Source organism: Lactuca virosa, chromosome 8 (genome assembly GCF_052849685.1).
Source record: "Lactuca virosa cultivar CGN04683 chromosome 8, Lactuca_virosa_CGN04683_v6, whole genome shotgun sequence".
NCBI lineage: Eukaryota > Viridiplantae > Streptophyta > Magnoliopsida > Asterales > Asteraceae > Lactuca > Lactuca virosa.
The window spans coordinates 228859226-228931314 of NC_136433.1; the positions used below are offsets into that span (position 1 = coordinate 228859226).

Genomic DNA, 72089 nt, shown 5'->3' on the forward strand with positions numbered 1-72089 from the left:
TTTTAAAATAATAAAATATTTTACTAAAAGTATACATACAAGCATTCGTACTATGATCAGTGTCATACTAGATCAGAACAAAAGTATTGCGATTGTTGGACAGTACAAGTAGGCTTGGGGACATATAATCAAGTCTGGGAATGATATAGCCTGATCAACTATATCTATCCGAGAAGTGATTAACATGTGCCTAGGAATGGTTGTGGTGTTGCAGCAAGTTTAAAAACTTACCAATACTACTACAATGAAAACTTTAGAACATAACATAAACTTAAAATACTATAGGACTATTTTGTGTTACTATAATTACTTATGTGCAAACTAAAAGGTCTTTACTAGTATGTCAGTAGTTGTTGAGTGGATACGCTAAGGTTATATGTGACTAAGGTGTCATAGACTTAGAATCTGTGATCTTTGCTTTATTTCCTATTCCTTGTTTGGTTGTGGACTTAGAGTTAGGGTCATTAATTCGAAGGTCTATTCTATGTTGGTTACATATGACTAGTATGCAGTACGCAAGTATTGAAGTAACTGTTAAGGATCATCTTATAATTATCTGTAGTAGTACGTCTATTATATGCTTCTTACATCCTTTTTCTCGCTTAGATAACATGGCTGGATTTCATCTTCCTGGCGACCCTTACCTCCCCAATTAAGGATACGGTGGATGGCTTGATGCAGAGCCATGAGAGAATCATGAAATTCCCATAGACGATGATTTTGCAGAAAATCTTCCAGAGGATTTTGACTCCGAGCCAGAAGTCAATGATCTACCCATGATGGCTCCAATCCCAAATCCTAACCCTCGTCTGGCTTTTCAAGGCCCGACGCCTTTGTGGGCTGAGAACTTGGGTAGGTGGAGCCGTGAGCAGGGTCAGCCCTTACCCTACAATGGAGACCGAAGCTTCTACAACCTAAGCGAGGGAGGCTCTGCAGACGGAATTCTTTCCATCTTGGTTCGCTGAGTGGCTCGAAATGTTGAGCTAGGAATAACAGCCATTCAACAAACCGTGGAGCTTGATGCAGACACGAACGCTAAAACGGATCGTATTCGCAATCTTGAATTTGCTCATGGGAGAATTATGAGAGAAAATGAGGCTCTGCAGTAAGAACTAGCTACAACTCGAGCTGAAGTCATAAAGCTCCGAGCACGCCAAAGAGTGTATGAGAGACACTTGCTTGATGTGGAGTGTCAGCTGGCCGAATTAAGGGTTCATCTGAGGGATGCCTGTCGCCAGTAGGAGATGCTCTACTCATCCTTTATTTTGGTTTAAGGAATAGCCTTCTTATCTATGCTCTAAATAGCACTTTTCCCTGTAAATTTCCTGTTTATGATAAGACCTTGAACTTTCAGTTTGTTATGTCTCTGTTCTGTCAAAAAATTTCACAATTCTGGTGTGATGTAAGACCTACTCCAAGGTTATTTTCCCGAACTTGTTACATCTCTAAGCCAATGATATTGACAGACATTTAATCTCATTGGGAAATATTTATCCAAATGCTTTCATTCTTCTATTGTTAGATCTTCATTACAATCATACTCTTACCTAGTTGTTAGGCTATGGTGATTTAATCCATGAATCACTCTCATTATTCTCACTATCGAATGCTTACCAATATCTTCATCTTTGTAAACTTTTAGTTGAAAGATGCCTCCACATCGATCAACGAGACACAATCCTCCGATAACTCCAACTCAACCACCACTACCTCCACCATAATACGATCCAGCAGCAATCCAAGCTGCAGTGTCTACGGCTGTTACGGTAGCCCTAGCTCAATTCAACACGACCGGTACTAGCAGGAGTGGATTGGGTGTTAACTCCACCCCAGGTGATGCTCACGGGCGCTCTAGGGAGTGTTCGTACAAGGACTTCACCAACTGCAAACCCAAGACCTTTAACGGGACTGGAAGGATCATTGCTCTTTCACAATGGTTCGAAAAGACAGAGTCGATCTTCGAGATCTGCTCCTGTCCGGAAGGAAGCAAAGTAAAATTTGCTGCCTGCACCTTCGCGGACAGAGCCCTGACATGGTGGAATAGCCATGTCAAGTCACTAACCCTGATAGTGGCTAATGCAATGTGCTGGGAAGCTCTAAAGGAGCTTATGATTGAAGAGTACTGCTCGAGGGACGAGGTTCAGAAACTTGAACAAGAACTCTGGAGCCTAACCATGAAGGGCTCCGACATAGTTTCCTAGACCGCCAGGTTCCGTGATCTGGTGGATCTATGTCCAGGAATGGTCCTTACTGAGGGAAAGAAAGTCGAGAGGTATATTTAGGGGCCGGTGCCTCCATTTCAGGGGAATGTCTTATCTTCAAATCCCACTACTTTCGACAGTGCCAAGCGATTGGCACAGCGGCTCATCGATCATGGAGTCCGCACCCCGACAACAACAACCCTTACGTCCCAGAACCATCCAAAGTCGCCGACAACAAGCGGAAGTTTTGGTACAACAAGAAGAAGATCAACGCGGCGCAGAACTCTGCCAAGAAGCAGCAGGTCGTGGCTGTTCATGTCGCGATAGCGCCTACTGCTACTGCGCCAGTGAAGCAGTATGTGGGAAGCTTGCCTAAGTGCAACAAGTGCAGCTTCCACCACAACGGCCCCTGCCGGGAAATGCAGTGCTCTAACTGCAACAGGAAAGGGCACACTGCCCGTTTCTGCAAATCTCCGGCTAGGCCAATTACCCAGTTCCCTGGTGCTGGAGCAGGCCAGGCCTGCTACGGGTGTGGTGAAGTGGGACACTTCAAAAGGAACTGCCTGAAAGCAGCAAATGCCAGCGGAGTAGGAAGAATTTTGGCGATAGGCCACGAGGAAGCAGTGGCAGACCCTACAGTGGTCACTGGTATGTTTCTCCTCGACAACTCTTATGCATGCATACTATTCGATAGCAGAGCGGAGAGGAGTTTCGTGAACCAAAAATTTGCACACTTACTTAAACAACAATCACGCGCACTGAAAGAACCGTTCATTGTAGAAATGGCTAATGGAAAGACTGAGAGCACTAGCTGTACATAGGATGGACCCTAACTCTAGATAGCCATTCATTTCCAATCGACCTCATGCCGGTCTCAATTAAAAGTTTCGACGTCATTATCAGCATGGATTGGTTGAGTCTGCATCATGCTGACATCATGTGTTATGAGAAGGCTGTTCGTCTTAATCTACCGTCTAACAAAACCCTAGTTATCTATAGCGACAAGCCAGGCACGAACCTTCGAATCATCTTGAGTATACAAGCCTAGAAGTACTTACGAAAGTAATGTCATGCATTCCTTGCTCATGTAGTCGATATGAGACAAGAGACGAAAGACATAAAGAACATCCAAGAAGTACACAACTTTCCCGACATCTTTCCAGAAGAACTACCAGGATTACCTCCTCAACGTCAAGTCAAGTTCAGAATCGACTTAGTTCTAGGGGCTACCCCAGTAGCCAAATCGCCCTATCGTCTAGCACTAGCCGAGATGCAGGAGCTATCCGGTCAACTGAACGAACTGCTCAACAACGGATTTATTAGACCAAGCTTCTCACCCTGGGGAGCGCCGGTCTTGTTCGTGAAGAAGAAAGACGGATCGTTCTGTATGTGCATCGTCTTCAGGGAACTAAACAAACTAACTATCAAGAACCGATACCCTCTTCCATGTATAGACGACTTATTCGACTAACTGCAAGGGCGAACTACTTTTCCAAGATTGACCTGAGATTCGGGTATCACCAGTTATGAATGCTAGAGGAGGATGTTCCCAAAACAGCCTTCCGAACTCGTTATGGACACTACGAGTTTGTAGTGATGTCTTTCGAATTAACCAATGCGCCCGCGATGTTCATGGACTTAATGAACCAGGTGTGCCGTACTTACTTAGATCAATTCGTTATAGTATTCATCGACGACATACTTATCTACTCTCGTAGCAAGGATGAGCATAGTCAACACCTACGTCAGGTTCTAGAAACACTACGAGCAGAGAAGCTCTATGCGAAGTTCTCTAAGTGCGAATTTTGGATTCGAAGAGTCGAGTTCTTGGGTCACATGGTCAGCGAAGAGGGAATTCACGTGGATCCTTCCAAAATTAAGGCCATTGAAAAATGGTCAGCTCCGAAGACCCCTACAGAAATTCGTTAATTTCTAGGTCTCGCTGGCTACTATCGCAGGTTTATCCAGAACTTCTCTTGGATCACGAAACTGCTTACTACATTGACCCAGAAAGGTGTGACCTTTGACTGGGAAGAGAAACAAGAGAAGGCATTCCAAACGCTGAAACAAGCCTTATGCAGCGCACCGATACTATCCCTCCCAGAAGGGATAGAGGACTTCGTGGTTTATTGCGATGCATCCAACCAAGGGTTTGGTTGTGTTCTTATGCAACGAGGAAAGGTCATCTCCTATGCCTCAAGACAGCTGAAGACACACGAAGTCAACTACACCACACATGATCTTTAGTTAGGAGCAGTGGTATTTGCTCTGAAGATCTGGAGACACTACCTGTATGGTACAAAAAGAACTATCTTTACAGACCACAAAAGCCTTCAACATATATTCGACCAGAAGGAGCTCAACATGAGACAACGACGGTGGGTCGAGCTACTCAATGACTACAAATGCGAAATTCGTTATCATCCCGGTAAAGCCAACGTAGTAGCTGACGCCCTAAGTCGGAAAGAATACTTTGGTCGTAGAGTCAAATCATTGACTATGACTATCCATTCACATCTGTCCACACAAATTAAGGAGGCTCGGCTAGGAGCCTTGAAGCCTGAAAATGTGGCGGGTGAATCCCTTAGAGAGATGGATAAAAACTTGGAAGTCAAGGGTGGCAGAGCTTTGTACCTTACGGATCGGATCTGGATACCGAGGCACGGTGGTTTCAGAGACTTGGTCATGACCGAAGCGCACAACACTCGATATTCCGTCCACCCAGGTTCAGATAAGATGTATCTGGATCTCAAAAAGTTATACAGGTGGCCTAACATGAAAGCAGATATTGCTACCTTCATGAGTAAGTGTCTTACTTGCGCCAAGGTTAAGGTTGAATACCAGAAACCCTCAAGTTTGCTACAACAACCAGAGATACCGGAATGGAAGTGGGAGCGAATCACAATGGACTTCATAACTAAGTTGCCCAAGACAACGAGTGGTCTCGATACCATTTGGGTGATCGTAGACAGGTTAACCAAGTCCGCACATTTCCTGCCTATCAAAGAAACCGACAAGATGGAGAAACTGACAAGAACCTACATTAGAGAGATTGTACGACTGCATGGTGTTCCCATATCCATTATCTTCGATAGAGATAGTAGATTCACTTCAAGATTCTGGCAGTCGCTACAAAGTTCCCTAGGAACTAGGCTGGATATGAGCACATCCTACCATCCACAAACCGACGGACAAAGTGAAAGGACTATTCAAACTCTGGAAGATATGTTGCGAGCCTGTGTGATAGATTTTGGGAAGGCATCGGATACTCATTTACCCCTTGTCTAGTTCTCCTACAATAATAGTTATCATACAAACATAAAGGTAGCTCCATTTGAGGCCCTCTATGGCCGGAAGTGCAGATCCCCTCTATGATGGGCTGAAGTGGGTGACACACAGTTAGCTAAAGGACGAGTTCCTAACAGCACTCTCACAGATCCGGAAATCATTCGGGAAACGACAGAGAAGATTGTTCAGATTCGTGAACGATTGAAAGCCTCTAGAGACCGCCAGAAAAGCTACGCAGACAAGAGAAGGAAACCTTTGAAATTCCAGGTTGGCGACCGTGTTCTATTGAAGGTCTCACCCTGGAAGGGCTTGATACGCATCGGAAAGCATGGGAAGCTAAATCCAATATACATAGGTCCATTTGAGGTTCTCACTAGAATCGACCCTGTAGCTTACAAACTCAAACTACCTCACGAACTTAGTAACGTACACCCTACTTTCCACGTTTCGAACCTGAAAAATGTTTATCCGATGAGACTCTTGTTATCCCACTCAATGAAATCGAGATCAACGAGAGCGTTAACTTCGTGGAAGAATTAGTAGAAATCAAAGACCGAGAGGTCAAGCAAACGACGCAAAGTCGTATCCCGATAGTGAAGGTTCGCTGGAATGCCAAGCGGGGACCTGAATTCACTTGGGAGCGCTAGGATCAAATGAAACTGAAATATCCTCATCTTTTCCCTTAATCTATTTTGTATTTGCTTAAACTCTAATTTCGGGACGAAATTCCCTTTAACAGGGGGATGATGTGACAACCCGAAATTTCTATCTTGTAAAGTCAATCAATTCAATCAAAAGTCAGACTTGTTTCAGCTATCTTTTAGCCTTGTTGAAGGTTTGTTTGAGAGTTCTAAGCCTAGTACACACAAGAATTATGTGTTAGGAAGTGTTAGCTTCAGTTCATTGAACTGCAATCGAGCCGGGAAATCATCAAAAAGGGGTTCACGGCTGTGAGCCCATGCTTGGCCGTGAACCTCCTCCACATTTATATAAGGAAATGGCTCATTTCTTCATTATTTCAAACTCTAGCCGTGAACACCCCTCATTCTCTCTCAACCTTCTTCAAACCGTGAACCCTTCAAAGGCTTCCATAAGGTAAGTATCTTATCCCTTACTTGTTCATACATAGAAACACTAGATTCCATACATAAATCAAGCACCAAAATGCAAGATCTTCAAGAGTTCACGGTCGTGAACCCTTCATGTGGCTGTGAACCCTTCATAAGATCTTGATATGGCCGTGAACCCTCCTTCCTTGGCCGTAAACCCTTCATGAGATCAAGGTTGGGCCGTGAACACGTCATGTGTTTTATGGTCATGAACCCTTGTATGGCCGTGAACACTTCTTGTGTGGCCGTGAACTCATTTCAATCAATCATATGTGATTGTAACACTTCATTACAAGTGTTTCCTAGTACCGAAGGTTGTTCCCTCACATGATTAGTTGTTATATACATTAATTGTATACATATATGTGTCATTATATGCTTAATAGGATCCGTTTGTGCTCGAGACTTCACTTAGCATACTTAGCATCCTATATCGATCTTTCATTCGAATCACTCACTATAGGTGAGTTCATACCCATATAATCTATCTTTGAAATGTTTTAAATGCTTTTAAGGGGGGGGGGGGGAATACAAGTATAACACAATGATATTGTGTTAATCATTTACATATGAAAACTACATTCAAAAGGATTTCTTATACCCAAACTTGTTGAAAACACTTTTAAAGCTTTTATAAACTTCTTTTATATTAAATCATATTCGTCTATCTATTTACGTATAAGTATGCTTTAATAGACTTAGGACTATTGCTAGATACCTTGACTCCTGTTCCTTGTTTGGTTGTGGGCTTGGGGTAGGATCACTAGTCCGAATGTCGTTTAAATCATAGTTATACTTATTGAATAGATATGTGAATATTAAACCCATTTTAAGGATTATACTTAACTTAGTTGCTTGGTAAGTAATTGAGTCTTTTCTATACATCAATAGCAGTCAAACAATCATACTAGTAAACTATAATAGGTATAGTTTAAAGGATTACTAGTTACTATTTCTAGAACAATGAAACTTACAGGAGTCAGTTCATACATGAGTCGGTTCAAACATACTATAACTAGAACAGAAGGAACATACTATAACTAGAACAAGAAGGAACATACTATAACTAGTACAGAAGGAACATAATATAACTAGGATAGAAGGAACATACTACATTAGAACAGAAGGAACATACTATAACTAGAACAAGAAGGAACATACTATAACTAAAATAGAAGGAACATACTATAACTAGAAAAGAAGGAACATACTACACTAGAACAGAAAGGAACATACTATACACTAGAACAGAAAGGAACATACTATACACTAGAATAGAAAGGAACATACTATACAATAACAAGAACAAGATAACATTAATGTAGCCACTACTTCATGACATAGCAATGTACTGCTGTGTCACGTTTTGTAACCAGAGTCTCCTGGAGGGAGAGCGTGAGTTTGTGTATAGATCTATAGGGGATTGACCATCCTACACCTTGCTGCTAGCTACAGTGGGACCTGCAGGTCTACGGGTGACGAATATCATACCATTTCGACGTCTTTGATCGTCGTGTTTTATACTAGTCAATCGAGTATGGTTATAATCTCATCACATTTTACCTTAATTAAACAAACTTGGTTTAAGGTAGTTAGTACATCAGTAGTTACTTTATACAATACTACTGTACATCTTCATTTTCCCATTTACATTCATATAGTGATCTTCTCACATAAATGGTAATGTAAACTATTTTCTGGTAATGATAGTCATATACTTGGGAAAAACACTCAATTTTTACAAAAGAGCAAACATACAAAACAGTCGGGTCTTGGTAGAAGACTACTTTCCATTTTAGTAGAAAATATAGGATTTTCTAGGAAATATACAAACAATTACATCAAAACACTTACAAACATTTTCATAAAACTAATACAAACATTTGACACTAAAATACTTATGAAATCACCAACTTAAATGTTAATCTACTCTTTCAAAATAACTTATATTCTCAGGTCACCAATAGACAGGTACCGATGACCAGGTTTTGAGAAGACGGAGCATGTTCAAGACTCTTCTTTTATTTTGATGCATATTTTTATGTGTTTCAAACTATACAGAACACACTTGTATTAAATTATATTATTAATGCAACGGATGATGTTGTTGCTTGGTTTACTATTATGCATTGTTATGATACTGTACATGACGTCCTCCGCCCCCGAACGTTTCCGTCGTTCCGGTTTGGGGTGTTACATATATATATATATATATATATATATATATATATATATATATATATATATATATATATATATATATATATATATAGAGAGAGAGAGAGAGAGAGAAAGAAAGAGAGACAGAGAGATGTTAGCACCTCTATATATAGTGGGTTGCATACCACTTGTAGAGTGTGCTTGAGAGATGTAGTTCATAGAGAGTTTTGAGTGAGTTAGTCATGTAGACTAGATTTAGTTCCTTTTTTGTAAACTCCTCATGATAATCGAATACAACTTTTAGCACCCAAATCACCGTGTTCTTTGTGTTCTTTCAATTCCGCATACCAAATCAACTGCTCATAATTCACTACATTTGGTATCAGAGCATGTGTTCTTGAAGTTCTCAAGAATTAATCCATGATGACAACATGATTTGAGTGAATCTTCATCGTTGTGAGTTCTTCATCTTTGAGAGAGTTTTTGTTCTAGAAATCAAATTTATTCCTTGATTTGATTCAAAATTCTATTTTCCCTCTCTACAATACTTGTTAGTTTCACTTTCTCTGTCTAGAACTTGGTTCATATTCACTTTTTCTCTGTAGAGATTTCATTTATATTTACTTTCTCTCTCCCTAGAAATATCTAAGTTTTTGTTATCATGGTGTATTTGGCTTATGATTCTTAGATTGTGATGATTAAAGATGTCAAATACAAAGTCAATGAGAAATAATTTTATGGGTTATTACTGAAAGGCGGGTTGATTACATCTTACACATAGCACGTAATTTATATTAAAATACTTCATATCTATGTGTAAGATGAAAGCAACTATGCACTCACTTGGTAAGGTGGTGACTCGGTACTCGGACAACACTTCGTTATCTCAAAACAATTTTCCCTTGACAAAACCTAGTATCAATACAACTAGGGTTTAGTCTAACGTTAACTGCGACTAATTAATAATCTAGCTATTATTACTATTATATAAGCGTTAAGAAACACTCTTATATAACTCATAATAATAGCCCAAATAATTATTTTAAGGTCCTAATAATGTTACTATATTAAAACATAAGTTATACTAAAGATAGGGTAGTCGTAGCTCACTTACAGCGGGTTTTTCTCAAAACTGGGCTCCGCCGAAGCAGAGTTTCTGAGCCGAAGGCTCTTCTTTTCGGATCCATCAGGCGCTCCGGGGCTTCCGCCTCGTGCTAGGGAGTTGCCCTAGGCTTTGGGGGGGTTAGGGAGGCTTAGAGAGAGTTTCTAGAGAGAGAAAGTAGAAGTGGGAGGCGTGAGGTGAAGGTTTCACCCAAAACGCTTATTGATAGGCTGGGAAACAGCCCAACTCATCGAGTAGGAGGACCTACTCGTCGAGTCCATGTCACATGTCACCCTCTGGTGGCTAGCCTTGGGGAGGAAGCAACGGCCAGGATTTCGCAACGTCACCCGATTTCACACAGCAGCCTCCCGACTTAGAAAAATCACAACTCTCGCATACGAGCTCCATTTTCAACGTTCTTTATATCCACGCATAGGTAAAAACAAGATCTACAACTTTCATTTAGACTCTGTCGGCTAATTCTGGACCGATCTTAAATTTAACAGTAGGAGGAGATTAGACTGTTAAATGATCGGGAAGAATTCGTAACTCCTTCATACGGACTCCGTTTTCGTCTGTCTTTTTATTGTTGAGTTCATATTAATGAGATCTTAAACTCTCATTTAGGTTACGTAGGCCAAAAACCGCTCGAACTAAAATTCGAGTTTCGGGTCGTTCACTGTTATGTCAAATCTTAGAAAATTCATAACTTCCTCATACGGAGTCAGATTTGGACGTTCTTTTTTTTTTGTATGTTCTCGGTTTAACGTATACTACAACTTTTGTTTAGATCACTAAGGCTAAAAAGTTATCTATCGTAAATTCACTATTTACGTCTCCCGGTGTCGTGCCGGTTTTTCCGAAAAACTTCGACGAGCCATAACTTCTTCGTTATAATTCGGATTTCGGTGTTCTTTATATGTATGGAACCCTGAGACATATTCTACAACTCGGTTAAGATTATTTATTCTAAATAATCTTTTGTCGAAAAGTCGTTTTCGACCCCTATTATCTCTAAATTGACTAGCCCGGATCTACGGGCGTTACATCAAGAATGAAGTTATTCTTGAATTCAAAACTTCAAGATCCAAAAAGATGAAAAGGAAGAAGAAGAAGAAGATCAAAAGCAAGAACAATTGGGTTTCTAAACAAAAATCTTCAAATGTTGTCTTGAAGCTGAAATCTATTTCATAGATTTCTGTTCCAAAGCAACAATCATCAAGTGTTGCAATGAATTTGAATTCCAAACCCAAAATTGTTGAAGATTCAAATGAAGATGATGCTACATCGTTGAAAATGGGGAAGAACGGATTGTACAACATGAATCGTGGGTGGTACATTGTGAAGATTAGAGATTTTCTTGTTCCAACGAAAGAATCGAGATCTTTAATGATTGACTCATGTGTTGCAAATGGAAAAAGAATCATCAAGAAGGTTTCTCACATTCTTAAATGGATTCTGAAAAATTAATGTTGAGATCAAAGATGAACGATCAAGTTTTTTCTCAAAATCCGAATTCAATTTTTTTTAATCGTGCTTTTCGTTTTTGATTGTCGATCATTTTGACTCGTTGGATCAAAATTGTTTCAACCCCATTGGTGATCCAATACATTTTTTTTCTTAGATCAAGCCCAAATCTCAACAAAATTCATAAGCCTTTTACTGTTAATCAATTTGAGCCCAAACAAATCATGATCTGTTAATGTTCACTTAATCCAAATATATGAGCCCAAAATTTCGAACTGATACTGTTCATTTGGTTAAGCCCACTTCGAAATCCAATTTTTTTCTATTTCTTTCTTGTACATCAGTCGTGTATATCAATTCTTTCAATCGAAGTCAATTTGTTGTTCACTGAATTCGAAAGCCAGACTGCTTGATAATCAATAGTATATTGGCTTGAATTCACGAGATTGGAATCGAAGGTGATTGCTTGAAATCAAAAGTCAACTAAAAGTCAAAATCAACTTTTGAGTGAGAGTCTGTGTCTGAATCGATAGTAAAATCAAAAATTGTTTTTCTTTGGAGTCGATTCAAGAGAATTCGATTTTGATGTTTGTTCGTCAAAGGATTGAAAGAAGAGTAATCGAAATCGATATTTCATCTACTTTAGGAACGAAAGCCTTCGGTATTGATTTTTGATTTGGGAATGCCTTGGACATCAGGTCGAACGAAATTGGCTTTAATTGGAGTTAGATTTCGCATCTGGGAATGGTTTACATCGAAAGCATGTTTAACAGTTAATTTCGAATTGTGTTGGAGTAGTTCGAATTCCGATCAAACATACTTGGAGTCGAATTGGAGTCTTGGGGACGAACGAGTTTTCGCATCGAACGATTATACTTGGGTCGAAACTGGTTTCGATGTGCATGCACCTGACAATTTCGACATGTGAAGGTCGAGTTTGAATTGACTTCGCTTTGGGTTGATCGATTTAGATGTCGAACACAATTTCAATATGTTGTTCGATGTGGTGCTTGCAAATTCGATGTGTGATTCTCCCCGTTCACATCTGCAAAGCAAAGTGGGGAAGAAAGGAAAATGTTCGCATATGGTCCTTACAGTTTCATGGTTTTGGCAGTTACTACCCATATTCGACTTGGGAGTAAAGTTTTGTGAAGAATGCAGAGTGTTTGATTCGAATCCCTGAAGTTTCAACGAATTGGCAAATTTTACCCAGTTTCGACATTATGGTAAAATTCTGTGAAATGGGAAGAATTTTTGAATCTGGTCCTGAATCTTATGCGAATTGTCACTTTATGCCCAATTTCACATTTGGGTAAAGTTTCGCATTTGAGGCTGTTTTGGCGCAATGAGTCCCTGCAGAATTACGAAGTTGACAGTTATTACCCAGTTTTCGAAATTCTTGCAACTCTCACCCAAAAGTCGAAAATTTTCACAAAATTTGGAAAATTTTCTCGGCTTTTCGTGATTGTTTTTCGTGCAAGATTTTTGCGATTGCATTTTTGTCACACATCGAGGGGGAGATTCGTCACGTTTATTCCTCAAGCGTTTCTCATCATTCATGGGTTTATAATCACTTGTTGATTATAAAAAGGGGGAGTATGTATAAATGGGTATTAGAAGCTTCTCCTGTATTCATTTGTGGATTTGAAGACCGGTGTTACTTCGAGGGGGAGTTGGCATTGAGCGCGCGAGCTCGTTTGGAAATTGAAGTCAGGACATCCAATCCTAACTTTGATGGGGAGAATGTTAGGGTGTAAAGTTCTCCTTGGATGTGGCTTACCCTCTTGTATATATAAATAGGTTGAGTCTTTCCTATAAATAGGAAGTAACTGACTCTCATTTAATTAAGAACTTGTAAGACCCATTTGAGAGTTAGTTTGGTGAGAGAATATTCAAAACCCATTTGTACTCTTACTATTCTAATAGAGCTTAAACGTGTTTATTTACTCCTTGTGTTTTTGATGTTTGTATGATTTACTAGATCTTTATAATTTCGCACATATCATCATATTTAGGGTCACTACAATACATATATTTAATGAAACTTAAATATGACAGATTTAATATTCTCACATTAATTTTCCAATTTATTTTGGGTGGGTTATGATTATAGAGGTGTCTCAACTTGCATGACCTAACCAGAAACTAATAACTGATCTATATAATGCATAAAAAACGAACAACTTAAAACCTTAAGTTCGAGTGTTACCATAAACCGTCCTCGGCAAAACTCTCTTGCAACCTCACTAAACACCACTTCTGTTATAGTCGATTGTCTCTACACTTCCTTATCTTCCATCTCGTTTACATTTTGGTGTGTCCAAGGATGGAGGGTATTGTCCTATTTTCATTTTTATATCCCTAGGTATGTCAATATCAACGTCAATTTATACTTGCTTCATCCATCAACCATCTCACAACCTTGAATATTGTCATCTTTCTATTGCGTTCCAACTTTCACATTTTTAATAAGAAAAATAAAATATATTAAATTAATAAATGAAATATATTATTAATAGAAAAAAATTAGAAGACTAAACATTATATAAAAATATTTTATTCCCAACCCTAACATGTGTTATATTGCACGCTTACATGCTGATACCGCATTAACTACGTTCTAGTCAAATAGTAGGGTATATTGGAAGAATGTTTTATTAGATTGGTTCAAAAAATAAGAAAATTTAAGGGTATTTATATTATTATTATTATTATTATTATTTTGTAAAACTAGTCCTTTTGGGTTATATATCATCAGGACAACGATCAGAGGCTTCTCTTTTACCATGCCAAGTGGTGGGACGGTGTTCCCTCCGGAACCACTATGTGTGCTCTAAGATCGATGGTATAATCCTCTATTTATCTTGGTTCACTCTATAACAATAAAGGCTCCGTTTCTTGGTAATCAAATCTTCTAAATAGAGGTCGCTGGGAACAGGACACAATTACTTGGTAATAAAAATTTGTTACTAAATAGAAGCCTACGTATTAATTACCAACTTATACGTATGATGTTGCTAACCAAAGGAACCAGACTTTATGTAGAGGGGGATTTCTTATGTGAATGTTCAAAAAAAAGTTCACATTATTGTACTGTTACAAAATCATGTGAATATTCAAATATACAGACAAACGGAAATAAAAAAAAAATAATATAACGCCATTATGTTACTAAGACGTCTAGTACAGCATAATATGCAATCAGCACAGGAATGGATACAATTGTGCCAAATATGACCCTGGATGTTAAATTGTACAACTGTGAGATCGAATTAATTGAACATTATTTGTAATGTATCACATTATTTATGAAATCGAAGTAAATGAACTTACGCTGTGCTAAGCACATTCGTATGAAGTTGGTATTCCTTAGCAAACACAAAAGATGCAATGGCTTGTGGTAGCGCAGCCTGTAAACCATGAAAACAATCAATATAAACAAGATGAAAATGGTGGAAGATATAGGTGAATTATTAAAATAATGGTAACATAGACATGGACCTTTCTGTCATATTTTTCTACTTTAGACATTCAAATTAGAAATTTATACTAACAATTTTCAAGCACCATATGTGCCCAAATTTTTTGGCGATTACAATCAATGGAGGTTTGTTATTGAAAACCTACTTCATCCAAATGTAGGAATATTGGAGGGTGATTGATGTTGGATTTTGAGCAGTATGTTGATTGTTTTCTAGTGTTTGGCTACATTAGGCATGTAGACGTACATGCCTAAACAAATAAGAATAAAGCTGAATAACAAGAGTTAGAAATCTGTTGTACTTGGAGCAAGCATGGATTCAAAGGCATACCTCATACTATCTATGTGACCCATCTTTAAAGAAGTAATCATTAGTTGGGATATGTCAAATAAGAAGCAAAATGGGATGAAAGTGTTGTATCAATCATATTAACCTATTTTAAAATTTAATGAATTAGCAATTTATGATCCCCATTTAATCCCTACCTAACCGATTAACTCTTTAACGCAATCCACTGACTAGCTAACGTTGAGCATTTTTTACAACCTTGTATTTAAGTTATCAAAGTTTGACTTTATTGAGTTATATGAATATGTATGATTTGATGTTGTGTCGGTTATTGCAGGATTATCAAACAAGTTTACCATAACAAAATAGATTAATATGATTAATACAACACTAATCATTCTTCAATTAGTTTCGATTGATATGACACTTATTCAAAGTGTTCAAATTTCTTTGTGTGCAACTACTTCGCTCATTTTGTAGGTAGATATTAATCGCTAGGTGTCTTATAGTCGGTCGGGTAGCGCCTAGGGACGATCGGAGATTAATCGAGACCTAACCCGGATTTTTACAACATTGCTTAAAAGAAATAGAAGCGTACAGGCTCTGGGAGTCAAAGTGCTAAGTGCTAAGCGAAAGCGCTCGCCTAGAGCATACAAAGAGCCAAAAATTCAAAATAACAAAAAATATGGAAATAATCATAAATATATTAAATACATATTGATACATAATATACATACATACTTATAAACTACAAATAATACATTACTTACATACTTATACCTATGTGAAAAATATAGACTTTAGAAAGAGAGTGAAAAAACAATCTAAAATTGGTACACCTTCTAATAGGGGTACCCAATTTGTTCATTCTTGTAGTTAAGTTAGTTCAAGTGAGTATCAACAGAATGACAATCTATAAAATACAAAATTTGAGGGTAGATATAAAAAAATAGTAGTAATAGGGTGAATCGAGTTGTAAAAATTGAGTATGATCAGAATGTTGCTGATATTCTAACTAAAGCTTTGGTTTCAAGTGAACATCAATTTCTTTGTAATAAAATGGGACTAATTGATGTTTTCAGAAAAATTAAAAAATGTGTTTTCCAATGTTTAGTTTGAAGGGGGGGGGGGGTGTAAATAAGAATGTAAATGTCTCTTAAAGTTATCATTGGTAAACATTATATATTACATGTCAGTATTTCTTTAGTTACAATTACTAAAGGTTTAATTGGTAAATATATTGTGATGTTATTTGTTATAATTATTATAGAAAAGGGGTAAATTTGTTAAAATTTTGTTTTAGGGGAATGCGGCCTGTTTCATTCGTACTACAGGTTTGACTAGCAGGTTTTATCCGTTTCTTGAAGTTGTTGGATATTACTTGGATCTTGTGGTTTTCTCCATGTTTCAACCCGATGTATATATTGTGAATTTTGTGTTATTTTTCTCATAACTGAGAGATATAACACACACACACATACACACTTCACATATCTCTCTTAAGAACAAGTTAGGGTTTCTTCATCTTTTAGGGTTTGTTCATACCCTATGTTCTTTGTTCCTTTGTGAGGGCATAATAGAAGAGTGTTGTGTTCTTTGTTCCTTTGTGAGGGCAGGATAGAAGAGTGTTGTACTGAGGTTATTTGTAATGAGTGAGAGATATTTATGTAGTGAGGTTTTCTTCTGTAAGTATCTTAAAGATAATTAGGTCTCATAAGTGAAATTTGAGCATCCTTATTCCTAATGAAGAGGATAGACGACTATCGACACGCTTGGGGTGAGTTCATTACCCAAGAACAGATGTCCCTTATATAAGTTATATATATATGTGCATTCATGAAATGAATTTTGTAAGGAGCTCTTGAAATGGGGACAAACATTCTAGTTTTGGAATGGAAATTTAATCATGATCATGCACAACCACTTTAGGATGAGCTAAGACTTGTGTGACACTCATGAGTACCAAAATTTGGAAGTTTGAGGTTTATTGTGATGATATTCTAGACAAGCCTCACTTCCAAGATGATATTTGCTATATATATATATATATATATATATATATATATATATATATATATATATATATATATATATATATATATATATATATATGTGTGTGTGTGTGTGTGTGTGGTTGACCTTGGTACCTAAGAGTATATATTGTGTTATGTGCTCACTGTTTACACATGCTCAATAAATCCACTTTTTGTAGATGAGCTAGTGGTATATAGTGTGCTAAGGGATCATTGTTTACACAGACTCAAGTATTTTACTTCTTATGAATTGTTTGAACTTTAAGATTGATGTTGGGGTTTATGAAATAGAAGAATGTTTCATTGCATTTAAGTTGAACTTGATGATTTAGTTTTATTAAACCTTGATGATGTTTACCAGTGTTTTTATTATTGTAAATCTTCTTTCCCCAGAGAAGAAAGTGTAACTAATCTTTTGTTGTTTTAAAAATGTTTTGGCGTTTACTTTGTGTATGGAATGTGCAAGTTCATTACACTTAACATTGTCTAACCCTGATAGTTCTTACTAGGCTCCTGAAGCCTAACATGTATATTTTTAACATGTGTTCATATTGGAAGATTTAGTTAAATACCATGACATATTAAGCAATTGAGTATTTAGAATTTGTTGTATTTAAAATTTAAGATGTATGTAAGGGTATTACAAATATCTCTTGATTATGTTGTACACTCGTATGAATTGACACTTTAAAACTTTGTAAAATGTTAAGGACTTAACCGTTTAGGACCATTTTCCATAAAAAATTATATTCTTAAATGATTTTCATTTTGTGAAATACTTTAAAAGTTTAATTTCAGATAGCTCATACGAGGGGTGTTTTGACAAAAGAAGCACTTCGATATTTATGTTTCGTTAATCAATGTTGTGATTTGGTGGAGTTCAAGAAAACATAAAATTGTCATCCTTCTGTCAACATAAGCCAAATACGTGGCCACAATTTTATGTGAATGCCAATGTATTTAGTTAAAAGGTTTATTTAACCATAGGTGTAATATGGAATGCAGAAGTGTCAAGATTTTCTATGATTATAGTTCTTCTATTAAAATGTCTAAAAATTCGGTGATGCAAATAGTGACCAACCGTCTTGATGTGAGATATCATTATCTACATCATTATTCAAATCAAGAAGTCATGGAGTTGGTATTTTGTGGAACTAAAGCTCGAATCTTTGATATCATGAGAAAGCTTGTAAGACCAGACTTTTGTCAATATAAGATGTTTACTTCTAGCTCCGACATGATAAGATTATTAAATTGCATCATCGACTAAGCATTTCATATTTAAAGGAGCAATTTATTATAGTAGTCAAAACTACTTGTTACTGAATAATAGGTCACATAACATACCCAATAAGTATGAAGTAGGTTAGCATATTTTGATATTTTTCTTTGTTTGTTCCTGTTTTGAAACTTTTCCGGTTTATTATTTTTAGGTTATATATAACCATTCTCCTTTTGTCGAATATAGAAAGTCATTTTACGTTTTAAACTCTGATTTATCAGTAATTTTTTCATCTTTTTCAAACAAGTTTCCAAATGAAAACAAGTTATCACCACAAGTCACTAGTTGTGAAGTAGAAGTAAATTTATACTATGTTAGTCCTATGTAAAATATTACATCATTGCAATATGTACATGGGAATGAATTGATGATGAAAAGGAAGTGATGTTTTCTCATTCACATATTATATGGATGAAATTGGATATGTCGATTGTAGAGGGGGTGTCTAGATAGTATTTCTAAAAAAATAGATAAGTAGGTAGTATTGTGATGATACTACCCATTCGCAAGGTAGTTGCTCATGGTCCTGCAAGGGAAATGCCTTGGGGAAATATGGATCATATTGATATTCATTTTACTTATGCTTGTAATAAATGATTTGTATTTGAATTCAATCCATAAGAAAATAAAAAATGATAATCATTAGACTCCACAAAAAAGAACCACCGAGTTTTATGAAATTCTCCATGCTTACATAAGTTTTTAGTGAGGATGACACTAAATTATGGTATGAAAGATGTTTATGTAAATGTTTTTGGAAACTAATCATAAATGTTTTTGTATTGTATAAAAACATATGCATATAACAAGCAAATGTTTATTTTCATCATGTCTCAACTTCTAAATTAAAGTGATGATAGTATGAGCTCATGTAGATAGGGAATTTTGGTGATCAAATGATGAAAACTTTTAGGGATTGTAAAGAGAGAAGGCAAACTATGTATTACATTTTGTTATACAAAAATATAAAGGTATATAAACGATAATGGTATAGATTGTTTTTTTATGTATAATTTTTGGTCATAATTTTAACACCTAGGGTATGTTTGATTTTCTTTGGATAAGGATGGTCTAGGCTTCCATTTGGATGGATATTTACATATATTAATTTATAAGTTTGAATGTTAGGGTGTTACAAAACATCAAATCTCTTTATGCTTTTGCAGACTCTACATATTTTTCATGAGAATACAAAAATATGTTTTAATGGTGTAATTCTTCTTGGCCTTTGAGTGTTTTGGAGGTTCCAAAATGTGGTAATTGTTAGGAAGGATAAGCATCATAGAGATTTTCTATTCGGGTTTATTGTTTAATTCACATATAATTGGATATCGAGTAGATGTAAACGACATAGGATTAGCGAGGTTAGTTTGGATGTCATGCCCATATCGATGATTTCCAATTGATAGTTTTCTAGGTTTTTTCCTACCTTATGGTGGAATTAGACAAGATGGGCTCCCGTCTTGAAAGGTCATTAGTATTTAGTAAGGGTGTGATTGGGTTTGCTTATTTAAGGTGGTTACTAATTTAATAGCGGTTGGCACAAGTAATAAAGAGTTTTATATGTTTGGATAAAAAATATTTCATAAGCACTTATTGACTTAAATAATGAGTTTTTGATAAGTTATTTCCTAATTACATATAAAAACACCATTTGCCAAAAAAAAATTATCAATTTATTATGTTTTGCTACCGAATAAATTAAACCAAACAGTTTTTTAAAACTTCAATTTGACAATAGATAAGCTAATAAACACTCACACTCTTACTAAAAAACTTAAGTTTTTTTTTTTTTTTAAAATAAGCAATCCGAATCATCCCCTAAAATAATCACCCTAGCCAGTAAAATATATAAAAGATCTTTATAGTAAAAGTGACATCGAAAAGGCTTTTAACTCAATATATTAGATTTTTTTGACTCTGTGATGAGACAAATAGGTTTCAATGATAGATGTCTAATGGCCTTATGTGTGCTCATATTTTAGCGCTAGTAAATGGATCCCAAACTATAGAGTTTTTATGACATGAGGGTTTGTCAACCTATTTCCTTCCATTTGACTAGTAGAAGGTATTAATTTTTCTTTGGAATAAGGAAAAGGAAAAGGGTTATTCAAGGGCGTTTGTCCTCCATCGATAAACATTCTATATCTCACTACAATATCAGGAAGATACCTTTTTTGGGTTATTGGTCACTTGATAATTCCCTCAATCTTTCCCATATTACTAGTTTCTTTATTTAGCATCATCGCTTAAGGTGGATCGGTCAAAAAGTAGCATTATTATTGGTGTTGACACACATCCCACAAAGGTGCTTTCTATTACGAAGCTTCCTTAATTTCGCTAACCTACGTTGGCCTCCTTAGTCGGATCTCAATAAAAATATCATCCCCATGATGCCTATCATCAAAAAATTCAAAGAGAATGTATACAATTACAAAGCCCATAATCTCTCCATTAAGGGTCATTTAACACTTTGTAAAGTCTTAGTGTTTATTATTTCTCAACTTTTAACATACTAAACTTGGATCAAATTTTGTATGGGGTCTTTGGAGGAACAAAATATTACATGGGTGACATGAAATAAGTCCTTATCATATAAGAAATATGAAGGCCTTGGAATTCGAAGTCTAAAATCCAAAAGAACATGGCATTTTTAGCAAAATCAGGGTGGTGATTCCTAATGCATGAAGGGAGACTATGGTAGCAACTAGCAAGTAATCACTATTTTTTTTCTGACCACAAATATTGTCTTAATGGGATCCGATCACTTCAGAAAAAGAACTAATGTTCGGGCTTTTATTATGGGTCTCCATAATCAATGCCATAATCTAAAAGTTTGCCCTTAACTACTTTGTTTTAGTAATGTATCAGTTGAAGGTGTGTGCTTAACTCTTTTCTATGATCATTGTTTCCATGGATCTTTGTTTTGGAAAATGATAAAATCTATAACATCATGGATAAGACCTTATATTTCTAGATTTTCTTTTTTGTAGGTGCGGGCTTAGAGATGTGATCCATCTACAGGAGGCCTTCTTGTCAAATTCCAACACTTAACCAAATTGATCGGTACTTTATCCATCCATCTTAAAACTGAATCGTGTCAATAATACTTAAGTAGCTAAAAAATCATTACAATGGCTTTTCACGATTGGCAATTGAGGAGTCCTATTTGGAGCGATCTTGTATAGGAATGTGCTGGAATATTTCAGGAAAAGTAAATACTTTCTTATACCGTTTAAATCTGGATCACATTCCTTCTCATTTAAACTTCTAAAAGATTGGGATTTCAAAACTCGTTTCTTCATGCGTTTTATACGAAAAAACGCCGGGTCATTTAATGCCAATTGCAAAAGTGGTTTTAGGGTTAAGTATTCAAATGGTGGTAGTTAGGAACATTTGATTGCAATGTGTATCAAGTCTTTACTTCTTCGCATGCCAATGGTAGGGGATTCCCATAATTTTAGAAATGAAGCCTCAATGTATGTAGTATTATGGGTAAGACTATGCTTGATCCAAAGGTTCTGAACAAAGAATACCTTTACTCGATTGATCAAATCGCACAATATGACAGACTAAGTGCATAGTTTTTCATGCTTTCAAAAAAGCCTAACCAATAACTTGCAAAACAATGAGCATCACAAAAAACTGTGATCTATGTTGAGACAGCATAATCAAGAGCCCCAATCTAAATTGAAATTTTTACTTCTACTCAAGATCGAAGCAAAAGAGTTAAGCACATTGTTGAATGATACTAAGTCACAATAACCTCTTAGCATGTTTGACAGAATGTAGTTTCTTACATCCCATATCTTATAGATATGGATTCAGAGACTTCTTTGCGTCATTTGGAACCTTAAGTTCCACCAAACGTTGATCTTAAAAAGAAACCGCCTTAGCGAAGGCACACCCGAAAAACAAATGACTAGAAGTATCCACATGAGTTTCCTAGAGGGGGCATAAGATATTGTCAATGTCAAGGCCCATTCTGTCAATATGGGCTTTTTTGGGGATTCCCTCAAGATTCAATCGCCAACCAAAATATTAACTTCGTTAGGAATCATCTTGATGTTGTTGGTGCAGCCCAATCTCCGCTATTGTAATACTCCACTACTCCACTATTGTAATACTCCACTACTGTGGAATGAAGCTACAAATCAAGAGCAAAAATTATGGGGTAAATGATTTTAGCGGGATGTTGCAATACGACGGGTCTGACCAAAAGTTTGTATCCTTCTTGTCTCCAAGTTTTTTTTTTTTTTTTACATAAGCACTATTACATCTATGTTTTTGTCTTTGAGAAACGAGACAACTTCAATGATTCCTTTCGAAGGGCTAACAAGGGATCTTCTAATCTAAATTGGACTTAGCGCCCTATCAACACCATGTATACTTTTAACTACACTAACTCACAAGTTATCATTCTCCACTTTGAATCTCCAAATCCATATGGAGAGCATAACCCTTGCAAATAGAAAAATAAGGTTCCCACTCCTCAACCCCTTTTATCTTTCTTTGCCAACACTTTATTCCATCTAAGGTTCCCACTCCTCAACCCCCTTTATCTTTCTTTGCCAACACTTTATTCCATCTAACCCATGCCATGTGTTTAGACGGACCCTTGATTCTAAATGAAATTCGTTGTGTGGTGTATAACCAAAAAAGGTGTTGGTATTTTAGGTCGACATAGAAGAATCCTATGACACTATATCATGGGAGTATTTGGATTTTGGACGGCTCAATGATACATATAGGCTTGGTACAAAGTGGGGTAGATGGGTGTGAGCTTGCTTGCATTCATCAACCACTTCGGTTTAAATTAACAGGTACTCCATGATCGAGTTTTCTACTAGATGATGCCTCAGATTGGGTGAAGTGTATCGACACTTCATTATTGGCTTGTACCCCATAAACTCTCTTCACTAGTCCTAAGAGAAATAAACATTCTTTCTGGGATTGTCATTTTTTAAAATTTATGTTCAATATGTGAGGATTAGTATGAATCTGAAGACGATCTCTTTCAATTATGTCCCATGACTCCCATCGGTTGGAGGTTAATCTTGAAGGTGTTGAACCTCGAATCCTTTAGTATTTGAAGTATCGGCTGCCTTTTTATCATGGCAAAAGATCGCCATCTCTTGGTCCCTCAAGCTACTTGCTTCAAGGTGCAATCTGTTAGGATCGACACACGAGAATCACACGAACATACAACACTCAACACACGCTAAACTCAAGAACAACAAGATTTATAGTGGTTCGGTCTGATCTCCGACCTACGTCCACTCTCGGTAACTAGGAGTTTATATTTCTTGGTGCTAATCTGCACTCACTCTGTGTTTTTCTACATTTCATTTACAATACAAATGAGACTCATATATATAGTCTGAAATGATAATAGAATAAGAAAAGCAGCCCATGAAACATGCATACGGGAAAACTGGATCATCTCTCCTTTTCCACTTTTGACTTGCTTTTCAACCATGATTTCTGCCACTAATATTTGAGTGGCTTCACCTACTCAACAATCTCCCACTTGAAGCCACGGAACAATCTTCACATGTGCTTCAACTGTGCATTTGTATTTCTGTAAAACACTTTTGATCTTGATTCCATCCTAGTTACCCGACCTTCTCTTCAATTATCCTAAAGGCCAGTTGAAGCTATGCAAAGCTTCAACTTCTCTAAGGTGACAACCTTAGTCAACATATCAGCTGGGTTTTCAGTTCCTTTGATCTTATTCAACTTCAGAGTGCCATCATTAATTCTTTCTCTGATGAAGTGATATCTCAGCTGTATGTGCTTTGTCTTCGAATGAAAGACGGGATTCTTTGCAAGATGAATTGCACTTTGATTGTCACAGAATAGTGCACAATCATCTTGTTCTTTGCCAAGTTCGATAAGAAAATTCTTCAACCATATAAGTTCTTTGCTTGCTTCAGCAACTGCCATATACTCTGCTTCTGTGGTTGAAAGGGCAATAATTTTTTGTAGTTTGGACATCCAACTTACAGCAGTGCCTCCCACTGTAAAGACATATCCGGTGGTGCTTTTGTAAGAATCTTTACAACCACCGAGATCTGCATCTGTATAACCATTCAGAACTACGTCTTTTCCCTTAAAATTTAATGCCATCTTTGAAGTCCCTTTCAAGTATCTAAACAACCATTTAACTGCTTCCCAATGTTCTCTTCCCGGATTGGACATGAATCTACTAACAACTCCCACTGCATGAGCTATATCTGGTCTCGTGCATACCATTGCATACATGAGGCTACCAACTGCGGATGCATAAGGAACTTTAGCCATTTCTTTCTTGTCTTCATCTGATCTGGGTGACTGAGCTTTAGAAAGCTTAAAATGACTTCGCAAAGGTGTGCTTCTGATCTTGGCATCTTTAAGGCTGAATTTCTCTAATACTTTCTCAATGTACTTTTCTTGAGATAGTGTTAAAGAACCATCTTTGTTTCTGAATATACTCATCCCGAGTATTTGCTTTGCAGCTCCCAAGTCTTTCATTTCGAACTCTTCAGACATCTGTTTCTTCAACTTGTTGATCTCTGACACGTCTGAACCTGCAATCAACATATCATCTACATAGAGTAGTAGAATGATATAAGAACCCTTAAACTTCTTAAAATAACAACAATGGTCATTGTTACATCTCTTGTAACCAACTTTTCTCATGATGTTATCGAACTTCAAATACCATTGTCTGGGCGCTTGTTTCAGACCATACAAACTCTTCTTCAATTTACACACCAAGTTTTCTTTTCCTTTAACCTGAAAACCCTCTGGTGTTGTGTCATGTAAATGTCTTCATCTAGGTCACCGTGTAGAAAAGCTGTCTTGACATCTAGCTGCTCTAGATGCAAACCTTCTGCTGCTACAATACTGAGAACAAGTCTGATAGTGGTCATTTTCACTATTGGAGAGAATATTTCATTGAAATCGATTCCCTCTTTCTGTTGAAAACCCTTGACTACTAATCTTGCTTTGTACCGTTTGGTACCATCATGTTCATCTTTGACCCTGAAAACCCATTTATTTTGAAGAGCCTTCTTCCCAACTGGAAGCTTTGTTAAGTGCCAGGTGTTGTTCTTCTCAAGCGACTTCATTTCATCTTTCATTGCTAGCTCCCACTGCAATGAATCTTTCAACCCTATAGCTTCAGAGTAACACTGGGGTTCACCATTTTCTGTCAGGAGAATGTAGTTAACAGATGGTGAGTATCTTTTTGGTGGTCTGGTGACTCTGGAAGATCTTCTTAGTTGAACTTGAGGTGTGACTGGGGACTCTGGAGTTAGAGGACTGTCGGTTTCATCATCTTCAGAATCATTACTGGAATTATCCCCTGAGCTCCCACTGTCAGTTGAGTCATCCCCAGATTCAGGGATTTCGACTGAAGCTTCTTTCTTCTTTTCATCATCTTCAAACTCAACATACTCCTTCTGAATTTCTGGACTTTTGTTGTTTCTGTCTTTGTATAACTCTGTTTCGTTAAAGGTGACGTTCTTGCTTCGGATTAACTTTCTGTTTTCACTATCCCAAAGCCTGTAACCCATTTCGTCTGACCCATAACCAATGAATGTACACTTCTTGGTCTTTGAATCAAGTTTATCTCTGTCACCATCTTTTAACAAACTGTAAGCAGTACAACCAAAAACTTTCAGGTGTTTAAGACTTACTTCCTTCCCTTGCCACATTTCTTCTGGTAATTTAAAATCCAAGGGAACACACGGTGAACGGTTGATCAAGTAGGCTGCAGTGTTAACTGCATCAGCCCAAAATGTCTTAGGTAAACCAGAATTCAACCTCATGCTTCTAGCCCTTTCATTCAGAGTTCTATTCATTCTTTCAGCTACACCATTCTGCTGAGGGGTTCCTGGGACCGTCTTGATCATCTTTATCCCTTGCTTGGCACAATAGTCAACAAACTCCTCGCTTATGTATTCACCACCATTATCCGACTTCAGGCATTTTACCTTCAAATCAGTTTCATTTTCAACAACAGATTTCCATATCTTAAAAGTATCAAATACATCAGATTTATTTTTAAGAAAATAGACCCATACCTTGCGTGTTGAATCATCGATAAAGGTTACATAGTAGTTTTTGCCTCCTAGAGATGAAACTGGTGTTGGTCCAAATACATCCGAGTGAACAAGCTCCAACTTCTGAGCTTTCGGTGTCTTCCCCGTTTTTACAAAAGTAACCCGCTTTTGTTTCCCGAGAACACAAGATTCACAAAATTCAGTTTCGACTTTCTTCAAGTCTGGAAACTTTCCTTTCTGAGCCAACATCGTCAATCCCTTATCGCTCATGTGTCCGAGTCGTTGGTGCCATAAATTAGATGGACTCGGATTGGTGGTTACGGCATGAACACCATCACCAGGTATCTCTACCATGTATAGAGTGCCTTTCTTCTTTCCTTTGGCAATCACCAAGTTGCCTTTGATCACTTTCCATTGTCCACCCCCAAAGTGAACATCAAGTCCTTCATCATCCAACTTACCAACTGAAATCAACTTTCTCCTTAAGTTTGGGATAACCCTGACATCTTTCAATGTCCAGGTGGTTCCCATGGAGGTCTTCAAATCTACGTCTCCTATACCCGTAGTATCAAGCACTTGATCATCGGCCAAACTAACTTTGCCAAAGTCACCTGTTTGTAGGTTCTTGACCATATCTGGGCATGAGACAGCATGGAAAGAAGCACCCGAATCCATAATCCAGGATTCCATTGAATTCTCAACACAACATATGAGAAAATCTTCCGATTCTTCAGAGGATACATTGTTTACTTCTTTCTTTGCACCTGGTGGTTTTGGACATTGGTTTCTAAAGTGACCCTTTTCTTTGCAATTCCAACATTCAATATCTTTTCGGTTCTTGGACTGCCCCCTTTTTCTGGACTTTGATCTGCCTCGGTGTTGTCCTCTCTCATTCCTTCTTCCTCTACCTTCTGTATGCAACAGAGAAATGGAACTGGAAGACTCTCCGTTACTTCTCCTTCTAATGTCTTCATTCAAAATCAAGTCGCGAATGCTATCAAACGTTAGCTTCGTAGTACTGGACGTATTACTAACGGCTGTTACTGTGCCTGACCAACTGTCGGGCAAAGATGATAAAAGGAGTAGAGCTTGAACTTCATCTTCAAACTTTATTTCAACGGAGGCTAAACGAGAGATAATTGAGTTGAACTCGTTTATGTGAGCGGCAACTGACATGCCTTCCTTCATCTTGGTGTTAACCAATTGTTTGATGAGGAACACTTTGTTGGAAGCGGACGGCTTCTCGTACATGTTGGACAAAGCCTTAAATACTCCATAAGTAGTCGTTTCATTGACAATGTTATACGCAACACTTTTTGCCAATGAAAGTCTAACTACACCCAAGGCTTGTCGATCCAACAACTTCCATTCTTCATCATACATGTCATCCGGTTGTACGCCCAACATAGGTAAATGCAAACTTTTCTGATACAACATATCTTCAATTTGCATCTTCCAAAATCCAAAATCACTACCATCAAACTTGTCAATCTTGATTTTGCCGTCTTCTGCCATTTTAACGGACAAATTGCACTTTTTTCAGAAATTAAGGGTGAAAAATGCAATTTTTCTGATGTTTTAGGGGCTAAACTGCAATTTTCTGAAAGTTTAGGGGCTAAACTGCAATTTTCTGAAAGATCAGGGGCTAAACTGCAATTTTCTGAAAGATCAGAGGCTAAACTGCAATTTTTGTGAAAGTTCAGGGGCTAAACTGCAATTTTTATGAAAGTTCAGGGGCTAAACTGCAATTTTCTTAAAATAATAATAAAAAACAACAGACAAAGCGTGCGTAGACAAAGCGTGCGTTACTTTGCTTTGCAATCCTCCACCACCTTTCTTTCTTTAATATTTTTTCTTTCTTTCTTTACTTGGCTCCTGCCAAGATACTCCAAAAAAAAAAAAAAAAACTTCTTCTTCTTTCTTTGTTCCTGGCGATGCAAGCACACCCAAAAAGAAATTCTGCTGCTGCTCTTCTTGCCGGCAATCTTCTCCCAGATGTGAGATGCGACAACTACCGGAGACCGACAAGATTTGATCCTCCTCCTGCCGGAAAACGACTCCGACGATTTCTGCTCCTATCGTCGCTACTATATGCAACACCGGACAACTCGACTTGGCGATTGATCCGGCTAACTTATTAGCCGACGGCGGCAATCTCTGCTTCTCCTCTATGTGTCCCCAAAACACGAGCACCTCGCTCTGATACCAGTTGTTAGGATCGACACACGAGAATCACACGAACATACAACACTCAACACACGCTAAACTCAAGAACAACAAGATCTATAGTGGTTCGGTCTGATCTCCGACCTACGTCCACTCTTGGTAACTAGGAGTTTATATTTCTTGGTGCTAATCTGTACTCTCTGTGTTTTTCTACATTTCATTTACAATACAAATGAGACTCATATATATAGTCTGAAATGATAATAGAATAAGAAAAGCACCCCATGAAACATGCATACGGGAAAACTGGATCATCTCTCCTTTTTCCACTTTTGACTTGCTTTTCAACCATGATTTCTGCCACTAATATTTGAGTGGCTTCACCTACTCAACACAATCCTCTCCTGCGTGTGGGCTATTTGGAAAATCTGAATTCTAAAGGCTCATACTGAGGTGGTTTCCTCACACAACTTTATTGCGGATGAGGTGCAAGTTTTCTCATTTCTTTGGATCAATAGACGTACGAAATGTAGTGATATTAATTGGTTAAACACGTGTAGTAATCTTGGTTAGGAGTGGTCTGTTGTGTTTATCTCCAAGCTTCTCCCTATTTTATATATGTTTGTTCTTTGTACGTAAAAAACTGTTTGATTAAGGTTATATGAAAATGATCCTATAATCTAGCGATTAAAGTACAAGTAATTTCTTTGGTGGTAAAGAAAAACTCCACTGAGAAAACAGATCTCATAACAGTTGTTGAGTAAATGATAGAGATTGATTTTAAGTTTACCTGAATGATGGCGATACATAAGACATCTCCACGTAAACCCATGATAAGAGAGCAAACAGCCATCGATGCTGGTGCTACCACAAACCTCAGTAGCATCCCAAATGCAGCTAGGGTTGCACCACAATCAATTATCTTTCGTTGTAATGCCATGAACAATCCTGCATGTTCATGCTAGAAGTTTAGCATCTCCTCCTTTTTGTTCATGTGAATAGAGAAAGGAAAGTACATTACAAACTTTACCATTCAAGATGGAAAGTCATAAACCGGATTAACAATGCATTAATGTGCCATGGAAGGAAGTGAAAATTCTCACCCATGCAAAACATGGCAAGACCTGAACCAGCTCTAGACATTATCAATACTGATCCTTCCACGATGCTAGGCATTTTCAAATCCCACCTGGAGTAGATATGTATGCAATTGCAATCTATTTAGAATAATACATGATAAACAAACTCAATCTGTTTACAAATTAAAGAAGTTAAGTTACCTGTAGGATACTAGTGCCCAAGCAAGACCAAGGATGCATGCATACGAGTTAGGGTTCTTAGCGAGCTTTAACCCCACAATCTTCATTAAAATAAGCAGAGATGGTCTTGTAGTTGTGGTAACCTCTTCATTATTGCCTTCCAGATCCCTTGTTGTAACTGCTACCGAATCATCAAACGATTTGTTTGCACTCCAGAACTCGTACATCAACAGTAAGGTTATAATCCACACTGTGAATTGCAAAATGGAGTATTGGATAACAAGGTTTTCACCAAATGTCCCATACATTGCTCGAATAAGAGGCACCCCTACAACAAGTGTATTACTCAAGCTTGACAAGGAGAAGCTTGTGATTGACCACGGATAGTTTCCTTTAGTAGTGAACTTAGCCCATGATGATATTGTTATGATGATTAGGGCTTTGGAGATGGCATCCGCCCCTAGGAAACGGAAGTTCATTTTATATGGATTGACGCGAGTTGTGAAGTTAAATTGGAAGAGGGGCATGATAAAATAGCAATTGAGTTGGTTTATTGCATCACAATGGTCGGGATTGAACATATGCCACCACTTCACCGAGCCATAGCCTAACATTAGTGCCACATAGAGTGGAAACATTGACGTTATTACCTTGTAAATGTCATCCCATCCTATCATTTTTCAGTGTGTGTGCGTTGTCTTTTTCTTGGAGTTGCTTGTTCTGCAGAAAATGAATCAATGAGTTTGTTTATATATAGTGCACAAGGAGGTGACAGTAGTACACTTACCTAAGTTTGTTGAATGGAAGGAACTTGGAGGTTTCAGTAGCATCTTTATGGGACTCCACAAAGTCTTTTTGTCCGTTTTTTTCACAAACCTTTGCTGGTTTAGGAGTCTTTACATCTGTTCGTGGGTTAACTATGATTCTTCCGATCACAAGAAAAGTTTTCCGAATTTTCTTTAGCTTCCTGTGTTACTAACGCAGAAACCAAAGAACTACTCAATTTTACGGTAAAATGTTAATGTCAGTATAATCCGAGTAATTAATAGGAACATCCCAAATCCCAAGTTTTAGCAAAGAAAACAAAAAGAAAGGAAAAGAAAATAAGGAGAGAAAAGAAGAGAAAGGAAAGAAAAAGAAAATTATATTTTATGTTTCTGAGTTGGAAAGAAATGAAAAGAAAATTAAACGTTTTGTTCCGTTCTCTCTAAATCCTTCCAAATTGAAAAGAAAATTAGGAGGGAAAGTGATCCGCTGATGCTTCCATTTCCTTCCACTTTCATCATTTAATGAAACTCGAGAACACCAATTTCTTTTACTTTCTTTTCACTTCCATCCATTTCCTTTCTTTTTCTCTCCTTAAGTTGAACTCATTAATGTGGAATGCATTTCAGTAATGTGGAATGCATTTCTTGCAAAAACATCCATATGAATCCTCAAAAACTTAAAGCACTTGCAAAAATCCCAACAACACAAGTCACAGGGTGACAAAATTCTACATTTAACGGGCCACAAACTCACAAAAAATTCCAACTTATCAATCACCCGTTATCTCAAGCCATAAAAAACATTTAATAGTTTAGAATTTCGTTTATGAGAACTAAATAAAAGCTCATGTGACATTTGAGAACGTGATCCAAATAATGAAATAAAGATTGAGTACGAATACTTTTAATTAAAACACAGAAAACAAGAATTAGTAATTCACATTACATCACATTAATAGATTAAACAAAATCAGAATTGGTCACACAAAAATGAATTGAGTAAGATCTTATGAAAACTTATGCCTTTAATACTTTATGTACGTGAGTACACGGCTCTAGGGCACAGTCAAGACACAAAAACATTCAATTAGCAAAACAGGAAATCATAAATTGTCAAATTGATATTACCGGAGATTGTAGAGAAAACGCAGGCATATGTAACTGATAACTTGGTAAGGCGATTTTGAATGCTCCAAACTCCAAAGCCAAAGAGAAAAAAGACTATTGATTGGATCGTGAGAATTAAGAAGTGATAGCTTAGATACAAAGGACTAGAGTAGAGGAAATGGCGATTTTGATTTTTGATTTAGACTCCAAAGCATAGCAAATAAGACAACTTACCATTGCACACTTGATATAGATTGGCAGGACGATAGGCGTGAAGATTGATTATAGGCGTAAAACATTGCAAACGAATGGAATTGCCTGATTTGTCTCCTCGTCTTATGTTCTTCGTGCCCATATCTTTCCTTATTCTACATGAAGATTGATATAGTTTGGGTTTTCGGTTCCTTGAATTTACACAGTTTCAATATTTTCAAGCTCCGGATGGGTTCGGTTTGGTTCACAAACCGATCTCATCCCTACGTTGTAATGCCCATGCCCTGGGCCATGACGGCGATATTCTTGGCCGGGCCTAAACTTATGTTAAACTAAAAATAAATCATATGGTGGCTATTTCCAACCTAGACACAGTGGCGGAACTAGAGGGGTTTAAATGTCACAAATGTTAATTTTTAGGTGTGTTACCCTCAAAATTATGTGTGTTACACCTTGAACTTTGTCTTGGTTCGCCACTAGGTAATCATGGAACCCAATCCCGATTACGCCACCTTCAATCGATGCATTGTTGGTGGATGGCTCATATACGGTTAAGGATAAGAGATTAGCGGTGTTGACTAAATTCATTAACCATACTTTTATCCGGATTGTTTGGCAAGATAGGAATGAGTCTGTATGTTCGACTCCAAATTCAAACAATGCAGAATTCTCTGGTGGGTGATACTATTTCTGCTACTTTCCATCGGGTTAAGATAGAGGAAAAAATGGGACCTTATTGAATTGGGATTCCCGGGTTACAAAGTTTAAACAGGAGTATTAGTTTTATTATTTTATATCCCTACAAATTTTAAAACTACATATCCTTGTAAAACTATAAAATTTAGTCTATATCCAAACTCATATATTATTAAGATTAAATTAAATTAATATTGATTTTTTTATCTAGAACTCAAAATACCACATGTTATTATTAAACTACCCTCCTCGTATAAAGATTAATATTAAATCAATTTAATTAGAATAAAACCACTTATTATTCAAAGGCTTCAAAAGTAGTTTTTCTTCTTTAGTGAGATCATGGTTTCACATTCATTTTTTTATTCCCACTAATGGGTCACCAAGTTTTTTATATATACATCACCTTTTACATGTAAAAGACCCACTCTTAAAAGGTAAGAATTGCACGACCTGTAAAAACACACTAAACGGTAGAAGACTATTTAAGGTGATAGACGCCGGCCAATTGTTTAGTATATGTAATAATATAGAAGTAATATTAAAATTTTGTAAGGATATTAATGAAATTTTCCCTAATAAAGCACTACAAAATTAAGTAAATTTTATGTATATATGAGCAACTCAAAGTTCTTCATTTAGACATCCGAACTAATTCTTTATAAATTTCATGATATCTAGTTTGTTTCCTTTTTAACAAGCTCGACACGAAACCAACCCGTGAAATTTTGTTTTTTGGTTTTGCAAAACCATTGGGTTCGACTTTGTATGGGTTTGGTTTTCAGGATTTCCATTTTAAATTGTGGGTTGTGTGGTTTGGGGTTTTGGGATCTTTATGGCATTTCAGGTTGAACGGCCATTTTCGAGCACCACACCATTTCACAATCATTCAAGCCTCATATAGCGAGTATCATAGTACGTTGATATAAACGACATAAGATCTAAAACAAATTGAAAATACATTGCTATAAAAGTATAAACTAAAATCAAACCAAATGCCAAACTACAAAAGTATATATTTAAGACCAATTAAGAAAAAAATATTACGATGAGAATGTAGGAACAATTTCTGACCGTTGATCTTTAAGAAACATATGTATGTGCTTATATCAACAATCAACCACCTTTAACCACCCATGATATAAGAAATGTGATCACAACCAGAAATCAACTGCTAGAAATTATTCACACATTCTCACATAATTTGTTGTTCTCAAATGAACAAAACCTTATTTATGTATATGTTTGTGTATGTATGTATGTATGTATGTATGTTATATATATATATATATATATATATATATATATATATATATATATATATATATGAATGTTGTAAAAATCCCGACCGGTCCTGATTAATCCTTAGGCGCTACTCGACCGACTAGAGGGCGCCTAGCGGTTAATCTTTGCATACACAATGTGTAAGTCAGTAGAAAACGATGAAATTTTAACACTTTGAAGAAGTTTCATCTCAATAAAAACTGTTTGAGTTATGATTAGTGTTGTATTAATCATATTAACTTATTTTGTTATAATATTAGTGGTATTTACAAACTTTGATACGATATTAGTCATATTTAATTTTTTAAAATTCAACAAATTAGCAATTAATGGTTCCCAGTTAATCCCCGCCTAACTGATTAATCCCTTAACCTCACCGACTAGCTAACGTCGAACGTATTTTACAACCTTCATATATATATATATATATATATATATATATATATATATATATATATATATATATATATATATATATATATATATATATATATATATTCAACATGGAATCAAATATCAACAATATTACCACAAAAACACATGAAAATAACTATGTTTATTTTTGAATATTATGTATGTTCATAAATGAACATGTCTATGTTCATAGATGAACATGTATGTTCAATTATATGAATATTTTTCATTTTCATGTGGTTCTACGATTGTCCGCGGGTTTGCCAAAACCGAACGGAACCGAACTAAGAAAGTTGGTTTTCAAAAAAAAAACAAAATATAAACCATCGATTATAAGTTTGGGTTCGTTTTTCCAGTTTTATATCTCTAGGTTTCTCCTGTTCCAGTTCATGAATTGGAATTTTCATAATCTTTTATATTATGAAATAATGTTTTTGTCATCTCAGATTGTATTTAATATTTATAGTATTTCAGATTGTATTTCATATTTATATACAACTTGACGAATATCTACGCAACGGGCAGGTTAACATATGTGATAAAAGTTATGACAGATATTCTATTTTTAAAATGATTATCTTATTGACATTTACTATGAAATAATAATTTTTCCACTAAATTTATTATCATAGTCTTCAATAACCTTTACTCGGGTCTTGTACAATAATAAAATTAAATTTAAATGTTGATTTTGTCTTACTTTTAACTATTCTTATGAGGAATTAATTTACAAATTAGTTATATGAACATTTTTTAATTTTGATCATGATGATCATTTGAAATTTTAATAACTGTTTGTAAAATTATATAGTTTCTAATAAATGCAAATTCATGTTTATATTTAAATATTCAAACATTTTTTTAGCCATTTTAAAAACAATCTTTGACTATTTTTTAATTTTATTTGATATGTTGATTTAGATTTTGGATTTAACATCATATTTGAATTCACAAATTAAATTTATTATAATGATAATTCAAAAGGTTTACAATTAATATGATACTATTTTACATTTAATAACATACTTAAATTATTAAATATAAGATAAAAGGTGGAAAGTGAAGTGTTAAGGTTTCAAATGGATGTGGTGAAAGGAAAAATATTTCCTTTAAGATGTAGTATAGATAGAGATATATTATTGTTGTGCTTCTTACTGAAAACATAGAACACATTTAAATAGGCATAAAATACAGCCTCGAAATGATTCTTACCCTAAAAATATAGTAGGCAAGTAAATAGCCATGTAGAATTATGAAAGCTCAAAACTAGAAACAAAAAAATGTGAGAATTACTTTCAAGACTAGCTCTCCATCGAGATTCCTAATTGAAAACTTAAATCTTAATGCTTAAGTTGGGGCAAACGCGTTGTGAAAAATAAGTCTGCAACTTGTTATTTGGTTCGAAAATTACCCAATTGAACTTCTTCTTTTGCAATCAACCCCATTATAAAGTGATGATTGATTTTAATATGCTTTGCTCTACTATTATACATTGTATTTTAAACCATCAATATCATAGAAGTAATAATTGAAACTTATATTTTTACACTAAATGGAAGTCAACTACATATACAGAAAGAGATCCGATAATGTTGGATCTGTTACAACAATTATGGAAGACTATTTCTATCTTTATCTATTATTCAAATTAACTAAAGCATGTGATAAATGTACATAATACAATAGAGGAGGATTCAGATTATATGTTGATAAGATCCCGCAAGATGGACGATCGTGAGATAAGACCAATCTTGGAAACGAGGGTGTGAAATATATGTTTAAGTAGAGGCTTTCTAAAGGCATCAGCTAGCTAATCATCACCATTGATATTAGTAACACAGATGGAACCTTCTTGGACCTTTTCATGAACAAAATGGAAGTCAAGTGCGAGATGTTTCATTCGCGAATGAAAAACAGGATTGGTTGAATAGCTGGTGGTACTAAGGTTATCGCAAACTATGGTTGGTATCTTGTTATATTTGTAACCAAGTTAAGAGAGTAACTATATTAACCATTGCACTTTGTGGTTAATGAGGCTACAACTCTAAATTCGGCTTCGGTTGATGAGCGAGCTAGTGTTGGTTGTTGTTTAGAACTCCAAGAAATCGGGTTTGATCCAAGATATACAATGTATCTCGTGGTGCTTCGATATGTCTGTTTGTCACCTGCCCGGTCTGCATCAGTAAAAGCATGTAAATGTAGTGGTGAGTTACGACATATAAGGAAAACATGATGTATCGTGCCTTGTAAGTATCTCAATAATTGCTTAAGGGTTGTCCAATGAAGATCTATGGGATGATACATGAATTGAGAAAGCTTATTAATAGCAAATGCAACATCTAGACATGTAAGTGACAAATATTGCATAGCCCCGACAAAAGATCTATAAGATGTTGGGTTTGGTATAGGTTTGTCGTTGTTAATAGTAAGGTGTAGTGAGCTTGACATCGAAGTGGTGGTCGGTTTACAATCAATCATGTTAGCTTTTTAAAGAAGATCCATAATATATTTGGTTTGAGAAAGGAACAATCCATCGGAGTGGGGAAGGAATTTGAATCCAAGAAAATAGGAAAGATTTCCTAGGTCTTTTATGGAGAAACGTTTAGCAAGAGATGTGATGAAGGATGAGACATGAGAAGAGTTAGGACCGATAATGATAATATCATCAACGTATACAAGAATGTAGATAGAGGAATTGTTTGAGTGATATACAAAAAGAGATGATTCATATATTATGGGTTAGAATTTGGTAGAAAGAAGGACCATCTTGAGTTCATTATTCCAAGCACGTGATGTTTGGCGAAGGCCATAAATAACTTTATTTAGTTTACAAACATGATTAGGGAAATATGGGTCGATGAACCCGGGGAGTTGAGACGTGTAGATAGATTATGTGAGATGTCCTTGTAGAAAGGCGTTATTTATGTCAAGTTGTCGTAAACACCAATTTTGAAAGGTGGCTAGAGAAAGAATGAGGCGGAGAGATGTTGGTTTCACGACAGGACTGAAAGTTTCAATGTAATCGAGTCCTGGTCAATTGTGAAAGCCTTTAGCTACTAAGCGAGCTATTAGGCGATCGACAATACCATCCGGATTGAATTTGGTACAAAAACCCCATTTAAATCCAACGATGTTGGGGGCTGAATCACGTGGGATAAGCGTCTAGGTTAGGTTGTGAATGAGGGCATCATGTTCGTCTTGCATTGCCTTGCGTCATGCAAGGTGTTTTAAGGATTGAGTAATATTTTGTGGTTCTGGAAAAGAGGAGGTGGTAGAGTGGTAAAGAATGAAGTTATCATTGTGATATTTAGGATTAGGCTTGGGATTCTTTATAGTGTTTATTTGTGTAGTTTTAGTGGGGGCGGAAGAAATAGGTGGATTTATAGAAGATGAAGAATTAGTGGAGTCATTTTGATCAATAGGGTTTGAAGACATTAGTATAAGAATAGGGGTTGGTGTTATCTGTGGAGATTGGGCTATTGTGAGGGGAATACAAAGGATGATCAAAACATGGGGGGGGGGGGGGCGGGGAGGATGTGAGGTTTTAAATGGCTAATTTGGAAGTGAAATAAAATCAATTTGAAACCATGTATCAGGTTTGGGGGTCGGTGGTGTAGTTTTTTTGGTGAGTGATACGTAAGGAAATTCAGAATCAACGAAATAAACATGACGAGTTGTATGAATTTTGTTTGTGAGTGGATCAAGGAGGTGGTAAGCACTTTGAGATAAAGAGTAACTCATAAAAATGCATGGTTTATAGTTGAGTTCGAGTTTGTTTTATTGTATGGACGCAACCAAGGATATGCGAGACATCCAAAGCTTCCGAGTTTGTCATAATTTGGTAGTTTATGGAAGTGCTGAAAATATGGAGAGGTATTATTTAGAATGGCAGTGGATAACCGATTAATTAAGTATGTTGTGGTATTGACAGCAAAAGTCCAAAATTGTAGTGGCATGTTTGCATGAGATAGTAAGGATAAGGAAGTTTCGACTATGTGATAGTGTTATGTTTCAGCATAGGCATTATGTTCAGGAGTGTGAGGAGGTGAAGGTAGATGGGAAATACCAGAAGAAGCTAGATGTGAGGTTCATTTGATATATGCACCTCCATTATCAGAAAATAATTGTTTTATTTTGGTTTGAAAGAAATTCTCATCAAGATTTTGAAATCGTATAAATATAATAAGAGAAACAGGCTTGTGTTTTAAAGGGTAAATCCATGTGTATTTTGTGAAATGATCAACAATTATAATATATTATTTGTAGCAATCGACAAATTGAAGGGGAGATGTCCATACATCATAGAAAATCAATTCTAGTGGATTAGTGGAAGTAAGATATGTAGTATAAAAAGGAAGCATGTGACTTTTATTAATGTAACATAAATTACAATTATTTTTCAAAGAAGTAATTGTAGGAATAGTAGAAGCCAAATGTTGTAAAACTCGGAGATGTGGATGTCCAAGTGTATGATGCCAAGGAGTGAACTTATTGGAATGTGTATGAAAAGCGATATGTGGTAATGTAGAATGAAGTCATAGACCCCTCGGCTAGCCATTCCGCGGAGTAGAATCTGTTTGGTTTTGAAGTCCTTGATAAGAAAATGAAAGAAGTAGAATTGGATTAGTATGTGATTGTCAATACACAAACGATATGTATAGATAATATTTTTGGATATGGACGGAACACAAAGGACATTAGTGAGAGTAAAAGTTGTATTAGAAAATTTAAGAAATAACGAGGCAACATGACTAATAGTAAGGGGCGAGCCATCACTAATGACAAGTTCGTTCATGCCATCATAAGGAGTATGTAGGGATTGTGCATTGAGATCGTTGGTGATATGGTGTGATGCACCATTGTCAAAGAGCCAATTCGTATTAGGTGTGTTAGTGGTATGCATGGCATGTTCCTGAGGAGAATTGTTGTTGTTGTTGGTTTGTGGCAGGGAATGTAAATTAACATGTGGGTATTTGTTTTTGAAAGCGTAACAAGAGGTAAGAGAGTGGCCTTTGGTAAAGAAGAATTGGTATTTACCTAGGAATTGGAAAGTTGAATTGTTGGTGGAGGTATTTTGTTGTTGGGGGTGTGTAGGAGGGGAAGGGCATTATTGGAATTTCGGTTGTTCCAGGGTTTGTGTGGGGGATGTTAGTTGCTGAAAAAGATGTTACAGGCATATGAATACTTGTAGGGATATATGGGATTTGAGCTAATAAGAGTTCATAGTTGATAAGTTCTTCGTGAAATTTATGGAAGGATATGGGAGTGTCACAGGCATGGATAGCTTCAATGACAGGTTTGTAAGTTGTGGAATCCAGACCAGTAAGAACAACATATGTGATGTCTTCCTCATCCATTTGCCTGCCTAGAATACTCGGTTCATCCACAATGGTTTTAATGGACTGTATATAATTTGTGATGGATTGATTCGAGACTTTTGTGGTTTGTTTGAGGCGATGTTGAAGTTGTTTGATCTGACCTCTGGATGGTTTTGCATAAGTGTTTGATAGAATCTTCCAGGCATCTAGGGATAAGGATGCTTTGGTGATGAGAGGAACAATGGAGGGAGATAGAGTACCGACTACTGCTCCAAAAAGAAATCGATCTTGACGGAACCAGACAACATAATCAAGATGAGGATTGGTGGTGCCATTTTCTGCAACAATGGGTTTGGGAGATGGGTTGGAACCATCAACAAATTTTTAGAGATCCAAAGACATATAAGAGGGCTTCGATCTGAGACTTCCAACTCATGCAGTTGGTGGATAGCAATTTGAGTGAGGATGGGAATTGCAGGACAGTGAGGGATGGAGTTTTGAGAGGTAGAGTATGAATAATAAAAGAATAAGAGGAGTTGTATTTGGTGCTCACGATGAGGGATAAGAGTGGCGGTCCGGAAATTTTTAGGAGGAAGGGTTACTGGTACCATATAAAAGTAATAATTAAAACTTATATTTTTCACACTACATATATACAGAAAGAGATCCGATAATGTTGGATCTGTTACAACAATTGTGGAAGACTATTTCACTCTCTATCTATTATTCAAATTAAATAAAGCATATAATAAATGTACATAACACAATAGAGGAGGTTTCAGATTATGTGTTGATAAATACTACATATCGATTATCACACTTGACACTCGTAGCTTGAAACTACACGTGTCCCAAATCTATAAGAATTCCTCTCAGCTAAACTATGTGGCAAGTTGATGCATAAGTTAACACATATTCACCCTCTATTGAAGAAGAAACCAATATTTCCTACTTCGTTGAACTCCAAAATATGGCAGTAATGCCAAGAATAAAGAAATTGTCGGATGTGTTTCTACTCTTCTCACTAGAACCAACCTGGTCATTATCGTCAGACTATGCTTAAATCAGGATAAGATACCCATTGGGTATGCAACATTAATGTGATAATATTATTTCCCAACAACGATTATATAGAATCTTGCATCACTCAATTTTGTGTCGTCTTATCTTACCAATCTCTCGTTAATATTCATTAGCATTGCGACAATATTGCATCCATACATTTTGAATTTATTAAGGTGTCCTCCATGTACTTTTTGTGACATGAAGGTTCCTTCCCAAGATTAAACTACTTAGATTCATTAAAATATTGTAACTCTACTGAATCATTCATATCAAACATCATTGTAATAGACATTCAAAACTCATGTATAAGCTTCATAGATGAGCTAGCATAGATCATATTCACCAAATAGAGAATCACGATAACTAGAAGAAATCATATGTTTTATTAGATGCCAAAATGGTTACCGATCCATATCGGGAGATATCTTAGAATGATGAGCCATTTCATGGAATAGACTTCAGTAGTTTCTTCTATAAGGGCAACATAATTTGTAGCATGGAATATGGTTGTGGAAATTTGTCACGAGGCTACACATTATTGGTATTAAAAGACCACTAAAGTTGTGATAATAAGTCAGCAATATTATATTTCAACAACAGAAGTTCTATTCATCCAAAGCATATTGACATCAAGCTTCCTTCTGTTAACACAAAAGTGCAAAATGGAAATATATATATATATATAGCACATATGAACAAACTCCATGAAAGCAGATCCGCTCATAAAGGGATTACCTCTCTAGGTCTTTAATGAGCATACTACACACGTTGATGTGATATTTTGTTTTAGTGGGAGTTTTAGGGTGTTTTATGTTTTGTTTAAGAACAATTATGTTTTTTCTGTATAGAATTAAGAATTCAGTTAACTCCATTATTAATTGAAATTATTTAAAGTTTGACCTCACTTCAATCTAAAGAGGGACTCTTTGGAAATCTATTTAGATTTTAAAACCACACATCATGTTTAATCTATTTCGTTAGTTAGATATGTATATGTGACCATTGATGGGTTTAGTTATGTAAATTGTAACGAAGACCACTTTGATCCTACACTATTATGATTAGTGGACGAGATTGTTTAAGGGTACCAATATTAAGATAACATTCATTAAAGCGCTTATACGATTACACGTACATTTATATATTCATGGTCCAGTGGGAGATTGTTAGATAATTATAGGACCACTTCATATATATGTAATGTTATCATTAAATCCATTTATTATGGTAAAAATATAAATTTTTAATGGACCGATTTATAGAATATCTACTTACCTTGTGGGTTGAGTTCCCGGCTTGACTCAAGATCCTCAAGATCCTTTCCATCTCTTACATTAGGGTATATCTCCATCTATATATACATGTGATGAGGAGCAGATCACGATATACGAAAATGCACTAAGAAATTCGTGGGTCTCTATGCCACGGGATTTTAAAAGAGTCTTGAGATCAACTGGAAAACCAAAGTTTAAGTTTTCTTTTAATCAGATTCAACATGAAAGATCCAAAGTTTATGCTTTCGCGTTTATGTGTTGGCTATCAAAATAATCAACACATGATGCGACCATGTCTAAATTTAGGAATAAAACAATACAATCACTCACAGACTTCTAGATGTGTAACCGACTTGGTCATGTCCTGATTAGAAAAGAAAGTGGCATAGAAGCCTAGGCACTTATCAATTCTCTTGATTCGATGACAAGGTCTTATCCCTTGAAATGGGGAAAAGAGAATTAGCCGATTGGGCTTCTTTAAAAGTGGACAAATACTGATAAAGTCATGTTCTAGGACATACCTAGCCCTAAATCATCATATATTACTATTTTGATGTTGTTGAAAGGAAAAGTTAAAATTTTATATCACAAATTACACTACTTTAAGTTGGTGGTAATATCATTTTCTTTGAAAAATCTGCAATAACTTAACAAAATTTACGTTGGACGAAAAATATGACTCATGGCCATCGCCTAAAAACTTTAAATTTATGAACTATCTCAATATCACCAAACAAGCAACAAAGGAACATGCCTAAAACTGAAGGTCATGCATGTGTGATTGTCAAACATGAGAATCTCTATGTATTCAACACAAGAACATCTATAAATAGATATATTACTTAAATGGGTAGTATTACCTTCATTCTCCTCAAAAGAGATGTGAAAAACCCTCAAACTTGTTGTTAAGTTTTAAGAAAGTCAACAAACAATATACAATTTCATAATAATAGTGAAAACAAAAAGAAAAGACAAAATGTGGTTCACACCATCAGGATGATCCGCTACGTCTATTGGTGAACACGAGAGAGGGGTTTATTATTTACAACCGAAAGGATTTTTTTATTACATAAGGTTACACGAATTCAAAGGATATAAATACTAGTTTTTGACCTAAAATTGCCAGTATGAAAAAAACTGGCATATGAAGAAAATAGAAAGCGAATATGATATAAAACTCCTTATTTGGTCTGACTGGAGGCTATATGGCTATATGACCAAAATGGTGATTCAGTCTCTACAACTTAACAATATCCTACTTGGAGGTTGATGAACAAATATGCTACCATCCTGTCTAGAATATGTAATCTCCATCTTGGTAAATTGTATTCTTTATACCAATGATTTTGGTTAAGTCAAAGTCCCATTAATTATCAGTTTTCGAATAAAGTGTTGCCTCATCTTAATGTATTTAGTCCTACTATGAAACACTAGATTCTTCGCCAAGTGAATTGCACTCTGGTTGTTATAACGTATTACATAGTCTTCATGTTGCATTTCAATTTCTTATAGGAAGTTCCTCAACCATATAAGCACTTTTCTTGCTTCTGCAATATCCTTGTACTCCGCTTATATGTTTGAAAGATCAACACTCCTATGTAAACTAGACATCTAATTGATTTCTGCACCCCGGTCGTGGACACATACTCGCTTGTGTTCTTTCCTGAATACATAAATTTGTTTTTCTTCTAAAGTATAAGGCAACCTTGTAAGTACCTTTCAATTAATGTAACAGACACTTGACACCTTCCCAGTTCTCTCTCCATGGATTATACATTAAGTCATTAACTGGCTTGCGACTCCCACTACATGAGCAATATACTTTCTAGTGTATATCATATCATACATCAAGCTACTAACTATTTAAGTGTGGGGTGCTTTAAATATCTCATATTTTTCTTCTTCCATCGTTAGCGATTGTTTCTTTAAGAGTCTTAACTGACTTCCAAAATGTGTGCTTATGGGTTTAGCATCTACCATGCTGATTTTTTTATAAAACTTTATTGATGTACTTTTGTTGAAAAAGTTTCAAAGTACCTTCAACCTTGTATCTTGTCTCTGGCTATGCTATTTCCCAATATCTGCTAAGAAACACCTAGGTCCTTCATCTCCAACTATCTGGACAACTGCTTCTTTAGCTTGTTGATCTCCTTCATGTCTGATCCAACAATTAACATTGCATCGACATATAATATAAGAATGATATATGAGGAGTCAAACTTCTTTAGGTAACGACATTGATCCATATGACATCTCTAATACCCACTCTGTTTCCTGAAGTTATCAAACTTCAAGTACCACTATCTTAGAGCATACTTCAACCAATACAAACATTTATTTAACTTGCACACCAGGTTTTCCTTGCCAACTATAGAAAAACCATCTAGTTGCATCATATAGATATCTTCTTCCAGGTCACTGTGTAAAAAAACTTGTCTTCACATCTATTTTCTCTAGATGGAGATCTTCTACAGAGAAGATCTTATTATAGTCGAACCATATTTTCAGTTGGAACTCGTTAACTACCAGCCGAGCCTTGTACCTCTTATTTCCATCTATTTCATCTTTAAATAAAACACCTACTTGTTCTGAAGTGCTTTTTTCTTATTGGTAACTTGACCATGATCATGTCTGGTTCTTGTCAAGTGAGCTAAACTGGTCTTGCATAGCCTTCTTCCACTATATGGAATCTTTCATCATAAAGGCCTCTCGATAACATCCAGTTTCAACATTATATGTCAGTAACAAATAATAGGAGATTCACAAAATTAAGATTTCCAATTTCTATAACTAGCTTTCCTATTTCTATTTCTCTGGTGTGTCTTCAAATAATAGGATATTCAAAATTAAGATTTCCTATTTCTCTGAGCTAAACTGGTTATTGTTGAAGGACAATACCTGACTAGATTTCCGATTTTGCTGGCGTGTCTTCAAATAATAGGAAATTCACACTCTTCTTTATTTGTAACTTCATGAGCTGGACTTCCAGTAGCTCTATGTTCATTTAAGCTTCCACTACTTCTTGAACATCACCTATCTCAGGAGTATTGCTAGGCTTCCTAATGTCTTCATCTGAAACTTCATTAAAATCTACTTGATTCTTCTTTTTCCCTTTTCTTCTCTACTAGGGCTTGCTGTCATCTTAATTTTGTATAATGCACACTCGTTTCACACTAAATCCATACTTTTGATAACCCATTTTCATGGTTATCCCAGAAATGGTAACCCATGGCATCCCAACCGTATCATATGAAGGTACATTTCCTTGTCTTTATTCAAGCTTGTCTATTTCAGAGTCTTTGATCTTTACATAAGAGACACAATTAAAAACCTTCAGGTGTCTAAGTGAAATCTACCAACCTTATCATTCCTCTTCTTTGAATTATGAACCATGTGGGGATTGAGGGTCCTTTATTGATTAAGTACGTTGTTGTGCTAAAAAAATCTGCCCATAACATCTTTGGAAACCTTTCATGTAGTCTGATTCTCTTTTCCCTCTCATTCAGTGTATGATTTATCCTTTCAACTACACCATCCTACCGAGGCATTTTAGGAACCGTTTTCAATATTCTGATTTCGTGTTCAACATAAAAATCAGAGAATTCTTTTTTGACGTATTTTTCCCATTATCTAACATTAAAAACTTAATCTTCATACTTTTTGCATTCTCCACATTAGCTTTCCATTTCTTACAAGTGCTAAATACTTCAGATTCATTTTTCAAAACATAATCATTTTCAATATTCTGATTTCGTGTTCAACATAAAAATCAGAGAATTATTTTTTGATGTATTTTTCCCATTATCTAACATTTAAAACTTAATCTTCATACTTTTTTCATTCTCCACATTAGCTTTCCATTTCTTAAAAGTGCTAAATACTTCAGATTCATTTTTCAAAACATAAACTAAAAATTTCCTCAGGAAATCATCAATAAAATTAACATAATATATAGAACCTCCCACTAAGGAAACTGAAGTGGGATCGTATACATCTAAATGAACTAAATCCAACTTTCGGCCTTGGGTGGTTGACTCATCTTTTCAAAAGTAACATTCTTTTGCTTTCCAAGGCCACATGGCTAACAAAAATCAAATCTCGTGCTCTCCAAATATCGTTCTAACTTTTATAGGCTAACATCTTCATTTCCTTCTCACTCGTATTCTTAAGTCGTTCATATCATAGAGTGCATGACCCTGCTTATCCTATTGCGACATTTTCTTTATCTTTAGAAACCTCCACCATGTAAAATGTACCTCGTTTCTTCCCTTTAGCAACAACCATATTCTCATTTGTTACCTTCCACTTATGATCACCAAAAGTAACATGGTTACCTTCATCATCTTGTTGTTTCATTGATAAAAACATTCTTTTTAGTGTACTTGACGTTCTGCAACGTCCTTTTCGTTCTTAAAGTCATATTAAGGAAAGCATATCCAACACCAACGATATCTAGGTTTTTGTTATCTGCCATCATAACATTCCAATTGTAGGGCCTAGAATTATACATTACACTTCTGTAATGACTAGTGTGAAATTATGCACTATAATTCATCATCTAGGATTCTATTCAGTTTTCAACACCACAAATAAGTGCATCATCATCAAATTCTGGTGACATGTTCATCTCGTTCTTTCCTTTCTCTGCTAAGGGTTTTGTGCAATCATTTCTTAAGTGACCATGCTCCTTGTAAATCTGACATGTAATATCTTTCATGTTTCCAACTAACATAACTTCCTTGATTTTGATCTTCCTCTGCCACCACCTCTCATATTGGTTTTTATCTCTCTTTGTGCAGTAGTTAAGAGACAGCTGGAAGATTCTTTAGCACTTTGTCTACGCACGTCCTCACTAATGATTAAATCGTGAATGTAGTTGAATGTCAGCTTAGCATTTTCGGATGAACTGTTAACTGTTGTCGCTATACCAAACCAATTATTGGGAAAAGATGATTATAGTAACAACTCCATGATTTCCTCCTCGAATCCAATATCAACTGAAATCAACCTTGAGCTGATTGAATTAAACTCATTAACATGATCACTCACCAAGCCACCCTCCATCTTCAAATTCACCAAATATCGGATCAAGATCACCTTATTCATTTCTAAGGGTTTTCCGTGTATATTGGATATCGCTATTATCATAACATAAGTAGCCTTCTCATTAAAAATATTGTAAGTTACATTCTTTGTCAATGATTATCTTACCATGCTAAGATCTTGCGGATCTAGTAACTTCCAATCCTCATGGTACATCGCTTTAGGTTTCTTTATAGCCAAGGGTTCGTGTAACATCTTCGGGTAAAGGTCAGCTTCGATCTGCACTCCTCAAAATTTCAAAATCATGACCGTCAAATTTGTCGATCCTAACCTTCCCATCTTTGGTCATAACTCATCTCTGATAGAAGTTGTTAGGTTTTAAGCACTTGAAAAAACGATAGAAAATTTCACACACACATACACACATAGAGCGAGAGCACAGAGGGAGATTTTATTTCTTGCAACCGAAAGTGTTTTATGATTACATAAAGTTACACAAATCCAAGAGATATAAATACTAGTTGTTTGACTTAAAATTGTCATTAAGGCGAAGCCCATAAACTTCGATGAAAACGGTCATATGCTTTGCTTGCCTAGCGGCTATATGACCAAAAAGGTGAATCAGTCTCCACAACTTAACACTTGTCATATATTACATGAAGTAGTGGTTACTAATTACTTTACCGGTTGTAATTGAAAGTGTGTCTTCACCATAATCAAAAATGGATATCGGCAAAGATGATCACTCTATTTACATCATTTTCTTCACTTTGGTTTTTTTATTAAATAACCAAACATTTTGAAGTAGGTATATGTGCCTTTCAAATTTTATTTTCCATTTAATCAATGATTGGGTGAATTAGAATTCTAGCATACTCATCTTTATGATAGTTTTCTCTTGTTCACCTAACATCATGTAAGCGGAGAATAATAATATGATAACATAAGTCAACCCTTCATGTAATCATGAATGTCGTTAATAGAGTATTAATATTTCTACTATAAATTTAAGATTTATTGAAACATACATACCACTAGGAAGAGCACAAACGGATCATCAATATTTGTTCTTACTCAATTTCTCTATCATGCAATTCTATGTTGTCATAAGCAACACATCGTCCAACACTTATTGGTAAATCATAGTGACTACCATGTAATACAAGTTCTATTCGACTATCCAATCTATGTGGTATAAAATTTAAAAGGCACCAAACGAGTGAAATAGGAAAAGGCAAAGGCAAAGGTGTATGAGACACATCAATTTATAGTAGAAATATCAATACCAAAACATATACACCAAAGGCATCAAACGAGTTAAAAAGGAAAAGTTAAGGTGTATGCGAAGTGTTATGTCTCACCTTTGCCTTTTCCTTTTCCTATTTGACTTGTTTGAATAGTCTCATACTAAAACATATACACCAAAAGAGGTGTATGAGACGCTTCAAACGAGTCAAATAGGCAAAGGCAAAGGTGAAAACCTAGAGAAGTGCATTTGAGATATTTCACATGAAGGGAGATGAATCACTTGATGATTTCTCCATGAAATTAACTATGTTCTTTACTAGAATTCATTTAATTGGAGAAAAAGTCTACGAAAATTTTGTGGTGAAGAAATATCTTCGACTATTTTGATGTGGTTAAAACAAATTGTAACCTCTATTAAGAAATTTGATGATCTAAAGGATCATGTGTCCGTAAAATATTCATAGGCCATCTCAACACCCTTGAAGAGAGACTCTGATGTTTCACATAGAAAAGGTGACCAAGGTTATTGCTTAGACAAGCCGAGTAGGCATCATGCTTAATACAACATATTATTTGTGATTCTTCTTCTTTCTACGAGTGAAGGGAAGAGGTGAGGTGATGCCGACAGAGGGAAAGGTGAACGTTTAGGTTGAGGATGTGGCGAGGTAGAGATTCAAATTACCTTAAAGTCCATTTTAAAAGCACCAAAAAAATGAAAGCAATGTAACATGTTTCTTCTTATGACGAACTTGGTCATTTTGCACCGTAATGTGGATATAAAAGCCAAAGAAAGTATTGAAGATCAAATATTGTGTATGTCTAGTTTCAAAATATATTTCAAGTTTTGTACTGTTTTGACCCACTTTGCACTTTTAATGTAAATACAATTTCAACTATTATTTTATATTCACGGTTTCGAAGTAATTGAGCTTCAATTGATGATTGCTCCTTCAAAAGCGACACATGTTGTAGAATGCATGCATGTATTATGCCATATCTTCAGGAATCTTTTCTGTTGGGATATGTTGAGGTACTATGCTCCAAGTGTCATTCCATAATGGGTTGATTGTCCCACCAACTACCTTTCGTAACCGTATATATTGGTGGTGAGACGATAGGATTTGTGTGCACACCGACGATATTACATTGTAATCCCGTGTAATTTCCCTGCTTATGTTCCCCATTAATATTTGAGCTTAATTAAATCAACCAAGTATTGAAAACTTATATTGCTTGAGTTTTTTTTTTACTATTCCGCACTATTTGCTTGCCTTGATCATTTTTGTGTTGCTACAGGAAGGAAGCAAATCGAACACAAACCATTCAGCTTACTTTGATGATGGCCATTGTGACGAAATAATATCCTCCAAAGGTAACATTTTTACAAAATAATATTGTTGTGATCCTTCTCCCGGACAGTGAAAATTGGATTGATTATGATATTTGGTTTCTTGATTAAGGAGCCAGGCATCACATGATGGCGGCGTGATTAAAGTTTCATGAACCAAACGAGAACGTGACATGTTATATTCGGTTTGGAGATAGGTCAAAGATCCACATCAAGGGGAAATGTTCGATTTTGTTAGATTACAAAAGAATCAAAGCTATTTAGCGAGGTATATTACATTCCTAGACTTAAAAATAGTATAATTATAAGTGGATTTTTACATTCGTATGGTATGTGACTTTATGCAATCTCAACTAGATTTGTATGCGGATATGATATGACATTGATCATGGTTGTCATTGCATTTATATCAATTTTGTATTTACATTGTAATTTTGATATTAAAGTCTTCATTGTTGGTTATGATAGCCCGTTAATGAGACTGCTTGGTTTAGAAATTAAAGGTTAATGTTAGCCCATTCAAGAGAGTACTTGGTTTGGAAGTTGAAGGTTGAAGTAGCACCGAGTTAACATAGTGAAGCAGATACAAAACTATTGGGATGCAAACCCAACCATACATTGGTAGAAAGAGAAACTATATGGTGGCATATAAGGCAATGGGTAATTCCTTCTATCACCAATTGGTTTCAGAAACTAGAACATCATTGTTCTTCTATGTTGAACATGCTTTGGCTAATAGCGATCTATACAAATGGTATCAGAGCTCGAATGATGTGGTCGGTGCAGGTGGCACAATCCCAATAATTATCAGTCCAACGAAGTTGATCTTCAAGTCGTGTATCGAAGGTAGGGATGAGCATATGACCCGTTCAACCCAATCGGACCGAAAAAAACTGGGACCGGACCAGACCAGAAATACATTTAACTGGACTGGTTTCGGTTTTAATTTTTAACAAAAAACAATTTTTGGGTTTGGATCGGACCGAACTCGGAATAAGCGTTTTTACCCGGACCAGACCAGAAACAAAAGGTTATTTTATCAAAAGTGTATATATATATATATATATATATATATATATATATATATATATATATATATATATATATATATATATATATATATATATATATATATAAAGAGTTGTTTTTGGTTAAAAAGTGGAGTTTTTAAATAAAACGTGTTGTTTTTGGTTTAAAAGTGCAAATTTTTATAAAATATGTTGTTTTTAGTTAATTAAATGTACCTTTTTTTTTATTTTTTTTAATTATTTTTTTTGGTAAACGATGCAGTTTTTATATGTATTCTAAATGTTAATAACGTTTGTATTTTATTTCTAGACACCTCATTTGCACGTGATCTAAGTAGAGTCCCGCAACATACCGATTTCGAAGTGATACAAAAGGTTATAATATTCTTTGAACTTCATAATTCTTGACGTCAAATTGCAAATTGAACATATAGAAAAATTACTATTTTCGGTTGATATCTGTTTTAAAAATCAATAGTTTATATTGTAAGTTTATAATAGAATTGTGAACTTTGTTTTGTACATGGTTTTTACATGTGTTACTATATATGAAGAACGAACAAATGGTCCAACAAATATTTAGCCCAACAAATGGTCCAATTCGTTCCAAAAACCAAAACCTGGTTTGGGACCCAGAACCGGCATCCCCTAAATCAGTTTGGTTTTCAGTAAACGTAATTAGAGTTTCGGGTTTTCGGTCTTCGGGCCGGTTCGGTCCGGATTTGGCCCGTTGTTTATCCCTAATCGAAAGTCTTCCTAATGGCCCGGGTCAGGTGAGCGGTGAGCGTATCCCGAGAGTATTAGTGGTAAGAAAAAGGATTGGATGTGATGAACAGTCGTTGAGAGGATGATTGTTGGGATGCAAACCCAATCCCACATTGGTAAAAAGAGAAACCATATGCTAGCATATAATGCAATGGATAATCCCTTTTGTCACCGATTGGTTTTATAAATGGGAACCTCATTGTATGTTGGGCATGGTTTGGCTATCAAAAAAGAAAGGGAGGAGCTCAAGTTGGAAAGCAAATAACAAGGAGGTAACCTAGTTGGCAATTGGGATATAAAATAACACTTGGCAATTGGGACATAAAATAACACTTCTTGGAGAAATGCATGAAGGCCATGGAGAAGCACAAGAAGAATCTAAGCCACATTGATATAGGAGACCAAAATCTTATTGTGATAAAATGCCCACATTCAATAGTCTACATGAAACGAGAGCTTATACTTGAAAGTAACCACGCCATGAATTCAGAATATCATAATTGCTTATGAAATGATTATACATAGATTGAAGAGCATATACACAAAGCCATTTTGATCACAATATCGCAGAAATTGCTTCAGCAGGGAGAGCACGAACCCACAGATCAATGAACCAACACACCAAATCAATAAATCAATTAACAATTTTGAATTGTATAGAATAGACCGGTATAGGTGGAAGTGACATCAACAAGTGAACTAGGAAAAGGCCCGTGCGTTACACGGGTGAAAGTTTAGTGGCAAAAATATAAAGAAGTAAAAATAAAGTGCCAAAATTATAAAGATGAAAAGTTTGTTGAAACTTTAGTGGCAAAATTAGTAAAAATAAAGTACCAAAACTATAAAGAGGAAAAGTTTGTTAAAAACTTTAGTGGGAAAATTATAAAAAAGTAAAAATAAAGTGGTAAAATTATAAAAGAATAAAGAAAAAGAGTTTTAAAGAAGTAAAAGTGAATGTTTAGTGGCAAAAATGTGAAGAAGTAAAAATAAAGGGGCAAAATTATAAAAATGAAAAGTTTGTTGAAACTTTAGTGGCAAAATTAAGAAAAAGTAAAAATATAGTGTTAAAATTATAAACATGGAAAGTTTTCTTGTGAAACTTCCCATGTGCTTTAATATATACTAGCAAAGTACTCGCGGCTACGCCGCTTTTGGGGTAATATGGAATAAATGGGCAAACTTTAAAAGATATGTGTTAAAATTGTAAATCACCACAAATAGGGGAGAAAATCGACAGCCCTTAAAATTAAATGTCAAAAGTATACAAATAAAAGAATGGACACTGGTAGAGAAAATCCAAAAATGTTGTGGCAATAATGTTAAAGTTGCCAAAGTTGGGAAAATATGGTGGTAAAATTCTAAATGAGGTTTTTTTGTGTTTTTTATGTCAAAATATAAAAGTTTTTACTACAAGAACGAAAAATGTCAAATTCATTAAAGATTTGTGGCAAAAACACCACAATGTAAACTTTTGGCTGCAAGGACTATAAGTGTCAAAGTCACTAAAGATTTATGTCAAAAATCTAAAGTCACAAAAACTTAATCAAAACATAAAAATGTAAAAATTTTGACTTTAAGGACTAAAAGTGTCAAATTCACTAAATACTTGTGGCAAAAACCTAAAGGTAAAAAAATTTACTATTGCTTGGCTGCAAGGACTATAAGTGTCAAAGTCACTAAAGATTTATGTCAAAAATCTAAAGTCACAAAAACTTAATCAAAACATAAAAATGTAAAAATTTTGACGTTAGGGACTAAAAGTGTCAAATTCACTAAATACTTGTGGCAAAAACCTAAAGGTAAAAAAATTTACTATTGCTAAGCACCTTTAGATTTAATATATATATATATAATTGCACTAATAAATGCAGAGCAACATCAGCTAAACTTTGGTACCAAGAACTTCATCAAGTAAAAGGATAACCAAATTTGCCAAGTTTGAATTCCACCCAAGCACCAAAAAAGCATTACTAGACAGCAGCCACAGTTATCAGCTACAAAACCAACAATGGTTAACAGAATCGCCTCAACACACCTTAACCCTTGAGCTAAACCTCAGATAAGCATGACCACACCACAAAAGTCACAGCACACCTAAGGAAAAATGGAATAATAAACTGGGGGTACCCAGGGATCATATATGACTGCGATAAGAATGTGTAGGACAAAGCCCATCATCGATTTGATTTGATACTAAGGCCAAAACCCATCTATGGTAGCATGAGAAAATTGAGACCATGACCTTCTACATGAAATATCATACCAGCTATCTTAGTATGAAAGCACCACCACCAAAGCAATTGAAAAAATGGCAAAGTACCTAAACAACAGTTGAACACCATACCAACCGTTTAATACCAAATTTGCTATAATAATATGATTTGGAAGATGCTTAAGGAGTGATACAGTAACTGCATTCAGTAATTGGATCACAAAACCGGTTGATCCAGTTCATGGGTTATTCCTTTTGTGAGATCTAGTTAATCCATAAGAAGGTCCTAGATTGGCCAAGAGGGTAACTGAGGCAAACACTTTTGAAATAAAGAAGTGCCAAATCACCCACATGAATGCGAAAACTACCGATCAACTTGATCTGGAACCCTCTTGACTTTGCCAACCTCGTTACAACAATGGCCATTAAACCACCCTAATTAAGAGATGATTCAGGGAGGTGACAACAGACAGTAGTGCTATTCACTAGGCCGAAACCAACACCCAAATTGGTGCATCCAGGACGAAAAACCCATTTGCACCAGATTGCAATTAATGGGTAATCTGCCTTAGCCATCCAATTGGGTAATCTGCCTTGTCAAGGAAAAAAAATCACTCCTTCCACATGGAAGATTGGATGATCATGTGATTAATAAGGCAGTTTTCATCCACCTAGCTCTAGGGTCATGCATATATACGTGGGAAAAGTGACTAAGGCAAAACTCCCAGAGTACAGATCATGACAAAACAAGGTGGAATTGCACAAAACAATGTTTTATTTTCTTTTCTAAAGAGCACCGTGAAATATAATTTCATATATTCCATATATGCATATTACTTTTGGAAATAGAACGCCAAATACGACCCCCTCGACTTTGCAAATCAAATAAATTAACTAAGCTACCAACCCATTACCCCAACCCAAAAATAGTGACAATCACATTCTTCCACGTGGAGTTATTTTCGTAATGGGAACTCATCAAAACCTTATCGTTCAAACACCACTGACATTTAGACGTTTAGTTCTTGACTTCATAATTATATTATGCCTTACTAGTAGTCATATTCCAGGAACAATATTAAGTTCAGAGATTTATACCTTGCTCTCAATTGACAAGAACTTCCTTCATTCATCCTTTGATACGAATTTGCTCTAAACTTTTCTTCCTTCTTTTTTCATCACAATCCTCTCCCAAGTGCCCTCTGCTTTTTGGCTATGTTTCTGCCGAGAAAATACTGGCTAGGGCTGTGTTTGTGGCGCAATTTTATATCTCATCAGATGGTGCATAGTCGCGAGACTCAGTCATCCAACAATCCCGCTCCTCTCTTATAGGCTTCCCTTGTGTGCCACCAAGAGATAAATCCCTCAATTTCGCCAACGAGTTAGCATTATATATATATATATATATATATATATATATATATATATATATATATATATATATATATATATATATATATATATATATATATATAGGTCTAGTTTAATTTGAGACCATGCTAATTTTGTGATACCGTGAGACTAAATCTAAAAATAATTTCAAAATGCAAAATAAAAGGAAAAATCTGAAAAAAAAAATTAATTATTATTTTCGTCACTTTCATTACGTAAAAAAAAAATAAAAAAAAAATTACCGTTTTCCTGAAAAATACGTAAAATATTCTAATAGAATATTACACTGTAAATATTCCAATGTGATTTTTAGAATGTTACAATATTCTACTAGATTTATCAGATATGTAAAATATTCTAATATTCTACTAGAATATATAAAAAAAATGTATTTTATTTATTTTTTATTTTTTTGGTATTTTTTTAATTTTTTTTTTGGAAAATATAAATGGCGAAAATAATATTTGAAAAAAAAATTTGAAAATTTTCAATTATTTTGCATTTTAAAAATGTTTCTTTTATCTACAAAATGAGTGGCTAAGATTGCGTCTCACGGTCTCACAAAATTAGGTCGTCTCAAATTAACCTAACCCTATATATATAGGGAAAAGGGAATATACATTACAACCACACCTAAGCTTAGGTACTAAACCTTTTGAAAATACATTGTTTTACTATATAAAGATTACGATTAATGGATTCACGATTAATACTTCAATATGTAAATTCAAGATCGACACAATAGGGTTCAAGGTTTAGGGTTTAGGGTTTAGGTTTAGGGTTTAGGGTTTAGGTTTAGGGTTTAGGGTTTAGGGTTTAGGGTTTAGGGTTTAGATTTAGGGTTTAGGGTTTAGGTTTAAGGTTTAGGGTTTAGGGTTTAAATTTAGGGTTTAGGGTTTAGGTTTAGGGCTTAGTAATGTTCACTTGGGTGAAGTAATAAACGATAATTGAGGAAAGAAAACAGAGATGGTAAAACGATAATGAAAGAAAGAAATGTTATGGAGGATGATATATTTACCAAGTGAAACCAAACCGGGTATATTTAGCATGTTAAAACGACATATTTTAGAGGTTTAGTACTTAAGCTTAGGTGGGGCTGTAATGTATATTCCCTATCCCCATATATATATATATATATATATATATATATATATATATATATATATATATATATATATATATATATATATATATATATATATATATATATATATATATATATATATATATATATATATCGGATCGGGTGAGGACTCGGTGAGGACTGCGAGGACTTATCGTGGCCCTCCATCTAAAAAATCGAATGACTATGATTTTTTTTATTTAATTGTATTTTTTTTAAATGGTGGTGGCATTTTTGAAAATACATCAAACTTTTTGTCATTTTCCGTCGAGGGGTGATTGTTTTGAGGGCTCAATCGTCATTTGCAAAAAATAAACCCTCGTTACCGTCTTATTTCGTTCTCCCCCCATTTTCTTCATTCTTCTTCGCTGTTTCAGTGTATGAATTTCTCAAGCATCGATCGTATAATCTTGTCGTTCAAAGTCGTAATACTCTTTCAATCATTGTGTTTAATCTTCGCAGTTCTCGTGTTGATCTTATGGAAGCAGTTACAGTTTTGTTTTTTAATTTTTATGTTATTAAGTTCGTGTTTGATTGCTTTATGTATAATCGAAGTCCTTATTGTTAGTTTTTGCTATATTGTTGTTTAGATTCTTCGATTATTTGTCATTTATTCAATTTTTTCGTTTTTTTTAATTATTACGAAACCCTAGTTTTTTCTTTTTTGCTATATTTTCTGTATTTGTCTTTGTCTATGTTTTTTTGTTCGATTTTCTGTTAATCGAAGTGTTTTAAGTTCCATTTATTGAATGTCGTTGCTGTAATTGTTAGATTATCTGATATTGTCACTTTTTGTTTGCTTTGTTTCATTTTTTTGTTAATGGATGTATTTGAAGTTCAATTTATTGTTTATGGTTTCTGAAATTGTTACTTTACTTGATATTGTCACTTTTTGATATCGTTTTTTTGTTTATGTAAACATAATTTTATCAAATTTGCATGTTTATCTGTTTGTTTTTAATATCAATTTTTAGTTTGTTATGTTAGTATTTGTTTTATGCTGTCTACTTTCTGTGTTTGTATGGCTTGGTTTTCATATATTGATTATTGTTTATAGTTTGTATGCATAAAGTGTGGTTTTATTATTTGCTTTCTTTTCATATATTGATTCTTTGTTTCTAGCATTATTAAAAAAAAGGTAGTTGTTATCTATATACATTTAAGGAATTCATATTTGTTTGTTTTAGCAGTCATAAATATTATTGTAGATGTTTATTTTGTTATCCATGGTAATCTAAGTTATTATTCATGTTAGAAATTATCTTTTATAATCATTGTAATGATAAGAATCTTTTACAATAATTGTTTTTTTATTTCTTAATGTTTGTTTTCATATTTCTAGTTCCTTTTTAACATCATTTTCTTATTTGTTTTATTTATATGTAGTTGAATCAAAGAAAAGGAAGAGATTAGCTCTTCAGAAAGATGCAAAAGACAATATTACTGATCTTTATTCTAATAGAAAGGCTTCATTAAGGTCTAAGTCTTTTGTAGATATTTCATCTTCTTCCAAAGGAACTTCATCAGTTAAAATTGTTAAAGTTAAGAAGGTTTCCAAAGTCATTAAAAGTCCAAATGAAGATGATGATTTTGTTTCTGTTCCTGTTGTCGGTCAAGTAAATGTTAAGAAGGCTGAAATTGTATATAGGTATCTTCCAGGTTTAATATCTAGTATATACAGAAGCCTTAATAATTATAATCAAAATGATGTTGTTAAGGAAATAGGGTTTGGATTTGTTGAAGACTTTGTGGTTAAATTTTTTTCTAGGGAAATCTGTTCGTGGGTGCTTGAGAGATATGATGAAAAGAGAAATGTTCTTTGTATCAACAATAAGGATATTCATATTACTAGGAGAGGTGTGCATGACATATATGGACTTCCAATGGGTGATATTTCTATGAAAATTCCTAACAAAAGTCGTTATGGGATTGTTGTTATTAAAAACTGGAGGAATCAGTTTTCTATTTCTAGGATTAGGCTTCCTAATCTCAGAGAGCTTTTAGAAAAAAGCACTGATTCAGGTTTCATGTTTTTATTGAATTTTTTTTGTTGCATATGTGACCATCATGGTTGATGGTCCATCTATGGGTACATGCAACCAAAACTTTTTAGAAAAATTTGATGAAGAAATGTCCATTAAAGATCTTGATTGGTGTAGCTGTTAATTGATTGTTTAAATCAGAGCAAAAAGTTGTTGAAATTTGAATCAGATTCAATTCATGTCAAGAATCCTCAATACACTGGTCCTGTTGCGTTTTAAGTGGTAAGTTTAAATTTTAAGTTTTTTTGAATTATTTTTTCTCAATTTAATTATTAATTATATTTTGTTTTCATGTTATGTAGTTATTGTATATTCACTGCACAAAGTCATCTTCAAAGTCATTTGAAAGGGTATATCATGCATCATCTTATTGGTCTCCAATTAAAGTTAAAGATAAATTGAAAGAAACATTTAGTGATGGAGGTTATGAAAAAGTTGAAGTCATTCAAACATATGAAGATTTTGTTGATGATGCAATAGTTAAAGATTCTGAACCAGAAACAGGTTTATATTTTTTTTCAATTTTATGAAATATTTTTATTTTTATAATCTTACTTAATTGTTTTTTTACTATTTTAATTTAATAAAAAATTGTTTTTATATTTGTAGATGAAGAACACATTAGTCTTGCTAATGTTTTGAAAAGAAGAATTGAAAAGAAAAAGATGAAAGAGAATGAAGAAAACAAATCTGTTGTTGTTATGAAAAAGAAAACAGATAAGAAAAAGATGAGAAAGAATATTCATTTGAAAAAAATGAATAAAAATTCAAAGAAAAAATCTGAAGCTCAACCAAGGTAATTTGATTTTTCAATTAATTATTATGTTTATTTTCCTTTGTAATTTATTACATTTTTTATTTTTTATTTTGGATCTTTCTGAAAAATGAATCAATATTGTTCACGAGAATCAATTTAGAATGAAGTTCCTTCTGTTTTGGATTTTGCTAACAAAGGAAAAAAAGTTGTTGAAGATAACACAAATGAGAATCAAGTGAGAGATAATGGTAAGTTTTATTTATTTTTTATTTTTTTTATTTGTATTTTATTTTTATTTACTTTTATATTTTGAATCAGTTCATGTTTTTGTGGATAATGTTAATAAAGGAAAGAAGTTTGTTCAAGAGAACATAATTGATGATGAAATGACAAATATTATATGTGAGTTTTTTTTTTAGTTTTTAATATATATTTTGAATTTTTTTTATTTGTTTTTTTATAAATATTATAATGTGATTGAATATTGGATGGATAGCAGTCCTTCTATTCATCGATTTGATATTATTTTTGATGGTTCAAAGTGTTTAGAGGTATATATGTTTTTGAATCATATTATATTTGATCATTTTTTTTATCATCTGTTGATTTTAATATTATTGTTCAGGATTTTAAGGAGAATGTTGATTTTTTGTTTAAAAGTTATAGTTATTTGAAGCCTTCCATTGATCATTGGATCAATCGTGCTTGGAATCAGCTCCCAAGCAACAAAGAGATTTTGGAGTATGCTGATAAAAGAAATGTTGAATTTAATAAACTTCATGAAAATATTGTGTTATCTTGTGGTCCAGAAGTAAATCAGAAGGTTGAAGTTTCCAAGGATTTTTTGAATGTTGAAAAACAAAGTGAAGATGTTCCGCTTTGTCAGGAGTTAAGAGATGTTCAACTTGATCAACTGTCAATGACACAATTTTTGGATCATCCTAAGGTTTAGGAATAGTTGGAGCTGTTAATGAATTCAAATGAAGTTTTGGATCATCATAGTATTGAGCCAAGCAAAATATTGAGTGATCCAATTGTTTCAAATCAGTTTCATGATCATGATGCTATTATTTCAAACCCTTTAGGAAAGCCTATTCCTGTTTGTTTAGATCATGCTTTGGTTATTGGTGAATCTTCAACAAGCATTGTAGGTGAAGTTGTTGGATTCAAACATGTAGGGGTAGTTGAAAATTTGTCTAAGGGGAATTTTTTGGATTCAGACATTCGTTTAGATGCATGTTTTAGAACTCCAAATGATCCAATTCCTTTTAATAGTTTTGCAGAGAAGATTAAGCAACCTATCATTTTTTCTGCAATACCAATTCAGTCTTATAACATCAATGCCAAGCCAGGTAGACCAAGAAGAGATCTACAACCTTCTCTAGCACTTTGTTCACCTTATCATAAAAAAGAAGTTGATACAACCGAACACGTTTCACGTTTGGAAGAAAGGGTTGCGGGTTCTTTGTTTTTGGTGATGCGTAATCCCATGTATTTCCTTATTGATGTTTTTTTATAATCTTATTTTTTTATCTTAAAAGTTTAGTATATGTTTTTATAATCTTAATTTTTTTAGGGAAAAAGTCTATGAATCTACCAATGGATTTGCTGGTATAAGATCCGTGATGGAGTCTCTCATACCAGGTTGTAGGATTCACAGAGGTGTTATTGATTTATGGTCAGCTTTTCTGAATGATCTGGAAAAATATAAAGATCACACTACTCCTTCAAGTTTTTTCATGTCATGCTCACTTATGGTATGATCCGTGCTGTTTTTTATATTTTTTATTTATATTTTATATTTTCTAATTTTTTCATTTTGTTAGACAAATATTGTTTTCAAGAAGACGGATGGTATTAATGCATTATTTGTAGACAGAGTTCAAAATCATTTGGAAAAGTTTCCCCGTGTTAAAAGTTTACGTGTTAATTTGGTATGTTAATTAATTATTTTTATATTTTGTTATTTAAATTAAATTATATATATTACTTTTTAACATTTTATTTTTTCCACAAGTATTTTTTCTTGTTCTTAGGAAAGAACATTACTTTTTGATTGTTTTTGATTTGATCAATGGAAAGATGGAAATGATTGATAATAACAAGACTACAGGAGGGATCCTTACAAAATATCGGGGTTTTCTTGATAATTTGTTAAATATTTTTTTTGGTTTTATATTTATTTTTTTGTTTTGTTTTTTTATACTAATAAGAAAAATAGTTTATGCAGAAAACTATGTTTAAACAGTATTTAACTATTTGGGATCATCCTAGAGTCAATTCATTAAAAGTAATGAAGATGGAAAGGTTTCATATGGACTGACAGACTAAAGACAATGATGTTGACTGTGGGTTATTTCTGATGAGACACGTGGAAGTTTATCGTGGTGGTGGAGTGGAGATGTTAGATGCTGATTTTCTGCCTGAGTGTACCAGTCAAAAGATGCAGTTGTCTGAAATGAGGAAGAAATATGTTTGTAAGATGTTGTCATACATGAATTTGTGCAAAGCTTCTTTTGTTACAACTCTTGAGGATTATGATAATCTATCAAGCTACAAGTGGAAGAAGATTTACACTGAAAGTTATTTACATGAAGTTGAAGGCATGGTTAAAGCAATAGGTATTCTCTGATTATTTGATGTATCTGCTTTTGAAAATATTTTGGTTTTTATGTGACTTGATAAGGAAGACTATATAAGTATCCTTGTTTGTTTTGTGTTTAGAATTTAAATGTATGTTTTGTTTTTTTCTTTTTATGAGCACCATGATATGGTAAACTATGATACACTTATGCTATGAAAGAAATGTTGGTTTATAATGATGCTAAGTAAGTCTATATAAGTATGCTTGTTTGTTTTATGTTTAAAATTTATATGTATATTTTCTTTAATGATCACCATTATATGGTAATTTATGATCCACTTATGATATGATACAAAATGGTGTTTTATAGTTTTTTTGATTCAAATTATTCATAAAAGAAAATGTTATGTATGTTAGTATGTGGCCCAACATGTTTTTAAGCCTTGTCCAAGTATAAAAGTATCAAGGTTGTGGCCAATGTGTTTTTAAGATAAATAGTATTATAGTTAATGCAAAATTTTATATTTTTTTGAACCATATTCTATTTATAGTTTGATGATGCAATTTCATTGTTTCAAACTTTTATTATGATTTTATAAATTAAATTCCTTACATTATATTATAAATGTCATGTATAAAGTCATGAACCAAAATTGTTTTTATTCCACTAATATTTTTTAATCTTTTAATAAAATTTATGTTAAATAACTATTTTTTTTTTTGGATCAAAAATTTCGGATAAAAAATTTTGCATCAAAAATTTGTTTACATAGAAAGAATCAAAAATAAATTGATATTTTGAACATCATTTTAATCAAACTATCAAACATTTTTATTAAAATATTTCATTCATAAATTAATGAAGCAAAAATGTTTATTTTTGTAAATAAAGTTTCAGATCTTATTAAAAAAATTATATCTATAATTTTGTATCAACATTTTTGCATCAAAATTATAAATATAAAAATATTCAGAAAGATCTTACCATTTAGAATATTACTTTATTTAAACATTCAAACAATCTTATCAACTACTTTATAACTCATATTTGAATCAAATCGTTTGCATAAAAAATATAAGGGTAAAATGATTCAATAAGAAAAACAAACTTATTAATTAGTATATAGTTCTTTTGTTACAAATATATCAAACAAATTGAATATCTATCAAACATTAGTTCCTGTGCCTTCTGTTGCGAATTTATGGCAATTACGTGCATCATGTTTTTCACTTGTGCCGTACTTTATGTATTTACCACATTTATGACATTTTCTTCCATCCTTCTTTGCTTTTTCAGCAGCAATCTTCTTCTTCCCCTTCATTATTTTCTTTGTTTTTCGAACACCTTTGTTATTGATTAATGTAGGAGGTAATATGTTTACTTCCTCCTTCTATTCTATACCTATCAAAGTCTCAATAACTTCTGTGTTTTTCATTATTTTTGCATTTTTGTTTCATTGTCAACCTTTGTCATCTTCTTAGTCATTTCATCTTTAAACAAGATCAATTTGTCAAAATCATTCACCATCCTATCAATGCAGAACTCCGTTGCAAATTCTAATTCCCGTATAACATATTGAATTTCTTCTTTATTTTCTTTTGTATGGATATTTGGTATTTTATAATTATTCATGTATCGTGGTACCACATCTTTTTTCAATCTTTTTGTCAAATATGCTTTTGGATAACTCTCCACACTTTCCATTCTTAAAACATAGAAACAGTGTCTGCATAAAATTCCTGTCAATTCAAATTTGAAACAAGAACAAAGAAGTTTTTGATCCGATTTAAAAAGTTTAACATGTAAAAAAAGTAGTAAATAATCAATATAAGTTAATATAATACGTGTAATATAATTGTAATTTATAATGTACCTCAAATTGGCCATGATGTTTTGGATGTTTGTCTATATCTTTTATTGTGAATGTTTTCAATTCTTCTGATTCTTCTAATCTAATTGACATGCAACTACCCATTGATGCAACAATCTCTGATTGAATATCATAGAAAACATTTCTTGTGAAGAATTCAGCTACTTGAACTTCAAGTTTCAATCCGGTTTTAAAATCCAGTTTTGTGTATCTTGAATCATGATCATTTTTTCTTTGAATGCATCTTTGTCCTTCTAATGCAGTATCAAAATGAGTTGAAAATTCAATCAAATGCAAATTTGAGTTAGAGAGTAGCCCATAGAAATAATTTTCAGCTTCAGGTCTTGATGTAGTCCTCATCAATCCAGAGAATGTGCATTCCTTGAAATAAGAAGGAATCCATAAATCTCTCATTTTGTACATCTCGTTAAACCAATTGTTTTCATTTAAGTGAAACTCATCCATTAAGTTTTTCCATGTTGATTCAAAATCTTCTTTGAGTACTGTTTCATTCCAAATTAGATCACTCAACTTTTTCAAAACATCTGTTTTTGCCATATGACTTCCCAACTACATACATATATATAAAAATAAAAAAACAATTATATTAAATAAAAAAAATATTTTATAATATTATACTAACCTTGCCAGTAAATTTTTCTGATATGTGCCACATACACAATCTATGTCTTGCATTATTGAATACAACTGGTACGGCTTGTAAAATTGTAGCATCTTGATCTGTCACAATCACATTTGGCTCTTTGGGAAATGCTTAGCCATAAGTAAGATTTAATGCTTTCACTTGCAAGTAACCTAGCTCCAAAAGTTATGCATCGTTTATGATTATCTATACCAGTAAATGGTAAAAAAATCATCCTATATCTGTAAAACAAAGAAAGGGCAAATTTATTTATTCAAATTTTTAGTAATGATGCAAATTATTTATTTAAAATTTTTATTAATGATGCAAATTATTCTTTTTAACGTTTTAATATTATTAAAGTATTGATCAAGTTATATAGATATATATATATATATATATATATATATATATATATATATATATATATATATATATATATATATATATATATATATATATATATATATATATATAGAGAGAGAGAGAGAGAGAGAGAATTTCAAAAAATATTTCATTATTATTGTTGATCGATTAATATTTCATAAATTAATGATTCTAAATACAATGATTCAAAAATATAATTTAATGACTTACATACTATTTATTTAAATTTGATCTAATTTAAGATAATCGTTAAATGATTCAATAAAAAATCTATTAATACTCACAAATTTCCTAAGTGATTCTCTATTAATAATGATTATAAATATGAGGATTGAAATTATAATTACATTAAAAATTGAATTTATTTTTGAATCTTTTATTTTTAAATTTATATTCTCAAAATCTATTGATACAAAATTGTTATAATTAAAAATAATGATCAAATATTCTAATATTTGTAAATTAAATAATTCGAAAATATAAGTAAATTATGGAGTCAATTACTTGTTTGTTCGGTATGTTGCATAAAAACCAAGAACATATCCAAACGCAGAATAATTTCAAAAATATTACATTATTATTGTTGATAGATTAATATTTCATAAAACTAATGATTCTAAATACAATGATTCAAATGTATAATTTAATGACTTACATACTATTTATTTAAATTTGATCTAATTTAAGATAATCATTAAATGATTCAATAAAAAAAATTATTAATATTCAAAATTTACCTAAGTGATTCTCTATTAATAATGATTATAAATATGTGGATTCAAATTATAATTACATTAAAGATTCAATTTATTTTTGAATCATTTATTTTTAAATTTTTATTCTCAAAATCTATTGATACAAAAATTGATATAATTAAAAATAATGATCCAATATTCTAATATTTGTAAATTAAATAATTTGAAAATATAAGTAAATTATGGAGTCGCTTACTTGTTTGTTCGGTAAGTTGCATCAAAACCAAGAACATCTCTAAAGGCAGAATAGATTCAAAAATATTTCATTATTATTGTTGATAGATTAGTATTTCATAAAATTAATGATTCTGAATACAATGATTCAAAAATATAATTTAATGACTTACATACTATTTATTTAAATTTGATATAATTTAAGATAATCATTAAATGATTCAATAAAAAATTTATTAATATTCAAAATTTTCCTAAATGATTCTCTATTAATAATGATTATAAATATGAGGATTCAAATTATAATTACATTAAAGATTCAATTTATTTTTGAATCTTTTATTTTTAAATTTATATTCTCAAAATCTATTGATACAAAATTTTTATAATTAAAAATAATGATCGAATATTCTAATATTTGTAAATTAAATAATTCGAAAATATAACTAAATTATGGAGTCACTTACTTGTTTGTTCGGTAAGTTGCATCAAAACCAAGAACATCTCCAAAGGCAGAATAGTTTCATTTTGCTTCTTCATCCGCCCAAAACAATTCACTCAATTCTCTATTACTTCCAACACTATAGTCAAATGAAAAATCCTGTAAATAATCCTTTTTCTTCATCAACTTGTTTATCATAAAATCTGCATCTCTTTCTCCAATATATTCAATCCAATAAAGTTTGAAATTTTTTGTATCTGTTCCTGTAGCTCTAGTATTCTCAAAACCACCCTTGGAATCTTTCATGTATTTATATGCAACACTTGGTCCCATGTTCACATTCGACATATCATATATGATTTTCTGTTGTGAAAATGTGAGTCTTGTTTCAGAATTTAGAAAATTTTGATCTTCTATATGAACAAACATATATGTATGTTCTTCTTTAAGCTCATATATATGCCATATGTTATTATTGTTGACCTTCATTCTCACATATGCTTCACAGTTTATTCTAATAGAAGGTCTTCTGCGTTTTTTGTTGTTTGAATCTGTTAGAGTATCATATGCATATTTCTTTTTTGATCCTTGCCTATTACATACTATGTATCTTCTTCCATAACCTTCTACTCCTTTCATTGTCTTTATAGATCCTTTTCTTGTTTCAAAACCACTTTTCCTAGCATATTCTTTATAAAATGCTAAACCTTCTTCGAATGTAGGAAAAGTTTGTCCCTTATAAGGTCTGATATCTACATCTGGGATCCAATATGTTTTTCCATTAATTATTCTCACAATTGGATCACGTATACAATATGATGAAGATTCAAAATTCCGTGATGAAGATCCAATATTTGCTGTTAAGAATTCATAAAATATTGTATATTAAATCATATTTTACAAAAACAAATAATATTTTTTAATAAAAAAATTACCTTGATCATTACTTTCTGAATTTGTTGTTTATTTTTTTTTCGCTTTCTGCATCATCAACATGCGTTGTACATTCTAAATTTGCTGAATTTTGCTCCATAACTTGTTTTGACCTAACATTAACATAGAACCTTATATTAACACAATTTTTATATATATGATTGTTTATATTTGATTAGCTTTTTGTATTAGTAAATTTCGATATCACTCATCATATCAATTTCATACACGAATTGAGATTTAAATCGAAGTTTTTACAATAAATTAGATTTAATCATGTCAATTTCATACATGAATTCGTTAGAATCGTAACTAAATTATCGTGTTTTGATACAGAGCATTACAAATCGGCAGTAATCTATCTTTTTTGAGTTCGAATCTAAGCTAATTTTGTGTTATGTGAAACAAAATTTGAGAGTTTCAGTAGAAATCGATGATAATTTCAGTTTAACCTGATTTCAAATTATAAAACAACTTGAATGATCGAAGCAAAGTTTTCCGTTTTTTGAAACATAAATTCATGATTATCAGTAAAAGATAAGATTTTGATCTGAATGTAACCTAATTCTGTATGATTTGTATCGAATATTGAAGATTTTGGTAGAAAGAATCTTGATTTCGTTCGTTGTTCTTCGAAGTAGCTTGATGATCGGAGGTTAATGGCGAGCTGGAAGATAATGACGTCGTCTTCGTCAGAAGTTATAAAGCCCAACGCTATGTTAGTCCAGCATTAGCAGCCCATTTTTTTGGACCTAAATACCCTTAATGAGCTTGATTGGCCACGGTTAGTCCTCGTAGTCCTCACCAAAAAGCGAGTCATCACCGGAACCGGACCCTATATATATATATATATATATATATATATATATATATATATATATATATATATATATATATATATATATATATATATATATATATATATATATATGAGGGTTCAATTGAGAAAAAAAAAGGTTGAGAATGAGGGAATCATTCTTAGCCACACATTTATTTTGCCGCAAAACACTTAGGCGTACCGACGAAATGGGTAACGGATACAATTTTTTATTCTCTATAAATGGACATCCATATTGATATAGTTTTAAGATAAAATAAAAAATTTATTTTATTTTTTTATATTTTCAGCTATCGTTATTCACAAGTGAATAAAAATGAATTAGTTTTTTAGTACAATACATTCGTTATTCACTTATGAATAAGAATATTATTAATTTTTTTTACAGATTAAGTATCATTCATAGATAAATATAACACATAATAAACTCTTTACTGCTTACATCAACTCTCGTCACATATATTCACACATGAGTAAAAGGTGTATTGACTTTCCTTAGAAATTATATTCATATACGAAGAACACATTTATCATAATTTTGTTAGAGTTCATTTGTTATTCCTGTATGAATAAGAAGTTCAAAATTTTAAAACACTTCATTTTTTTGAACATGCTACTTATTTATATATGAATAACAAATGAACTATAACAAAAAATCTTATAAATATTTTATTAATATATGAATATAACATATGACGACAATTAATACACATTTTATTCATATATAAATATAACATGTGAAGAAAGATGATGTAAAAAAAAAATATTTTAGGTAAGAAAACTTTATAACATGCTATATTTATATATAAACGATACTTAAACTGTAAAAAAGTTAAGCATACGTTTTATTCATAAGTGAATAACAAATGTACTGTAATAAAAATTTGATCCGTTTTTATTCACTTATGAATAACGATAGCCGAAACTCTAAATTTTTTTTATTTTATCTTAAAACTATATCAATATGGATGTCTGTTTATAGAGAATAAAAAATTGTGAATTTTGATATATTTAAAATAAATTTTCGATAAAAATAGCATTCTAAAAAAAAAAACAAACAAATGTTTTCGTGTATATTAAGGTAATGATTAACATAGTTTAAGGAAACATGTTTTGTAGGAAAACACATGTGTATTCCTTTTCCATTTCCGCTGGTACGACGGAGGCTTTTGCGGCAAAAATAAATGAGTGGCTGATAATGATTCCCTCATTCTCAACCTTTTTTATTTTCTCAATTGAACTTATACATGTATATATATATATATATATATATATATATATATATATATATATATATATATATATATATATATATATATATATATATATAGGTTCAAATGTTGATGAACAAATATTATGTGGATGTAGCGATTAATATGGGCCAAATATTGTTTAATTTAAATAAATAATTAATTAAATTATCTACCCTTTAATTAATTTAGGCAAATTACTTTATTTAAATCCCTATTTGACTATTTGTAACATACATAAAATATGGTCCCAAAAATTTCGTTTTTAATTTATTAATTAAACAACATTTGTCAAAAACATCCAACCATGTTCATAAACCAAAGTATCCATATCAAAACATCAGAGTAATATCTCAGGCAAAAACATCATGGTATGTACAGTGCAGTCATCCCGAGCTCTTCCCCTTGCTACCGGAAGTACCTGAAACCAAACTGAAAACCGTAAGCACGAAGCTTAGTGAATTTCCCTAAACTACCACATACCAATACACATAATCACATATAGTGGGCCCCGCCCGACATCGTACATAGTTTGACATCGGGCCCTGCCCGGCATCGAGTTGAACTCGGCATACATATATCATATATCAAATTAACACACATACGCATACAATAATCACATAGATACGAAGCATACAAATAGTCATCGGGCACCGCCCGACATCGGACCTTAGTCCGGAAGCATACGAGTACTGACACATGCAAGAGTCACGAAGACACATAGCATACAACTATTCCTCGGGCCCCGCCCGTCATCGGACCGTAATCAGGAAAGCATATAATATAAACACGGGCCGCCATTGGTGCCTTTGACCCGTTCAGTTCAGGAGGAAACTCACCTCGCAAAGCTGAATGATAAAGATGATCCCCGACTGCTGGTCCTACGATTCCTCGAGCTATCAATTAACAAATAAAAGCTAACTAAGTCCAGGATCTAAATCACTTAACCACAAGTTCTCACTAGGGTAAAAGACCCTTTTACCCCTAACATACCATTGCCCAAGAGTCGAATCCAGATGGCCCACTGAGGCCAATGCACAATTCAAAGGAAACAACCCAAACCATGGCCCAAAAGACGCCAGCCCAAAACCACTGAGTATGCGGGGCGTACTCAGCTGTATGCTTAGCGTACAGGCTGCATGGCATGTACGCTACGCGTACAGGCTTGTACGCCCAACGTACTCTCCTGTTAAGCCATAATCCCAAAACGAGCTTAACCCCTTAAGATCTGGAGCTCCAAACACAGATCTGAGTCCATTGAAGGGTCTTAACCCATAAACTCAATTACTTAGCGGCTAGCATGCCCCCAAATGGACCCAAAGCTCATGCATGGATGCAACAAGACTTCCAAGATGGTAACTTTCTGACTTAGGGACTCACAAAACACCAAGGGTGGCAACCCTAAGCTTAGGAAACGACTTTAGACAATAAAGCTTCATTCTTTGGACTAAAAAGGTCCAAAAACTCAACTCAAGAGATCTAAGCATACATAAGATAAGTTCAGGACTTTATACCTTGAAAAGGTCTTAAATGAAGCAACAATCCCAGCTCTACAACTTCTCCTTTGAACCACCACCTTGCTTCAACCTTCACTTCTTTGGAGAATGAATCAAAACACCAAGAATGCTCTCAAGAGGCCTTCCAACACAAAAACACACAATATATGAATTAGGGTTTCGTGGGAGTTGCTTAAGAGTGAGAAGGAGGCTGGTCTTTAAGACATAATGCTCTTTATATAGGGCTCAACCCTAAGATTTAGGGTTTTGGGGACTGCACGCGTATGCTGCGTGTACGTGCATGGCATGCGCGGCCATCTCATATTAGTCCGTTGCGCGTACATAGGGTGGTACACCCCGCGTACGGCACACTTAAGCCCAATTAATAAGGATCCAATGGATCCAAGCCCAAATCAATAAAAATAATTAACCCAAAAAAATAAATAATACCTTGGAAAAATATCTAGCGTTACAATTCTCCCCCACTTGAATCAGAGTTCGTCCCCGAAGTCCGCCGCCCCGAACTGTTGGATTAATGTCTAAGTCCATAACTATAATTGGTAAGACTTGACCCGACCCGGCATGGTCCATTTGGGTTGCATGGCATCATGCATTTGGATAGACTATAATGAGAGAAATAACACTTAAGGTTGGTTAATATATTATAAGTTCTAATATATTAATAAGGTTATTTAATTAGTATTGATCAAGAATTAATTTGGAATTAATTAAGTGATCAAAAGGAGACTAATTAAATATATGGGTTGATTGTGTAAATCATTCATTCTTATATATGTGGGCTTGTGATCCAAGATTCCTTATGTTGGACTAAGTCCATGGGGTGACCCATGGATACTCCATGGAGGTTAAAATCCATGGAGAATAAGGAATGGGTAAAGTTATGAGTTACATGGTGTAACCCTAATAGCCACCATATAAAAGAATCCCATGGCTCAAGAAATCGTGCACTAATGTGTGAGTGTGAGGGCTAGACGATTTCAAGGAGTGTTCAAGTTTCTCTCAAGTTATTCCAAGTGTATTTGGTGTTGTGTGAACCATTTGAGGTGTCACACTTGGGGCACTAGGCACTCAAGCTTCATGAAGACATTCTACATCAAAGAGGTATGTATTCTATCTTGTTATATTTATTATTTTGTATGTTAGATTAGGATAATACCTTGGATGTTCATAATTGTATGTATAATAGAGAAAACATAGATCTAAGGTATTTAGGGTTGCATGTACACTTAGGAGTGTTAGAATGCTCATAACCCAACAGTGGTATCAGAGCCTAGGCTTGTTTTCTTGTTATACTTGCAAAAGTAGCTGAAAAATCGAGTTGGATGCATATATTCGATTGTTTTGGCTGGAATTGGACTAGGAACATTACCCTAAGATGTTTTTGGACTTATAAACTTGTTTTTGATGTGGTAATGTTCATGCTAATCCAATTTCTAAGATAATTGTCATAATTTCAAGATTTGTATTAGTTTGTATGTTCATGCTAATTTCTTGAAGATTGATGATTTGAATTATCTTGTTCTTATGAGGTTCTTAGATTAATAGAAAAGTTGTGTGAAATAGTTGTTTTCAATCCATTTTAATCTAAGAGTTGATTCCAAAGTGTGTTTTTGTAACTTGTCCTCAAGTTATATGAAAAGTCACATTTAAGAATCATAAAACTCATAAAAGTTGGCAAAGGTTACAAAATGAAGAGTCTAGTTCTAATTAAATG

At 33.9% G+C, this 72089-nt stretch overlaps 1 protein-coding gene across 1 annotated transcript; it reads right to left on the reverse strand.

Moving 5' to 3' along the window:
• Positions 1-14463: 14463 nt before the first annotated feature.
• Positions 14464-55005, reverse strand: LOC145133718 (auxin efflux carrier component 5-like). The gene is made up of 7 exons (XM_079068674.1): positions 54766-55005; positions 30673-30860; positions 29907-30605; positions 29730-29815; positions 29417-29574; positions 14661-14737; positions 14464-14566 (listed from the first exon to the last, which is right to left on the reverse strand). The coding sequence occupies exons 3-7, from the start codon at positions 30560-30562 to the stop codon at positions 14491-14493; spliced, it is 1053 nt and encodes a 350-aa protein (XP_078924800.1). The 5' UTR covers positions 30563-30605; positions 30673-30860; positions 54766-55005; the 3' UTR covers positions 14464-14490.
• Between the last annotated feature and the right edge of the window lie 17084 nt (positions 55006-72089).

What these genes read in the sequence shown, in the direction of transcription:
- LOC145133718 (XM_079068674.1), bottom strand. Translation starts at nt 30,562, where the DNA reads ATGATAGGATGGGATGACATTTACAAGGTAATAACGTCAATGTTTCCA. An exon ending in TCTTGCCATGTTTTGCATGG is followed by an intron (nt 29,575 to 29,729) that starts GTGAGAATTTTC and finishes ATGAACATGCAG; the next exon opens with GATTGTTCATGGCATTACAA. An exon ending in ACGAATGTGCTTAGCACAGC is followed by an intron (nt 14,567 to 14,660) that starts GTAAGTTCATTT and finishes TTTAACATCCAG; the next exon opens with GGTCATATTTGGCACAATTG.